At 38.5% G+C, this 72,089-nt stretch overlaps 1 protein-coding gene and 1 pseudogene across 9 annotated transcripts; both read left to right on the plus strand.

The window, feature by feature from the left end:
• Nucleotides 1–25,780: 25,780 nt before the first annotated feature.
• ZNF382 (zinc finger protein 382) lies at nt 25,781–53,595 on the plus strand. 9 transcript variants are annotated; one of them, XM_035023688.1, is made up of 5 exons: nt 25,781–25,860; nt 28,019–28,092; nt 29,192–30,720; nt 30,989–31,084; nt 51,434–53,595. In XM_035023688.1, exons 3-5 carry the CDS (start codon nt 30,582–30,584, stop codon nt 52,855–52,857), a joined length of 1,659 nt encoding a protein of 552 aa, XP_034879579.1. In that variant the 5' UTR covers nt 25,781–25,860; nt 28,019–28,092; nt 29,192–30,581; the 3' UTR covers nt 52,858–53,595. The 9 variants fall into 9 exon arrangements, with proteins under 9 accessions (XP_034879579.1, XP_034879585.1, XP_034879582.1 ...); XM_035023694.1 differs by having other exon boundaries at nt 51,437–53,595; XM_035023691.1 differs by having other exon boundaries at nt 30,569–30,720.
• Nucleotides 39,794–44,214, plus strand: LOC118022825 (annotated as a pseudogene).
• Nucleotides 53,596–72,089: the final 18,494 nt, after the last annotated feature.

Here is a 72,089-nt window from a genome sequence, read left to right on the forward strand (position 1 = left end):
TTTTTTAAAAACCCACAGCCTCTTCCTAAACCTCATATATTATAAAACATAAAATTATAAACTTTTTAGAGAAAATCATCCCCTAAAGGAGACTTTTAAGTTTTTTCCTAGTTGCCTCCTCCCCAGGAATTTAGAAAATTGCCATCATACTAAAACTATGGCATTTTATTAACTGGCTTTTATATCAAATATCTTGGTTAACAAAGGAGCAGTTTCTACTAATTCCAAATTAAGCTTTCCAAAGTAGACTTGCTAGAGGAGTGACATCTTATGCTCAACACAAAATACCTTTATTATACTCTTCCACAAATCTTTTCTTTGGGTTAACTTTAAAAAGTACTCAAGTCAAATGCCCAATTACCTCAACAACCCAATTTAGTTACTTTTCTTTTGAAATTATGCAGTAAAGTTGAAAATCAAAAGAGAAAATATAAACATTTTGTAGTTTGACTGGAAGTAGAGTTCATTTCATGATGACTCAATAACTTCTAATACATATTTCTGATAGTCTCCATAAATCTTAGCAAGGTAAATCCATTTACTAACTTTTCAAAGGCAAAGCTGTGTTGTTGTTTTTTTAATCAAAGTGCAATATTAGCCTTTCTTTGCCAGTTGGCAACTTGAAATATTTGCAGAAGTGAATATTAATACTCCTTTGCAGCTGATTATAACTTTATTTTTCTCTCTCTCATAATTGCACATTGGTCCTTTAAGAGAACAACTGGATTACTTAAAAACAGAGGTTAGGGGCGCCTGGGTGGCTCAGTTGGTTAAGCAACTGCCTTTGGCTCAGGTCATGATCCTGGAGTCCCAGGATCGAGTCCCACATCAGGCTCCCTGCTTGGCGGGGAGTCTGCTTCTCCCTTTGATCCTCCCACCTCATGCTCTCTATCTCACATTTTGTCTCTCAGATAAATAAATAAAATCTTTAAAAAACAAAACAAAGCAAAAAAACAGAAGTTAGCTTTTTCATTGCATTCCATAACATGGTACAAATTCAGATACATCATTCTTTTATCTCAGTGACTATAAGTTACTGAAGAATCACTATTAACACAGCATAATTCCCCCAGCTCTTTAAAGTCTTTCCATAGATGAGTGCCTGGGTGGCTCAGTTGGTTAAACGTCTGCCTTCAGCTCAGGTCATGGTCCTGGGATGGAGTCCCGCATCACTCCTTATAATATAGCATAGAGTATAATAAAGGTATTTTGTATTGAGCATAAGATGTCACTCCTCTAACAAGTCTACTTTGGAAAGCTTAATTTGGAATTAGTAGAAACTGCTCCTTTGTTAACCAAGGTATTTAATATAAAAGCCAGTTAATAAAATGCCATAGTTTTAGTATGATGGCAATTTTCTAAGTTCCTGGGGAGGAGGCAACAAGGAAAAAAATTTAAAAGTCTCCTTTAGGGGATGATTTTCTCTAAAAAGTTTATAACTTTATGTTTTATAATATGTGAGATTTAGGAAGAGGCTTGTGGGTTTTTTAAAAATGGATAATGTTTCAAAACCATTTGTTTAAAAAGATTTTTTGTCTGTTCTCATTTTGTTGCTTTCATAACTTTGTCAAAAATCAGTTGGCCATATTTATGTTGGCCTATTTCTGGAATCTACTGCTCAGCAGGGAGCCTGCTTCTCCCTCTCCCTCTGCCTGCTGTTCCCCCTGCTTGTGCTCTCTCTTGGTCAAATAAATAAATAAAATCTTTAAAAAAAAATAATAAAGTTTTTCCATAGCTAAAAAGCAACTGGTTATTGTGTCCTCATGAAATGTTAATACTACAGATATATTGTATATGTTTATATACTGTATGTATATATATGCTTTATACATAAAGAATGATGTTCTTTCACCATCGAGTAACAATTTTGGCCCTTGTAAGGGCAATATTGCCCCATTAAGATTGCATAGATTAGGCAAAGAGTTCTTAGGCTTGACACTAAAATCACAATCCATCCAAGAAATACATTGATAAATTAGAGCTCATCAAAATTTTAAAATTTTGCTCTTAAAAAATAATTTGAAGACAATGAAAAGTTATAGATTGGGAGAAAATAGTTGTAAACCACATATCTAACGAAGAACTTGAATCCAGAATACATAAAGAATTTTAAAAACTCAACAGTAAAAAACCCCCAGATTTAAAATAGTCAAAATACTTCAACAGACATTTCACCAAAGATGATAAAAGGACAGCAAATTAGCAGGTACTTAATATAACATCATTAGCCATTAGATAACCACAAATTAAAATTATAAGATACTGTGCCATCTTATTAGAAGGGCTAAAATGAAAAATACTGACAACACCAAAAATACTGACAATACAAAAATACTGAAAATACGCATCAGCTTGCAGAAGAACTGGAGCTCTTACACAGTGCTGGTGAATGTAAAATGGTATAGCTGCTTTAGAAAACTATTTGGTAGTTTTTTAGAAAGTTAACAATACACTTAAAATACAGCTCAACAAGACCAATGTTATGTGTTTATTCTAGAGAAATGAAAAGTTATGTTTATAGAAAAACCTGTACATGAATATTTATGAGCTTTACTCATAAGTAAATGGTCAAATTTATAATCGAAAGCTGGAAACTATGCAAATATCCTTTATCAGATGAAACTGGTATATTCATATGATATTACTCAGCAATAAAAAGGAATGAACGACAACCACTTGGATGAATCTCAAAGGCATTACACTGAATGAAAGAAGCCAATCTCAAAAGATTACATACTATATGATTACCTTTATACAGCATTCTTGAAAAGACAAAACTATAATGACAAGAAGCAGATTATTTGTTGCCAGTGTTTAGGGTTGTGGGAGGATGTGACTACAAAGGGATCATGCATGCAAGGGAGCTTTCTGATGTAAACCTTGGGTGTATGTGGATTGTGGTGTAGTTACATGAATATATACATGTGTTAAAATTTCTATAACTACAAAAAAAGGCCAATTTTACTGTGTGTTAATTTTAAAAATAATTAACAAAAAAACATGGTAGAATAAAATATATTGCTCTTTAATACAGCAAAGAATTCATAATAAGATTTTTATTTATTATTCTTTTTTATAAGATTTACTTATTTATTTTAGAGAGAGAAAGAGCACATGAGCCAGAGGGGCAGAGGGAGAGAGAGAATCTCAAGCAGACTCCACGCTGAGCTCACAACCATGAGATCACAACCTGAGCCAAAACCAAGAGTCTGATGCTCAGCCAACTGTGCCACCCAGGTGCCCCCATAGTAAGATTTTTTTTTAAAAGATGACCAGAAAATATCATATATCATTTGAGAAAGCTAATTACTTGGAAAACATACGTAAAAAGTCAGTATATCAAACATTCTTTCTCAATTTCCCCGTGGAACTAAGAATATATTTCATTGTCACTAAATGCCTCTAGTTGACGAAACTAATAAATGTAGACAGACTCAAAGAATTAGAAAAACATTTTTTATTTGGATAAGGACTTTCAACTGTAAAGCCATTAGATTAATGGGTAATGGTTATATATATTCATGGAATGCAAAACTAAGACCACATAGATTACAAGAAGGAAAACTGAACTACAGAATGAAGGAATCAAACTGCTTTCATCCTAATTCATTGTGTTTTTCCATCTTAAAGAGTCTATCATATATTATACAGTATGTATTCTGATAAAGTACTAATTACCATCTATGATATAGTCTAAAAAACCATCCATGAACTTTCACATATATATCTAGCAAAGGGTCTAATTTCACATCTGAACTCTACTTATTCTTGAATCAAAGAGGAAATACAAGCTAAAATTTTAAAACTCATAAAAAATAATTAGAACACTATATATCAGATCTTATGTGAAAAGATAGAGCTATTTTCAGAAGAAAACTCAGTGTCTTACATGTAAAAAAAAAGTCAGAAAAAGTTTAAGAGAAATGTAAAGCTTTAGGTATTACAAGTTTGGGGTTTCCCAGGATAATTCTAGCAAATTATTGGTAGAAGGACTTACAGAATTCACTAAAAGCTACTACAGTCAGAGTTACAGTTTATTACAGTGAAAGGATACAAATTAAAACAAGGCCAGAGTCCAGAAGTCCAAGAGCAAAGCTTCCAGGTGTCTTCTTACAGTCAAGTCATGGACAATGCTCTTTTTCTAACAACAGTGTGTGACTAAGCATGGAGTACTGCCAGTCAGGGAAGCTCACCTAAGCCTTGGTGTCTAGAGTTTCTACAGGGGCTCAGTCACATAGACATGGCTGACTGCCTGCACGGCTAACTTTAGTTTCCAGCCTCTCCAGAAATTGAGCCAATTAATGTTGCATAGCTCAAAACTCCAACCATAAATCACATTGTTAGACTATCTGGTGTTTACAGGTAGACAAAGACATTTACAGGACAGGGCATTCTAAGGGCTTAGTGATCACCTCCCAAAAGTAAAAGGCAAAGGCAAGAACTCATTTTGTATAAGGTTAATTCTTTAATACACAGGAATAAATACTGATAAAATATGACAATAAATAACATCATAGTATATATTAGAAAACCTCAGAAATGAGGTGATAGAATTCAAGAATAAATGACAAATGAAAGTTCACTAGAAGTGAAGACAAATAAGCAATAAAAACCCCAATAAAACCACAGATTATATATTACAAAACAAATCAAAATTTTTAAAATATAAATTTTTAAGATAAAAAAGATATAAACAGCCAGGGGCTCATGTGTCTACCATAAAAGTAGTGCGTTCTGGATTAAGGAGATTAATTTGATATATATGTCTGCCATGAGAGTGGTGGGTCTTAGTATCAGGGCTTGCTCTATGAGAATTTCTTCCCCCAAAATTTCAAACCAGGTACAAAAAGAGAAGGGTTCTCATAGCCTCTGTGAAAGTGGTGGAAGCTAAGGCTGGTGGAGGAGTTCAGTCTTTGTGACCACAACTGGGGATAGAATTAGGGCCTAAGCCCATGTTTTGACCTATACAGAGAAACTCAGGCAGAGGTTATGATCTGCAGGGATGGAAGACTGGATACATGCAGGGTAACTGAGTAATAAGTAATAAATAAATCAAGGCTATCTGGAACCATGTTTCTCACAGTTAGAGAGATACAAATATGTAAAGGAAGAGGTCTAAACTAAATCCTGTTAAGCTGGATTGGAATTAGAGGTGTCAGGGTACACTAAACAATTTTAAAAATTGTTTAAATTTTAACAAAACAGAATTCTATATTCAGAGGAAAATGTATTCAAGAATGAATGCAAAATAAAGACCTTTTAAAATAAAACTAACAGAATTTGTCACCAACAGACCTGCATTACAAGAAATGATAAAAAGCAGCTCTTCTGGCTAAAACAAAATGCTACCAGTGGGAAAGCAGGATCTGCAGGAAGAGAGCATAAATGGCAACTCTCTGGATAAATGTACTAACTCTTTTTATTATCTTTTTTTTTTTTTAAGATTTTATTTATTTATTTGACAGAGAAAGACACAGCGAGAGAGGGAACACAAACGGGGAGTGGGAGAGGGAGAAGCAGACTCCCCGCCGAGCAGGGAGCCCGATGCGGGACTCGATCCCGGGACTCCAGGATCATGACCTGAGCCGAAGGCAGTCGCTTAACCAACTGAGCCACCCAGGCGCCCTCTTTTTATTATCTTAATTTCTTTAAACTACATATGACTATTAAAAGCAAAAATTTTAAGAGTGTGATGTGGGGTTTATAATGTATGTTGATATAGTATATATAGCTAAAGTGACTATATTAATTTCAGATAAGCTAGAACCAGTGATAAAGGGACATTTCATGACAGAAGAGTCTATACATTAGGAAGACATAATTATCAGATGTGTATGTACCTTAAAACAGCAGCAAACAATACTGCACTTGCATGACCCTAAGAATGAGTGTCCCCTTAAATTTTGTACCCCAGGGGCTTTACTCACTTCAGCATTACCATAGTCTCAAACATGATTTTAATAACCATCTCTCAGCAATTGAAAAAAAAGAAAAATATTAGTGAAGATATAAATGACATGAACTATCAACCAACTTGGACTAATTAATATTTGTACAATAATTCACCTGACGACCATCAAATACATACTTCCTTTCAAGTGCACATGGCATATTCACCAAGGCAGACTATTGGGCCATACAAAAAGTATCAATGAATTTTTAAGGATCAAAATCATATACCATGTATTCTTTGATCAAATGGGACCAAGTTGGGAATCAGTAACAATGAAGTATACAGAAAAATCCACAAATATTTGTAAATTAAATAACACACTTCTATATAATGCCTGGGTTAGAGAAAAAATCAAAAGGGCAATAAAATATTTTTAAGTGATTGATAAAAATGCAACATATACAAATTTGTGGAATGGAGTTAATGTAGGGAATTTCTAGCTCTAAATGTTATATTAGAAGAAAGGTCTAGTGTCAGTAACTAGAGGTTCCACTTTAAAAAGCTAGAAAGCAAAGTAAACTCTCAGTAACTAGAAGGAAATCAGAGAAAAAATAAGTGAAATAAAATAAATATACAAGTAGCCAAACCAGAATGATTTCTTTGGAAAGAGCAACAAAATTGATTAAACCCTGGCTAAATTTATCAAAAATGAAAAACTATAAGGACAAATCACCAATATCAGGAATTAAAAGAGAGCTCATCACTAAGGAACACATAAATATTAGAAGTCTAAAAGCCACTTCATTCCCACAAATCTGACAACACAGATGAAATGGACAAAATTCTTGAAAAACACAACTTACTATAAAAAAAGACACAAGATGAAACTCTAATATCTGAATAGCCCAATACCTATTGAAGAAATTAAATTTGTTACCAAAAACAAACTCCAGGCCCAGCTGATTTTATTACAGGATTCCACCAGACATTTAAGGAAGAAATAATACCAATTTTACACAAACTTTTGCAGGAGATAGAAAAGGAGTAGACAGTTCACATCTTGTTTTAAGAGGCCAGTACTACAATACCAACACCTGACAAAGACATTACATGAAAATGATGTACCAAAAACTTCATGAAAATTTCTTAAGAAAATATTAACAATATGCAATGGGGAAAAAGTCTCTTCAACAAATGGTTTTGGGAAATCTGGTCAGCTACATGCAAAGGAATGAAACTGAACCACTTTCTTACACCATACACAAAAATAAACTCAAAATGGATTAAAGACCTAAATATGAGGCTGAAACCATAAAAATCCTAGAAGAGAGCACAGGTAGTAATTTCTCTGGCATTGCCATTGCAACATTTTTCTAGATATGTCTCCTGAGGCAAGGGAAATAAAAGAAAAATACACTATTGGGACTACATCAAAATAAAAAAAACTTCTGCAAAGCAAATAATCAACAAAACTAAAAGACAACCTACTAAATAGAAGATATTTGCAAATGACATATCTGATAAAGGGTTAGTATCCAAAATACATAAAGAACTGATACAACTCAACACCTAAAAAAAAAAAAATCCAATTAAAAATTGGGCAAAAGACACGAACAGACATTTCTCCAAAGAAGACATACAGTTGGCCAACAGACACATGAAAAGATGTTCAACAACACTGATCATCAGGGAAATGAAAATCAAAATCACAATGTGATATTACCTCACACCTGTCAGAATGTAAAATCAAAAACACAAGAAACAACTGTTAGCAAGGATGTGGAGACAAAGGAACCCTCCTGCCCTGTTGGAATGCATACTGATGCAGCCACTGTGGAAAACAGTATGAAGGTACCTCAAAAAATTAGAAATAAGATTATCATTATGATCCAGTAATTCTAATACTGGCTATTTATACAAAGAATATGAAAACACTAATCTGAAAAGATATAGGCATCCCTATGGTTCCTGCAGCATTATTTACCAACAGCCAAGATATGGAAGCCACCTAAGTGTCGACAGATAATGAATGGATGAAGACGTGCTGTATATATACAATGGAATTTTACTCAGCCATCAAAAAGAATGAAATCTTACCATTTGCAACATGGATAGATCTAGAGGGTATAATACTAAGTGAAATGAGTCAGTCAGAGAAAGACAAATACCATATGATTTCACTCATATGTGGAATTTAAGAAACAAAACAAAGAAAAAAAGAGACAAATAAAATAACAGACTCTTAAATATAGAGAACAAACTGATGGTTACCAGAGGGGAGGTGGGTGGGGAATAGGTGAAAGAGATGAAGGGGATTAAGAGTACACTTAATTATGGGGCACTTGGGTGGCTCAGTCAGTTAAGCGCCTGCCTTGGGCTCAGGTCACAATCCCAGGGTCCAGGGATCCAGCAGGAAGCCTACTTCTCCCTCTCCCACTGCCTGCTGCTCCCCTTGCTTGTGCTCTCTCTCTCTCATTCTTTCTCTCTCTGTCACATAAATAAAATCTTTTTAAGATTTTATTTATTTGAGAGAGAGAATGAGAGAGAGAGAGCACATAAGAAGGGGGAGGGTCAAAGGGAGAAGCAGACTCCCTGCTGAGCAGGGAGTCCGATGCTGGACTCGATCATGGGACTCCAGGATCATGACCTGAGCCGAAGACAGTCGCTTAACCAACTGAGCCACCCAGGCGCCCATAAATAAAATCTTTTTTTTAAGAGTTTTTATTTTATTTATTTATGTGACAGAGAGAGACACAGTGAGAGAGGGAACACAAGCAAGGGGGAGTGGGAGAGGGAGAAGCAGGCATCCCGCGGAGCAGAGAGCCCCATGTGGGGCTCGATCCCAGGACCGAGATCAGGACCTGAGCGGAAGGCAGACACTTAACGACTGAGCCACCCAGGTGCCCCTAAATAAATAAAATCTTAAAAAAAAAAACCCAACAACCTAGTATCTTAAAAAAAAAAAAAAGAGTACACTTAATTTTGATGAACTGAGTAATGTACAGAATTGCTGAATCACTATATTGTATACCTGAAATTATACAACAATCTATGTTAATTACAACGGAATTTTTTTTTAAAGAGGGGCACCTAGCTGGTTCAGACACTGGAGCATGTGACTCTTAATCTTGGGGTCATGAGTTCAAGCCCCACATTGGGCTTAGAGTTTATATTTTAAAAAAAAGAAAGAAATTGGGTAGGAAAAACACTCCTCCTGAGCTACTCCTTTACTCTTACACTACTATGACACTTAATTTCACTTCTGGTCACCAAATGTTTGGGAGTTTTCACTCCACCAAGCAATTCTCTAACACTAGTTGGGTATTCTACAATTTAACTCAATTCTGATGCTATCTACCTGTAGGTAGCATCAGATCCTATAGTTTAAGGGCTCAATCCCACAAGACTATCCTCCACCACACTTTCAGATGCCATTCAGAGTCCAGAGTGCTAACCATTACTCCATGGGACCTCAGATGCCATTCATAAGTCCCAGGATATTGCCTGTACTTTTGACTGAATGGCCATAAATCGGGGTTCCCATGATCCCCTCCTTGGGTTTGAGCATTTGCTAGAACAGATCACAGAACTCAGGGAAACAATTACGTTTACCAATTTATTATAAAATAAAGGATACTAATGAATAGCTAGATGAGGAGTAACATAGGGCGAAGTCTAGAAGGGTCCTGAGAAAAAGAGTTTGTATCCCCATGTTGCTGGGGTGCACCACCCTCCCAGTACATGGATGCCAACCTAGATGCTCTCCAAACCCTGTACTTTTGGGATTTGTTATGAGGCTTCATCATGTGCATGATCAATCATTAACTTGATCTCTAGCCTTTCTCCCCTTCCCATGGAGGGGTGGGGTGAAAATTCCAAACTTCTAATCATGGCTTGGTATTTCCAGTGACCATCCCCCCATCCAGGGGATGACCAGAAGTTGCCTTCTTGGAACAAAAGACATTGCTATTACCCAGGAAATTCCAAGGAATTTAAATACTCTGAGTCAGAAACCAGGGTCAAAGACCAAATATTAGAACAAAAGATGCTCCCAGTATTCTTATCACTTAGGAAATTACAAGGGTTTTAGAAGCTCTATACCAGGAACTGGGGGGGGGGGGGGGGGGGGGGGGCAGAGACCAATATATATTTTTCTACTTCACACAAATTTAATCTGGAAATATATATAAGGAAATAAAACATGACCCACAAATACAAGGTTGACTTAACATTCAAGAGCCAATAAATTTCATTCATCATATTAGTGAAATAAAGGAGAAAAGACATATCACTTAGATTCTCTTTAAAGGTGGGTCGGAAAATAACATTACCAATTTGGAGTTCAAACACAATATAACACTTGGTTTATTTGACAATGGGTATGCCTTAGTTGCTTCACAATTAACATCTAGCTCCCTAAGAATCAAGGAAGGTAGAAATTATATAATGGGCCTAAGAAAGTTCAGAATATCATGAAGAATCGTGAAGGTATTAAAGGAGGTATTATCTTTTGCAACATTCCCTTGGCGATTTGGGGTCTTTTCTGGTTCCATACAAATTTTAGGATTGTTTGTTCCAGCACTTTGAAAAATGCCATTGGTATTTTGATTGGGATGGCACTGAAAGTATAGATTGCTCTGGGCAGCATAGACATTTTAACAATGTTTATTCTTCCGATCCATGAGCATGGAATGTTTTTCTTTTTGTGTCTTCTTCAATTTCCTTCATAAGTATTCTGTAGTTTCTAGAGTATAGATCCTTTACCTCTTTGGTTAAGTTTATTCCAAGGTATCATAAGGTTTTTGGTGCTATTTTAAATGGAATCAATTCCCTAATTTCTCTTTCTACAGTTACATTATTAGTGTATAGGAAAGCAATTGATTTCTGTGCATTGATTTTGTATCCTGCCACATTACTGAATTGCTGTATGAGTTCTAGTAATTTGGGGGTTGAGTCTTTTGGGTTTTCCACATAAAGTATCATGTCATCTGCGAAGAGAGAGAGTTTGACTTCTTCTTTGCCAATTTGAATACCTTTTATATCTTTTTGTTGTCTGATTGCTGTTGCTAGGACTTCCAATACTATGTTGAACAACAGTGGTGAGAGTGGGCATCCTTGTCATGTTCCTGATCTTAAAAGAAAGGCTCTCAGCTTTTCCCCATTGAGAATGAGACTTGCTGTGGGTTTTTCATAGATGGTTTTTATGAAATTGAGGAATGTTCCCATCATGCTGCCTGATTTTAAGCTGTATTACAAAGCTGTGATCACCAAGACAGCATGGCACTGGCACAAAAACAGACACATAGATCAATGGAACAGAATAGAGAGCCCAGATATGGACCCTCAACTCTATGGTCAACTAATCTTCGACAAAGCAGGAAAAAATACCCAATGGAAAAAAGACAGTCTCTTCAGGGGCGCCTGGGTAGCTCAGTTGGTTGGGCATCTGCCTTTGGCTCAGGTCATTATCCCAGAGTTCTGGAATCGAGCCCCGTGTCAGGTGCCCTGCTCAGTGGGGAGTCTGCTTCTCCCTCTGCCCCTCACCCTGCTCATGCTCTCTCTTTCTCTCAAATAAATGAAATTATTTAAAGAAAAAGTCTCTTCAACAAATGGTGCTGGGAAAACTGGACAGCTATATATAGAAGAATGAAACTCGACCATTCTCTTACACCATACACAAAGATAAACTCTAAATGGATGAAAGACCTCAAGGTGAGACAGGAATCCATCAAAATCCTGAGAACATGGGCAGTAACCTTTTTGACATTGGCCACAGCAACTTCTTTCAAAACATGTCTCTAAAGGCAGGGGAAAAAAAAGCAAAAATGAACTTTTGGAACTTCGTCAAGATAAAAAGCTCCTACACAGCAAAGGAAACAGTCAACAAAACGAAGAGGTAACCCACGGAATGGAAGAAGATATTTGCAAATGACACTATAGATAAAGGGCTGGTATCCAAGATCTATAAAGAACTTCTCAAACTCAACACCCAAAAAAACAAATAAGTCAAAAAATGGGCAGAAGACATGAACAGACAGTTCTCAAGACATACAAATGGCTAATAGACACATGAAAAAATGTTCAACATTGTTAGCCATCAGGGAAATTCAAATCAAAACTACACTGAGATACCACCTTACACCAGTTAGAATGGCAAAAATTACCATGAGAGACGATGGACTATGAAAAACAAACTGAGGGTTCTAGAGGGGAGGGGGGTGGGAGGATGGGTTAGCCTGGTGATGGGTATTGAGGAGGGCACATTCTGCATAGAGCACTGGGTGTTATGCACAAACAATGAATCATGGAACACTACATCTAAAACTAATGATGTAATGTATGGGGATTAACATAAGAATAAAAAATTTAAAAAAAAAAGAATGGCAAAAATTGACAAGAAACAACAAATGTTGGAGAGGTTGTGGACAAAGGGGAACCCTCTTACACTGTTGGTGGGAATGCAAGATGGTACAGCCACTTTGGAAAACAGTGTGGAGGTTCCTCAAAAAGTTAAAAATAGAGCTACCCTATGACCCAGCAATTGCACTACTGGGTATTTACCCTCAAAGATACACATGTAGTGAAAAGAAGGGCCATATGCACCCCAATGTTCATAGCAGCAATGTCCAAAATAGCCAAACTGTGGAAGGAGCCGAGATGCCCTTCAACAGACAAATGGATAAAGAAGATGTGGTCCATATATACAATGGAATATTACTCAGCCATCAGAAAGGATGAATACCCAACATTTGCATCAACATGGATGGGACTGGAGGAGATTATGCTAAGTGAAATAAGTCAAACAGAGAAAGACAATCATATGGTTTCACGTATTTGTGGAACATAAAGAATAGCATGGAGGACATTAGGAGAAGGAAGGGAAAAAATGAAGGGGGGAATTAGAGGGGGAGATGAACCATGAGAGACTATGGACTCCGGGAATCAAACTGAGGGTTTTGGCTGGTGGGGGGAATGGGTGAGCCCCGTGATGGGTATTAAGGAGGGCATGTATTGCATGGAGCACTGGGTGTTATATGCAAACAATGAATCATGGAACACTACATCAAAAACTAATGATGTACTGTATGGTGACTAACATATAATAAAAAAAAATTATAAAAAAAAAATAAAGGAGGTGTTATCTCCAACACAAAGCTTAACCCATTCCTTTGAAAACACGGTAAAAAAATTCACCTAGCTTCTTAAAAGATAACCTTGTTATTCCAGAGAGCATATTCTGAATTATTTGAAGCAGATAGCTGCTGTTCTCCATCATCACATCCTAGTACAACTCCCTCTTGAGCAGAACCCAGATATTCTCACTTCTCTCAAGAGAAGTCTAACGCCACAATCCTGAATGTTACCCAAGCCTAAAAGCACAAACCCAAGTATTACTGGTGAAATTTAAAAAATGTCTTCAAAATAGAAAGTAAGTAGATAAAGGTTTGATATCCAAGAAGGGGGCTATTACATAGCGAGCAAATAGGCTATGGCTGGAAATCTATGGTAAGAGGAGTTACAGAAATTAGTGTTTCAGAAACAGATTCTCTACATATTTTTAAGAAATCTAGTTGTTTTAGACAAAAATTCCTATGTGTTTTTTAAAAGATTTATTTATTGGGGCACCTGGGTGGCTCAGTCATTGAGCGTCTGCCTTCGGCTCAGGTCATGATCCCAGGGTCCTGGGATCGAGCCCCGCATCGGGCTCCCTGCTCCGCGGGAAGCCTGCTTCTCCCTCTCCCACTCCCCCTGCTTGTGTTCCCTCTCTCGCTGTGTCTCTCTCTGTCAAATAAATAAATAAAATTTAAAAAATAAAAATAAAAAATAAAAGATTTATTTATTTTTAGAGAGAGCCATGCATGCATGAGCTGGGAGGGGGGAGCAGAGGGAGAAGGAGAGAGAATTTCAAGCAGACGCCCCACTGAGCATGGAGCCTGATGTGGGGCTCAATCTCATGACCCTGAGGTCATAACCTGAGCCAAAATCAAGAGTCAGATGCTTAACTGACTGAGCTACCCACGGACTCCAAAAGTTCCTATGTATTATGTGATTCCTCAATTATCCAAATACGTCTAGAAACATGGCTAGAAATGAAGAAAATAATCACAATTTACCAATTAAGTGAAATAGGGAATATAAGCAAACTGCATGCCATACACCTATCTCATAAATTATCAATAAATGTGAATTCTTACATCTTTTTTTCCATTACAGACTAAGAAAATGTAATTCATGGAATTTCTTTTGTAATATAGTATTAAATCTCTAGCTTAGATAATAGAGTTCACATTAAATTTAAAAATTTCTTGAAAACTTGGGTTCATCCTTAGGTCACATACTATGTTTTTCCTAGTTGTCACTGTTTTGTTTCATATTTCATATTATTATTTCCTACCCTGTTTGGGTTTGGGTATAGGACCATTATTTTAAAATATATCCTAAGCACCTCATTTTCTTTTTTTTTTTTTCAAGATTTTATTTATTTATTCATGAGAGATAGAGAGAGAGAGAGGCAGAGGCAGAGGGAGAAGCAGGCTCCCCACGGAGCAGGGAACCCGATGCGGAACTCGATCCCAGGACCCTGGGATCATGACCTGAGCTGAAGGCAGACGCTTAATCAACTGAGCCACCCGGGCGTCCTTCACCTCATTTTCTTATACCAAATTATTTAGCAAATTGTTGTATTGGCTACAATATAGTCCACCTTGTAGATATATATCATCCTTAATTATTCTTTTATACTACTATGCTTAGGTCGGGATAAAAAGTCTCTAATATCTTTTCTACTGATGGAGTCTATAGTTTCAATTTTAAATCTGGATGATCCACCATCTCTCACTGAATAATTTCTTTGATTCTGGGCTAGAGGATGCAAAATGCAGAAATTACCTAGATAATCATGCTAAACCAGCAAAACCCTTTCAAGTACACAATATATCCTCCTTTTGGTATTCATCTTTCCATGACTAACTCTGTATGCAGATCCCAGTCTTACTCCTATTCAATCCTAAAAGCCTCATAAAACATTGAATCTCAACACACACTAACAGTGAGATCAGTCAAGTACCAATCTTATATTTTCCTAGAAAATGCAAAGAATTTCTAAGTTTTTCCACAAGTAATCAAATGAGACCAACTTCTCTCTCTCTCTCTTTTTTAAGATTGATTTATTTAGTTGAGAGAGAGAGCATGAACAGGAGAGGCAGAGGGAGAGGAAGAGAGAATCCAAAGTGGATTCTCTGTTCTCAGCATGGAGCCTGACGCAGGGCTCGATCTCATGACCCTGAGATCACGACCTGAGCTAAAACCGAATCAGATGGTTAACCGACTGCACCACCCAGGTGCACTGAGACCAACTTCTCTTAATCATCTCTTCACCATTCTTTGCATGGTCAAATACATCTTCCTTGAGGATTTAATTTTACTTCCTTGAAAGAAGGGCAAATTTATAGGAGATGCTACATATTAATGGGAGAACAGAGGAACCCTTTAGGAGGACCTTAGGTTGTTTGGCATCATCTTTAACCTATATGGGAAGAACTGGGGACAGCTTCTTTGATTTCTGTTATATAGGACATTTCAGAATAAGAAAATGTTCACATGATCTAATGTATAACTATGTTCAAGAACTAGAGAGAAAGAGGCTCATTAAAGCCATGGTTAAAAATGCTTAAAAACTTGTCAGTACTCTTCAGAGACCCCTCTTGGAGAAACACAGAGACCACAGAGACAAGAACTGGGAAAAATTGGCTATGAAACCAGATGTACCTCTCAGCTCCCAAAATGATGTACATTAATGTGAGCTTTTCTTATGTCTTCCTGCCTGCAAACAATAGCTTATGAACACACATGCGAAATGAGATAGGTAAAAGAGATTCTGGAAAGATCCAAACTTTCTATATACAAGGAATCCAATAGACAGGCATAGAAACCAAGCAGAGGTCCTCCTGCCTGAAAGTAGGATCTGACACTTCAGCAGGTGGTTTCTGGCCCATCTTCCACTCTACTAATGCTGGCCTAGACCTGAGATTGAGCACGTCTTGAACAGATATTCCTCCCTCTATTCTATTTTTCAGGGCTGCAAAGGGATGACAGCATCCACATCAAAACCTCCTCTGTGGCCCCAAGGACTATCACATATTGTAAATTCCAGTAAGGCCCATAACATTTCAGATGCCACATGTTCTTCCAGAACTTTGCCACTTGTTCATGAAGAAGTGGAGTTTATTTCTCTTCCTCTTGAATCAGAGCAGGCCTTTGTGCTTCTCTTGATGGACAGAAGGCAGTGGAAATGGTATTGAGTACCTTCCATGGCTAGGTTAGGAAAGGCAAAAGAGCTTCCTACTCTCTCAAGATGCTCACTCAAACCCAGCCATTTAGCTGTGAGGCATCCAACCAGCTACAAAGAAAGGCCACAGCTAGATATTCTAACAACAGTCCGAGGTTCCGTCTGACTGCAAGCATCAACGGTAAGTGAGCAAGCCTTCCGATGATTCCAGCTCCAAACCTTCAAGCCACCGCAGGTGAAGTCAAATAGAGCAGAGACTAGCCATACCCACAAAGCTCTGCCCAACGAACAGATTCATGATTAAAATAAATGTTATTTATCATTGTTCTAAGGCTCAGCCACTAAGTTTTGGGATGTTTTGTTATGCAAAAACTAGGCATGCCTGATCATCTCACACACAAAAGCAGAAAACAATGCTGTTGCAAAACAGCATTGGCCCACTTGAAACCCAGCCTGCCCCTAGCACCAGTCCCGGAACCCTCTAGTTTAGCACTTCCTACTCCTTTTTTTTCTTTAAGTTTTATTTATTTATTCATGAGAGAGAGAGAGGCAGAAGCAGGCTCCTTGAGTAGCAGGGAGCCCGACGCAGGACTCGATGCCAGGATGCCAGGATTATGACCTGAGCCGAAGGCAGACACTTAACGGCTGAGGCACCAAGGCGCCCAGCACTTCCTACTTAATCCCAATCAACTACACTGGATTCCTTCAGTAATATCATTCACCACTTTTACTTTTCTTCAGAAAAGTAAATTCATGACCCTTGCAGTGTGGAAAAAGAAAAAAAAAAAGAAGAATATTTCCTGAGAACTCTATGTGATAGGTACTTTGTAAATCTAACCACGTAATTCTCATCAATGCTCTGTAATTTTAGTCTCTCCATTCAACAGAACACAAAACGTAAATCAGTCAGCAATTTGCAATTTCAATAAGTTGGGGCGGCTGTATATGTATTCTCCAGTTGTTGGATATACTATTTTATATATGTCAATTAGGTCATTTGCTAACCTCGATCATTAATAATTTTTAGTCTCCTTGTTCTAAGTTATTGAAATATATGTTAAAATCTTCAACAATAACTGTGATCTTCAACATGTGATTGTCCCTAATTTATACTTTTACTTTTGTTAATCTTTGATTTGTAGTAGGTATTTACAATTTTGTGATTTTGTGAAATTTGTATTACTACATCTTCTTTTTATATTTAAACATTCATCATTATGAAATGTCTCCCTGTTATCTCTCATAATATTTCTTGCCTTCAAGTCTTTTAATGTAGAGACACCAACTTTCCTTTAGTTAGTATTTGCATTCTCTCTTCCATATTTCTTTTTTTTTTTTTTTAAGATTTTATTTATTTATTTGAGAGAGAGAGAATGAGAGAGAGCACATGAGAGAGGGGAGGGTCAGAGGGAGAAGCAGACTCCCTGCCGAGCAGGGAGCCCGATGCGGGACCCGATCCAGGGACTCCAGGATCATGACCTGAGCCGAAGGCAGTCGCTTAACCAACTGAGCCACCCAGGCGCCCTCTCTTCCATATTTCTATTTTCAACTTTTCTGTCATTATACTTAAAGTGTGTCAGCTGCTAAAATCATATAGTGTGGTTGATTTTGTTCTTTTCATTCAGTCTGACAACAGCTTTCTTTTTATTATTCAGTCCACTTTAATTAGATTAAATTACTACTAATGTTGAGTACGTCAACATTAGCTTTCATGTGTCCCCCTCTGTTTATTTGTTCTTTTATTCCACCATTCTTACCTTCTGCTGTATTAGTCAAATAATTTTATTATTTCAGTTTTCCCCACTAATTTATACTCTCATACATTATTCTTTTAGTGGTTAGCAAAGACTGCAATATTATGCTTAACTTAGTACAATTAGAACTCTCATGCAGTGCTTGTGAGAACATGACACACTGGAAATCTGTTCAGCAGTGTCTAAAAAACTAAACATAGATATATTATATAACCCAGTAATCCTACCCCTGTGGATCTCCATGGCAAAAATGAATGCTTATGTCCACAAAGTACATGTACAATAATGTTCGTAGCAGCGGTATCTCTAAAGAAAAAATTAGAAACAACCCAAATTTCCAGTAACAGAAGAACAGATAAATAATCTGTGCCACATCCTATAATGGAATACATAGCAAAAACAAAGGTGCCTGTTACATGCAACAACATGAATAAATCCACAAGATGATGAAAAAAATGATTTTACTTATGTGAAATTCAAAAGATTTTAAATGGGGAGGTGCACAAAGAAGATATTTTTATTGGGTGAGACCCAGTTGACAGGGTAAACTCTCCATTCCTACATTATTCCCCTGAATAAATACATCTATGCAGGTTGCTGCCATCTGCATTCCACCCAGTAGAAACCAATGCCACATTCCTGAACATATTGTACACTTGAAATGACAAAGACAAATATTCCCAAGAGGGTACTGGAAGGGGAAGTAGGGTTGGTCAAGACACAGAAGCTACATACACATCAAATAGAAGAAATTGCCCAGGTAAGATTCAGCTTTAGCAACAGCTGACTGGTTTAAAATAAATTACATTACTGACATTCTTGACTACTAAGGTATTCATTAAATGCAAAGTTATAAAAAATATTTATAATTAAAAATATCATCAATTATATCTAATAAATTAGGGGAAAATATAAAAATGTTCAAAACATGTTCTATAGTAAAAAAATAAAGTGCATATATGCAATGTCATTTTGCTTGTAAATATGTAATATAAACATATAGAAAAAGAAAAATGTCTGGACAGTTATGCAGTCTTATGTAGCATTGCTCCTCTGTGTTCTCTACGATTTTCTACTTAAGGCTACTTAATTTAACAGCAGCCATGTATTAATATAAATATGCATTGTAAAATTCTGTAAAAGGGGAGGGTACTTGGGTGGTTCAGTTGGTTAAGCTCAGGTCATGATCTCAGGGTCATGAGATGAGCTCTGCTTCAGGCTCCGTGCTCAGCAGGGAGTCTGCTCAGAAGATTCTCCCTCTCCCTCTGCTTCTCCCCCCTTCTCTCACACGGGCACATGCTTTCTCTATCAAATAAATCTTTAAATAAAATAAAATTCAGTAAAAAGGAAGCTATTTTTCAAAAAGATAGTAATATTGATACATGGCCACTATTAAAATGTAGTCTTAAACAGTCTTCCCTTGAACTTTGAGAAAGGGCTCGGGATAAATAGGTACCAAGTCAGAATGGCTTTTGTTTCATTTAGATCCCAAAACCTAATTTAACACTTTGACTTTTACATATGGTCAAGGAAGTTGAAGTTTTGCCTAGAAAAGAATGGTTAAAAGTTGGTAAGAGAAGTCTCAGGTATTTATGATGTTCTAAATGCTGCTTTCATGTCTCTCTGATATATGGGTTTAATTTGCTTCTAATTCATTCCTTTTAGCCCTGATACCTGCCAAATACCTATATAATCTTGTTCTAGTAGTCACACTTCACATCTAAGCTTACTAAAAATATAAGGCATGGGGCACCTGGGTGGCTCAGTCGGTTAAGTGTCTGCCTTCAGCTCAGGTCATGATCTTAGGGTCCTGGGGAGTCTGCTTCTCCCTCTCTCCCTGCCCCTCCCCCCAACCCCACTCATGCTCTCTCTCTCAAATAAATAAATAAAATCTTTAAAAAATTGTAAGGCATAAATCTTCTTGAATATTTGCTCACAGTTTTCATAATAAGAAGATAGCCCATCCTACAATTCTTTTTAGAAAAATGCTTTAAATGAAAATTGTTCTATATTCCTGATGATGAAACTAACATAGTCTTCTTGAAAAAATTATTTTTCTCTTATGTCATCAGTACAACTTGGTCATAACCTGAGAATGCTGTCATCAGAATGTCTCTTACATATAAATTCCCAACATGTGCTTCTTTAAAGCCTTTATCACAGTCTACATTTATTCCCACATATATTTGATCTTCTTTGTTTAATCATGAGCAAATTAACTCTTTTTAGTGGTGTCCCCTCAAGTAATAGAATAAGCTCCGTGAGCAGGAACTAGATGTAAAAGTAGACAAAGATTTATCTCAAGGATATTCATCACAGAGTAATTTTAGTAACTATAAATATCTCAAGGTAGGGAAAAGGTGAAATAAATTATCGGTAGCTATTATAACTATATTAGCTTTTAAAAATTATTATCTTAATTCATATTAAATGTTGAAGAAAGTCATTTGTAATGAATTAATGAGTAAGAAAGGCAGGTTAAGAAATTGAAAGGTTATATACAGTCATAAATAAGAACAAGCTCTGTGGTTAAACCTTCAATTTGTCAATCTTAGCTCTGAAAGTTACTGTGTGCCTTAGTAAGTACTTTATCTGCTCTGCCTAGATTTCCTTATAAAATGAGAAAAACAATAGTATCTGGCACCTCAGCAAGTTGTCAGGATTAACTGAAAACAAACAAACAAAATATTATCTATTTTTTATTGATGATGAAGAAACTATTTCATGTCCTATAATCCACTACTATTAAAGGAAATTCTCTTCAGTTCTTACTGAAGAGTGAAATTTGAGTTTCTTAGGCTCCTCTTCCTTATAATGCTAATATATCACAAAGCACAGCTTGAAAATATAGTCCTTCACTAACAACGTTACCACAGAGATTTTCAGAAAAAAAAGGAGGACAGCAGCTACAGAGTCACCACTCTGTCTCATAAAACTAGCTCAGAAAATCTGACCCACTTAGGTAACAAAGTGAAATTATTAACAAAAACTCAATTTTGTCCCCTGCCTAACCCAGACTTTTATGTATATTTATAACTATTAACATATAATTCTGTTATCTGAAATTATAAACCCAAACTTGTCAGCGTAATTTATAAAATGGAGACTCCTAAGACAGTTGCTCTTGAGATATTAGTGCTGTCCTGTGAAAGTTATCCAAATCTGTAAGAAGAAAGAAAGAAAGAAAGAAAGAAAGAAAGAAAGAAAGAAAGAAAGAAAGAAAGAAAGAAGAAAGAAAGAAAGAAAAAGAAAGGAAAGAAAGAAAGAAGAAAGAAAGAAAAAAAATTCTGGGTATCCTTACTTGATAATTTGTTCTCCTGGAATTATTCATAAATTGATATCTATATAATTCCAAAAGGTACAAACAGGTTCTTATACCAACTCATAAGGTTAATTTGTATATCAAAGCCCTCAAAATGGAGGCCACCCTAGTGGCCTGGCCCACATCACAAATCTAAACTTTAGTCAGTCTGCACTTACAGGAAACACCAGTCAAGAAAACCTAACATATACCAATCACAATCCGTCATCTCAGCTTTAGCTAGCTCACCTTACCCTAAAAAATAGGACCTAGTAGTCTTTTAAGGAAATCCCTGACCTCTTAGTCAATCATACAATTTCTGTGTTGCCTCTTCTAACATTCTAGAAAACTCTCTCTTGCCCAAAATCCCTCCGGAAAAGTGTTCCATTGCGTGTGAGGCACAGTACTCCCGCAATCCATGGATTGTTTTCCTTTGAATAAAAAACATCAAACTCATCACTAAATTGTTTTAGTTTTGTCATTTGACACTACAGACATGGAGGTGTAACAAAACCAGTGATTGGATTGTATTCCTTCTTCAATCTAAGAGGTCTTATTTTAGTGACTAATTCTTGTAAATTTTTCTAGAAACACAAAATCATAAACATACGCACAAGGAAAAGTTTAGAAGAATGTACACCAAAATGTTAGTGACTATTTCTGAGTACTTTTTTTTAAGCTTATTTATTTTTTAGTAATCTATACACCCAATGTGGGGCTCAAACTCACAACCCTGAGATCAATAGTCGCATGCTCTTCTGGCTGAGCCAGCCAGGCACCCCTAAAATTATGAGTACTTTTAACGTTCTATTTTATAAGTTCAACTTGGATTAATAATTTTTTCAAGAAGACTATGTTAGTTTCATCATCAGGAATATAGAACAATTTTCATTTAAAGCATTTTTCTAAAAAGAATTGTAGGATGGGCTATCTTCTTATTATGAAAACTGTGAGCAAACAGGCTGGCAAAATAACTGGTAATAGCACTAAAACCAGTGTGACTTAAACCTACCAAGTCTTGGGCCCTCTTTTACTTTATTTGATCAATATGAGACACTTTCCGTGTTACGATTCCCCTGTGAATGAGCACAACTCAGGTGACATTTTCAGAGTAAACTGGTCCATAGTAGAGGCTTAATAAAAGTGGCTTTATCATTGCCTTTTGCCACTGAATGTCCGGTTAATGTATTCTACTGGATATAATCCCTGAAAAATTGCTAAGAAATGCCTATATTAAACTTTATATTTATAATTTAGCAATTTCTTGAGTATTTTTGTTCATAAACATGAATACTGCATAGCATTACATTTTTTATTTCTTATATCAGAATATCTCTAATATTAATTTGGATGTAATGTGATTAACAATAATAACATAATACAGGAAATTATTTTTAGACAAACTCCTCCTAAACTCAACTTCCAAGTATAAGTATTTTTTTATTATTATTTATTTATTTATTTGACAGAGAGAGACACAGCGAGAGAGGGAACACAAGCAAGGGGAGTGTGAGAGGGAGAAGCAGGTTTCCCGCTGAGCAGGGAGCCCAATGCAGGGCTCGATCCCAGGACCCTGGGATCATGACCTGAGCCGAAGGCAGATGCTTAATGACTGAGCCACCCAGGCGCCCCTCCAAGTATAAGTTATTATAACTAAGTTAGTGGTTCAAAACTTGTTTGGGTCATGTGTACCTTTGATAGTATCATAAAATTATAGAATTTCCCCCAAGAAAAATATGTATTAATAAAATAAATATGCAATAATTGGATATACAATTCTAAGGCAATTCATTTAAGGTGAAGGATTCCTGTTTTGGTTTTTTTTTTAGATTTTTTAAATTTATTTGACACAGAAAGAGAGAGAGAGCACAAGTAGGCAGAGCGGCAGGCAGAGGGAGAAGCAGGCTCCTCACTGAGCAGAGAGCCCCATGTGGGGCTTGATCCCAGGACCCTGGGATCATGACCTGAGCCAAAGGCAGACACTTAACTGACTGAGCCAGCCAGGTGCCCCGAATTCTTGTTTTAGATCATCTGGGCATATGGCCCATTTTCTCACTTACAAGTGCCTATTACAATTAACTTTGCTCCTTATCTATGAATGTGGACTTAGATTATCCACATAATAACATGTTTTTAACTTAAGCACTTATTGTCAGTCACTGTTGTAGTGCCCTATTAATATTAACTCTAATCCTCATAAAACCCTTTGAAATTCATACTATTATTGGCATTTTACAAACAAATTATGGAATAGAAAGATATTGAACATATTATCCAAACTCACAAATACTAAATGGCAAAACTAAGATTTTAAGTTAGATTAGGGGTCAGCAACTTCTGTAAAGGACCAGATAGTAAAAATGCTAGGCTTTGTGGGCCTAAAGGCAAAATCAAGGATATTACGTAGTGCTTATTTAACGAGAGAGATAACAAATTTCCACAAACTTTTTAATTGACCAGATTCAAAACTTTATTTGTAGACACTGAAATTTGAAATTCATATAATTTTCACATGTCAAAATATGGCTCTCCTTTTGATATGTTTTTAATTATTGAAAAATGTTAAAAATCAGTCTTAGTTCACAGGCCAAAAAAAAAATAGGGCACAAGCTGGATTTGGCCTGCTGGGTCAAAGTCTGCTGACCCCTGCTCAAGACTCAGAGACCATTATATAGTACACTGAAATCAATCAAATTATCTACCTTGCCATTTTTCCACTCATGTGTCTGAAGAATATCTAAAGTACCAAATGTATAATTCTACCTAAACATTGGTCTCTTCCTTAACAAATCATTGTGTAAAGTGAAAAAAGACTATTTCTGCATCACGAGAATGCTCAGGACAAAAAGCATACAAGGGGAGGTGTTGGCAAGTGGCTATATGAAAATCAACTGTAGGAAGAGCATTTGATGAGGAACTGGGAAAGGAGATCCAACCTCATGGTACCATCATTAACTGGGAAGAGAAGGCCTAGAGATCAGGTCAATGTATAAGCCACTATTTGGCAGGGCATTTCAGATGAAGTTATTCTATATCCTGAAAAACAAAATGAAATTTCATAAAACAAAGAGAAAGCTCAAAATGACTTCTAGCTTGGCTTTGAGATGTGAACTATACCAATGTTCTCTCATTGCTCTTCTTTTGGAATACAGCAAAAATTGGAAGGAAAATGGAAGGACAACATAGCAGGCCTTTCCTGGAGCCCAGACAAGAACAAGAACACACTTCCTCATCACTAGCAAGCCCCCATGATATGTATTAAACACACACTAATGGAAGTCTGAGAAAGACTGGAATACTGTTGACTCTTGTATCATTAGGAAAACTAAGGTTCACTGAAGCCTGGGACTGGAATCTGTTTCTATGTTCACAGCAGTTTTCTGTCAACAGAGCTGTAAAAATGCTGTGGATCTGCAACATGCAGTCTGACCCCACAGAGCTGCCAAGGGGAAGATTCAAAGAAGTAATCCTACTCTTGGTGCCTCAGTATCACGTCTTCCCACGACCCTACCTTGGGGGCAATTCCAGCTGTAAAATCGCCACAATAAACACAGGGCTATGCTTTTTTAATTGTAACCTTCATTCTAGGTCTCAAATGTTCAACTTCCCTTTGACAGCCATTTTTGTGCAACTAGCATTTCTGTGCAGTGTGGTTATAGGATGAAATGACAGAGACAGTGAAAGAAAACCCCGTACAAAAAATTCCAAGTGGAACTTACAATTGGGTCAAGAATAGGCTATACTTAATGTACTCTATTCCTTCACTACGTTAAGCACTAGGCTGGACAATACATACAGGGTGCACTGATGAAGGCACGAAGGCAACAAAGGCCATCCTTTAGAACAGGGGGCCCCTGTGGTTAACTAGGGGCTCGAAGTCTCTCACAAGCACAGAATGAATCACACGGGGATCTTGTCCACAGATTCCTCAGCACGAGAACTGCAAAAATGAAGCCCTACCTTACCTAAAAATAAAAAAGCCACACTAAGCCATTTCTCATTAGCCTCCGGTTGGTCACAATAGAGCTCTCATGGGATCACTCGATCACAGTACAACACAACTCACAGTCACAGCTGACCATGGTCATAAAAAAGGCTCCGCCCCCACACAGTCCCGGGAGCCTAATGTGCACCACTCAGGGCCTCCCCACCGTGCGCGCGCGCACACAGACACACACTCTGACACACACATACACTCATCACATCCCACACCTACGCAGCCACACAATCACGCACACACACACACACACACACGCACACACTCACCTTCTCCACACAGGCCTGACGCTCCTGCTCCACCTGCTCATTACGCGCCTGGGAAACTCCGGACCTCCCGCGGTGAGCTCCTCCCGCACCCAGACCCCGGTCACTTCAACTCACCACACGGAAAACGGTGACCTCAAGCGTAGCGGGAAATGAACACGAGGCTGAGATTCACTAGCTCCCCCAGGGCCTGTGAGAAACGCAGACTACTCTGGAAGAGCGCGGACGTTGACACGAACAGTCCCGGGAGCCGGTAGCTCAGACAGCTGGGCTACTAACGCGCCGCCCCGTGGACTCCTGGGAACTCCGGCCCACGCGGGAGTGCGCAGGCGCAGATGACTGATCCTTGGCCGGGGGTGAGGTTGGTAGGTCCTAGGGGCTCTGAGGAGGCGGGAACCCGGAGCTCGGACCGGGAGGGCAGACTAGGGAGCCGGTCGCGGAGGGGAGGCCAGGGAGGAAACAGGGAGTTCAAGCGGGCCTGGTAATTCTGAGGAGGGAACCGGAACTGAGCCCACGGTAACCAGACACTCGGATCTGTGCGAGCGGGGCCTCGGGCGTGGTCCGTGGGCGTGACCCTGAGGGTGACAATCGAGTTTGACCTGAAGCGAGCTCCGCGCGGGGAGGGTTTTGTCTGTTTTGACCCCGAGGAAGCTCCATCGCTGGGAGCGGGGCCTCAAACAGCGGGCGCTGTGTGTGTGTGTGTGTGTGTGTGTACCGAATTGAGGCGGCCTCCTGTGCCCAACCTGCTGCGTTTTGGGTGCCTGCTACTCTGAGAGATGTTGGGACCGAATGTGTGTGAAAAGTGGACAGAGTTGTGTTGCTGCCTCGGGTTTCCTCCTTACGTGTCTAATTTTAGAGTAGGTGGGAGTCCTGCTTGATACTATAGGTGACTATGGAGAAGCGAAAGTGATTTTGTGACTTTGCCTGGAATTATGCAATGTGCATGTAGAATGACATATGGGTACTGTGAGATGGTGGTTTTCTGAAGTAAGTTTGGTTGAATGTAACTGTGCATGTGTTTGTAACCTACTGTTATTATTTGTGATGGTTTTGTGATTGAGAAACTGTGCATGACCACTGTTTAGTTGGGTGTTTAAGATTTGATTATCTGAAGAGTGGTCGTTAAGCCTGTCTCCAAAATTGTACCTCAATAGCAGTTTAGCAAATAGAGGTATAAGTATTGGAAAGGAAGAGGTAAGATTTCATTCCCCAGATGGTAAGATTCATTACAGGGAAACACTATGTGAACTAAAACCAATGTGTTGAAATTAATAGTGTTCTGTGAATAGCAAGCAGTAAAAAACAATCTTTGCTCATAACTAGTACTTTCAACACTGATGTATGAGTGAAGTTTCCTGCTTCTGGATGAAATCAGTGGTAGGGTCAATAGCTTCTTCAGGCATTCCAAGATTAAAAAGTATTTGGTATACTTTTAATCACAAGGTCAGTCTCATTTTAATAGTTAAAATAGTTTGCTAATTAAAACATTCACTGTAGCAGTCAAAACTTCAGACTTCACTTAGCATTGTATCATCTTCTCTTCAGGAAGCCTATAGAGTGGAAGGATCAATTTCTTTTCTAGTTCCATACCTGTACTACTAAAAAGTGTTGTTCAATAGTTAATCCTTAAATTAGCTATAAGTAAATAATAAGTTAATTTTCAATAATTAATTATGCTTATTAATTAGTGTGATACAGGTGAATCAATAAAGATTAAGTAAAGGAACTTAGAGTTCAGAGATTCTCAAGCATATAGGGATATGTAATATATGATAGAGATCGCATTTCACATTAATTGAAAAAATATGGATTACATAATATGTAGTATTGCTAAACAAGAAAACATACAACAAAAAAACTTCACAAGGTAAAAACACTTTAATAGTCATATGAGCAACTAAGAAAAATTATTTGCAATTTAAAATAAAGGGTTTACTAAATAAAAAAGGAAGATAATATCAATTAGGAAATTAAAACATATGAGAAAAATAGACATTATAAGAAGATGCCATCATAGAAAAGAAATAAAAGGAGCTTATTCTCTCATAATAAGAAATATGTAAGCTAGAACTACAATATATATCTGATAGGCAGAGATTAAAAATTTATTATCAACGGCATTCATCAGGGTGTGGGGAGGTATTCTGTGCTGATACTAACAGTGTAAATTGGTAGAAATCCCATGAAGAACTATTTGGAAATACATGACAAACCTGTCTTCCATGGGAAATGGAAGGTAGAGCTGCAGAGGGAAAAGCACAATGTTCCCTCTCTCTCTCCAGCAATGACAGATTGCCCAGATCCATTCTAATTCATGAAGAGACTAGGTTTCTTGTGGTTAGGGAGCAGGAATTGCCCTTTTCCCCACTAACCTCCAGCTTGGATATGTGTGGGTACACAGAGTGGGCAAGTGCTGAAACAGTGAAAATTGATGCAGATTTAACTGAATTATTCTGGGAGATCTAAGTCAAATATGGTTTCACATGGCTCTTTGTATCCTCCCATCTCTGCCTTCTCAGGATTCTTCCCTTTTCCAAAAGAAAGGCTCAAAAGAGAAGGTTCATCTCTTGCAAATCTCAAAGCCATGCCTCAGGTGAGATGATGTTTCCTCTCTTTCTGAAATAAGTTGTTTTCAGGTGATATAAACATTTGCTTCCCTGTCCTTAAATTTCCGGGATGTTGGCATTTGCTTCCATGAAACTGGTCTCCAGTAGGGCAAGCAAGTGGCCTAAGTGCAAAATGTAAGGAGTGCTCATAGGGTTGTGCATCCCTAAATTGTGCATCCTACGTTCCTCACCTTCCCTACCTAGTTACAGACCTGTTCCCAGTTTTTCTTATTCCAACCAGATAAACATAAGCCTTTCCCATGTGTATCTTCTTGTTGTAGCCAATGTTTACATACTGACTTGGTATATTATTCATCATCTCCTTTCTTAGTCTTCTCACAAAAGTACTGCTGGAACAGAAATGTATTATTTTGATTAAAAAGGGAATATATCGGGGTGCCTGGGTGGCTCAGTCGTTAAGCATCTGCCTTCGGCTCGGGTCATGATCCCAGGGTCCTGGGATCGAGCCCCGCATCGGGCTCCCTGCTCGGCGGGAAACCTGCTTCTCCCTCTCTCTCTGCCTGCCGCTCTGCCTACTTGTGCTCTCTCTGTGTCAAATAAATAAAAATAAAATAAATAAAATAAAATAAAAAAGGGAATATATTACTTTACTGAATCTATCCATCTTTAATGAATCTATCTTGTCTAGACACTGATTTGAGATCTAAGTTGTGAGGAGTCAAGGAGCAGACATGGAAAAACTTTGATCATCTCCACTCACCTAGGTTTTGCAATGATACAGTGGGAGGTAGAATTGGTAAATTACATCATTAGCTTGTGGTAAGATGTCTTGTTGTGTGAGGTTTCCAAGATAGAGATTGGCTTGCAAGCTTGTACAGAAAATTGTGATTTTGCATTCTCCCCTGTGATCCTCCTGTGCATTTTATCCAATTCGTACAAACGGTGGCCGGCCAGTGAAAACCTTTCCAGTATTTCAATGCTGTTACAGATTTATTCTTATCTTTTTAGTTTCTTCCAATTTTTCATATGTGGGTGCAGCAGAATGAAATGCATATGCTAGTCCATTCTTGAAACATTCTACTTTGAATCAAAGGTGGTACTTTTTCCTGTTTTCATGTCTTTCAGAAAATTCCTCTTCATCCGCCCATCTTCAAAATACTGATTTTCCCCAGATGCCAGTTGGTTCTCTTCTCTTCACTGTCTCTTTTTCTCTATGCACAGATCCACTCTAAAGGTTATACTGATCTAATTCTAGTGACTCTCAAATACCTCTCTCCATCCTAGACTTCTATTCAGAGTGTCAGAATCATATATCCAATCTCCAAAAGTTATGACCACCTGAATGTCCCTTAGACACTTCAAGTACATTTCCAAGGTCTACTTCATTACCTCCTTTGGTCCAGCTTATTCTTTCTTCTGTTTTCCATTTCCATTTTCTAGTCTCAGCACCTCCCCACTTGCCTATGCAGGTAACCCAAGAGCTATGCCTCTTTTTTCCACTCTACAACCAATTTATGACCAATTCTGTTGCAACCCATTATACACTAACCAGTTTTCCCCTCTCTAGACCACTAATATCACCTTAATCTAGGAAACATCTCTAACAATGGTTACTTAATTGTCTTTCCCACTTAACACACCTCAAGCCTTCTCCGGTCTTCAAGAGTATTGCCTCTAAAGTACAAATTTTATCAGATAACATATGTGCTATTTAATATTTCTTTATACTCCACAAAGCAGCAGACCAAGCAAAGTGGGGTACGCATTAGAATGGAATGTATAAGACAGTGTATCGGAAGGGAGGAAAATACTAACAGATTGCATTCAAGAGCAGATCATCAACTCTGTGGATTGCCATTATTGCTGACTGATGACTTATAAATAAATATAAATATGTTGAGAGCGTTCTCAGTACATTTTTAAGACCACTGCTCTGTAGGAAAGAATTTAGTATTATTTGATAAACATGCGCACTGCCTAGCTCATTATATGTTTTTCTTCTTAGAGCTCAAAGAATCTTAACATACCGTGTCTTTTGCTGTTTCCTCAATTTACTAACTAATTTTCCTCTCCTCATGAATTTTAAAAGCTGATGCCCTGTACAAAGCAAATTCATTGTGAGGACAAAATTTTGATGTTCTCAGTGAAGCCTTGGAATACAAAATGAAATTTTTCTTCACTTCATAGCACTTTCCCTTGTACATATTTCTGTCATTCATCTGTAATATCTCTTGGGTATATGTATTTATATGTATGCCTCTCACTTAACCTGTAACTTCTCATGAGCAAGGCCAGGGTTTTATTCATTTTGGTCCACCAGGCAACCAGTCACATTTAAGGCAAATAGTATAATCTTATATATTTTTAGCATGAGATAGTAAGTAAATACAGAATGTATTATCAGAGAGAATTTTCTACAATAGAAAACACAAAATAAGAAAACTAGTCTGACCACTGACATGGTCTCCAATATCTAGTTCTCACTAGTTCCAATCACTTTAGGATGAACTAGAGTATGCCCTTACAGGGATCAGTGTCATTCAAGGATGTGACTGTGGACTTCACCCAGGAGGAGTGGCAGCAACTGGATCCTGGACAGAAGGCCCTCTACAGGGATGTCACGTTGGAAAACTACTGCCACCTCATCTCTGTTGGTAAGGAAAATTCCTTGAATCTTTCAACATTATACATCTTTCAAGGATTTCTAAAGCATATGGAACTTTGAATTTCAGACATCAGAGGTGATGAATCCCTTTTTGTTACCAGATAGTGTGATTATGTCCTCACATGCCTAGTGCAGGGTATTAACTTGGTAAGATGTTAATGTGTACATCGTCTGTCACCTTAGAGCTATATCTTTCTCTTCTTTCAATAGTTTTGAAGCCCAAGCAGCTTAGACCAAGTCTCATTTTTTATTACCAGGGTTTCACATGACTAAGCCTGATATGATCCGCAAGTTGGAGCAAGGAGAAGAACTATGGACAACAGAGAAAATTTTTCCAAGTCAGAGCTACCTTGGTGAGTCTGTAAAGATAAAATCCAGTGGACTCAGGTAGTTGACACCTTTGAATGTTTTGAGGGATCTATTTTTTTAATTGTGGTAAAATACACATAACATAAAACTTATTATCTTAACCATTTTTAAGCATATAGTTCAGTGGCATTAAGTACATTTACATTGTGCAACTGTCACCACCATCCATCTCCAGAACGCTTTTCATGTTTTAGAACTAAAACTGTACTCTGGGCACCTGGGTGGTTCAGTTGTTAAGCAGCTGCCTTCGGCTCAGGTCATGATCTCAGTGTCCTGGGATCAAGCCCCACATTGGGCTCCCTGCTCAGCGGGAAGCCTGCTTCTCCCTCTCCCTCTGCCACTCCCCCTGCTTGTGCTCTCTCTCTCTCTCTCAAATAAATAAATAAAATCTTAAAAAAAAAAAAGAAAACTATACTCATTAAAAAATATCTCCCCGTTACCTTCTCCCCTTAGCCTCTGGCAACCACCATTCTACTTTGTCCCTATGAATTTATCTACATAGGTACTGCATGTAAGTGGAGTCATGTGGTATTTGTATTTTTTGTGATTAGCTTTTTTCATTTAACATAATGTCCTCAAGGTCTACTCATATTATAGTATATCAGAATGTCCTTCCTTTTTAAGGCTGAGTAATATTCCAATTGTATGTGTATATCATATTTTGCTTATCCAGTGGACACTTGAGTTGCTTCTACCTTTTGGCTACTCTGAATAATGCTGCTATGAACATGAGTGTACAAATATCTACTTGAGTCTTTGCTTTCAGCCTTTTTGGTATATACTCAGAAGGAGAATTGATGGAATATACAGTAATTCTGTGTTTAATGTTTTGAGGACCTGCCATACTGTTTTCCATAATGGCTACACCATTTTACATTCCCAGTAACATACACAAGAGTTCCAATTTCTCCACATCCTCACCAACACCTGTTATTTTCTATATTGGGTTTTTAGGTTTTTTTAAATAGTTGAAGTCTTATTAGGGATCTCTTTTTAAAGGCCTGAAATCTTTGACATGCTTATACATGACTGATTTCCATGCCTCTAAAATCTAAGTTTTGATTTTGACTATCACTCCTCATGTAAGTTCTTTCCTTGTTTGCCTTATTGTTTATAGATATACTGACTGCTGTTACTTTGCCAAGAATCTACTCCATGCTTTGTAGGTATAATGTACGTGGAGATCTTAAGTGTGAAGTCCTTCGAGTTCTGACAGAAGCATAAACCCATGTATGTCACACCCAATATAAAGAGGCCTTCAGGCCTCTTCCAAGTCCGTCCCTTCCACTAGGACAATCACACTTGTGATTTCTACCAGCATAGATTAGTTTTGTCTATCCTAGACCTTTTTCATATCTATTTTCTTTAACTCAGCTTAACGTGTGAGAGACATACACATGTTTTTGCAGTAGTTTAGGTAGTTTCTTTTAATTATAGAATAGTATTCAGTTTATACCAGTTTGTTTATACATCTCCAGTTCATAGACATTTGAAATGTTCCAGTTTGGGGCCATTATGAATAAAGGTATTGTGAACATTCTTGTAAACATCTTTATGTGGACATACGTTTTTATTTCTCCTCAGTAAACACCTAGCAGGTGGTATCACTCATTCATTAGGCAGGTGTATATTTCACTTTTTTAAGAAACTGTCAGCTTTTAAAAGTTACTGTACCATTTTAAACTTTTACCAGAAATGTGTGAGAATTTTGATTGTCCCACCATCTCTTCTGTATTTGATGTTATCAATATTTTCATTTTGGTCATACAGAAGTGTATGGTAGTATATCTTTGCAGTTTTAATTTAGATATCTCTTAATGATTGATGATGTTGAGAACTTTTTCAAGTGCTTCTTCAGAGGTGCCTATTCAAATGTTCTGCCCATTTTTATTGGGTACTATATTTTTTCCTCAAGTAGTAGGAATTCTTTACATATACTGGATAGAAGTCTTTTGTTTGATGTAGGTATTCTGAATATTTCTTCAGGTCTATGACTTGCCTATTTATTTTAACGATGTCTTTCAATAAGCACAAATTTTTAACTCTGATGAAATCCAGTTTATATAATTATAAAAATTATATAAATTGGGGCTCCTGGGTGGCTCAGTCGTTAGGCGTCTGCCTTCGGCTCAGGTCATGATCCCAGGGTCCTGGGATCGAGTCCCACATCGGGCTCCCTGCTCGGCAGGAAGCCTGCTTCTCCCTCTCCCACTCCCCTGCTTGTGTTCCTGCTCTCGCTATCTCTCTCTCTGTCAAATAAATAAATAAAATCTAAAAGAAAAAAGAAAAAAAAATTATATAAACTGGATTTCATCATCTTTTATAATTTTATAATTATATAAACTGGATTTCATCATCTTTTATAATTCTTTGACCTCTCAAATATTTTCCTTCTACTAGGTTGTGATGATAGTTTCCTATATTTTCTTCTAAAAATGTTATGAATATTTTGCTATTTTTATTAATTCTATAGCCCATCTCATGTTAAGTTTGGTTTATGATGTGAGGTAAGGGCCGAAGGTCTACTTTCTTCCATATAGATACCAATTTCTCCCGTCACTTGTTAAATTAAATTAAATTGCTTGGTGATCTTATCAAAAAATTGTTTGATTATATTTGTGTCAGTGTATTTTTAGACTGTTCTTTCCTTTGCTATGTTTTAAGTCCTATTGCCAGTACTACCTGGTCTTTGATTATTGGAACTTTCTAATAAGTCTTCAAGTCATAGTAAGTCTTTTAACTTTCTTCTCTTAAAAATTGTTTTAGCTATTCTGGGTCATTTTCTTTTTCAAATACATTTTAGAATCAACTTCTTAATCTCTTTAAACAAATGTGCTGGGATTTTTATTGGTGAGAACAAACATCTTAGCAATACTGAGTCTTCCAGATCATGACTATACTATATCTTTCTATTTTAGTTAGCTTCTGTACTTCCTGTAAGCAATATCTTATTATTTCTAGTATAGAGGTCTTATACATATTTCATTGTGTCTAATCTTTTAATATTTTAATGCCAATGTAAATAGTAGGATATTTAAAATTTCTTTTTCCAGTTTGTTGTTAATGTACGTACCCACAATTGATTTTTATATATTGATTTTGCATACTTCTACTTACTGTATTCTACCTATTACTTAAGTTTTATTGTTGTTGCTGTTGTCCCTTGTTTGTTTTGGTATATTCCTTTAGTTTTTGGAATACAAAACATGCCTTGTAGAAAAGAGATATTTTACTTCTACATTTGTATATGTTACTGCTTTCATTTCTTTTTCTTACTCTGTTGTACTGATTAGGATCTACAGTACAATGTTGAATAGAAGTGGTGACAGTGAGCATTCTTATCAGTTCACTAAATTTAGAAGGAAGACATTTAATATTTCATTCTTGAGCCTAATATTAACTGTAGGCTTTTCATAAGTGCTCTTTATTAAATTCTGGAAGTTCTTTTCCTAGTTTTCTGATTGTTTTAATTATGAATGTTGTTTTTGTTGTTGTTGTTGTTTTTTTAAAGATTTTATTTATTTATTCGACAGAGAGCACAAGTAGGCAGAGAGGCAGGCAGAGGGAGAGGGAGAAGCAGACTCTCCACTGAGCAGGGAGGCCGACGCGGGGCTCGATCCTAGGACCCTGGGATCATGACCTGAACCGAGGGCAGCCGCTTAACCGACTGAGCCACCCAGGCGCCCCATGAATGTTGTTTTTAACATACTTTTTCTACACCTGTTGAGATGATCATATGATCTTTCTTCCTTAATCTATTACTATGTATATGACATTAATTAATTTGAATTTTAAACCAAATTTGGACTTCTGGGATGAACCCCAATTGGACAAGATGTATTATATCCTGCTTCTAGATTACTAATATTGGTTTGCTAATTTTCTAGCAAGTTTTTATGCATGATTTTACCAAGGATAGTGATCTGTAGTTTTCTTGTAATGTCCTTGAAAAGTTTTTGTATCAGAATTGTGTCAGTAATATCAAACAGGGGGTGTTCCCTCTTCATCTGTTTTCTTATAGGATTTGTGTAATATTGGTATTACTGCTTCCTTAAATGTTTGATGAAAATCACTGTTAAGTCATCTGGGCCTGCATTTTTATAATTCAAGACTTCTGCTTCCAGCCCTGAGGAAGTAACAGAGTCTGGAATTACACTCTTACAGGAAACAAAAAGAAAACTGGACAAAACTATTTTCAGATATTGAACAACAGGCAGCACAGGCCTGGATTCCTGAGAGAAGAGAAACAAATGAGATGAGCCCTACCTCATCCCAGGCTTTCATCTGAAAGCAGCTTCCAGACTACAGTACAGAGAAAGGAATCCAAAAAGAACCTGGCAATTTTACTGACTTGAGGAGACTGACCTTGGCATTCAAGGAGATTGAGGTGGCTAAAATTTCCAGGACATACTTCCCAAAAGAAGTGAGCTATGCAGAAAAAGAGTTCCCCAAATCTGGAAAAGTTTCTCCTTGAGTCTTTGGCTAAATATAAGCCTGCACATGTATAGGTGAAACTCTGTGAGACTAGACAAAGACATGTTCTAAGGAAAATACAACTACCATGGTGTTGTAAGATGAACAATCCCCATAGCCTCCTGTACAAAGAATCATTTTATTTCTTTCGAGCCAGAATGGAGAGAACTTGTTGATAGAGGATGTTAGATAGACACCCTAGGAAGGCCACACCTAATAAATGGGGCTAGATTAGCCATAGGTTAAAGACTTTGCAAGATTTGCCATAAAAGAGCTTAAATGGGTGCCCGGTGGCTCAGTCGGCTAAGCGTCTGCCTTCAGCTCATGTCATGATCCTGGTATCCTGGGATCAAGCCCCGCATTGGGCTCTCTACTCAGCGGGGAGTTGGCTTCTCCCTCTGCCCTCTCCCCCATGCGTGTTTTCTCTCTCTCAAATAAATAAAATCTTTTTAAAAATTTTTTTAAAAAGAGCTTAAACAAAAGCATCAAAAGGATTAAACCAACCCAAAAATAATTGCTATGTATCTGTTGGGTCCTCTAGAATGGAGATACTGAGATAGAGTTAGGAGTATAATAGATTTCTTAGAGGTACATCTATGAAATATAAAGGAGAAGAAAGTAAGATTGAACATAGAAAGCCATTAGATCATGATACAGATCTGGAACCTATGGAAGGAAAGAGGGAGATGCTAACAGGTTTGGGCAGGGAGAGCCTCAGACCATTGTGCAGACCTGACAAAGTCTTAACCAACCTAACTGGTCTGAAGCAAAGACTGTCCATCTGAGGAGTCCCCCATGGAGAGAATAGCCAGCCTCTAGTATCTTCTCACTGTTCAGTCTTTGGATGGGAACTTCCTGGGGAAACTCTTGTTTGATTCATCATCTGAAGAGTATCCTGAAGATGCTAATAATTGCAGGCTGTCAGGTAACTACACTTCCTTTTTTTTTTTTTTTTAAGATTTTATTTAGTTGAGAGAGTGAGTAAGAGAGCACAAGCAGGGGGAGCAGCAGAGAGAGAGGGAGAGGCAGGCTCCCTACTGAGCAGGGAGCCCAATGTGGGGCTCAATCCCAGGATCCTGGGATCATGACCTGGGCCAAAGGCAGACACTTAACCAACTGAGCCACCCAGGCACCAAGTAACTACACTTCTTGCACGTGAATGGCAAGTTCTCTCCTGAAGGGAGGTCGTGTGGGCAACTCTATGGCTGCCACGGAATGCCAGTAAAAGGACACTACTCTTTATAAAAATACAACATGTGTTAAACTCAACAACATTAAACTGATAATGTCTGATATCCAATAAAAAATTATTAAACATATGAAGAAGAAGGAAAATATGACCCATAAACAGGGGGAACAAATCAGTCAATTAAAAAAAACCCACAAAACTAAGTCAACAAAATCAGACCTAAAAAAGGTAGAGGTGGTGGAATTTGCAGACAAGGATGCTAAAAGAGTCATTATAAATGACCTCAATATCATAAGGGATGTAAAGCAAAAATGAACATAATGAGGCAAGATAGCAAAGATAGAAATAACCAAATGAAACATCTAAAGATGACGATTTAATATCTGAAATGAAAAGGAAGACCCAACTATGTGATGTATATTAAAAATATTAAATATAAAGACACAGGAAGGTGAAACATAAAAACATGAAAAATATATATCATACTCTCTTGTGGTTGCCCAAAGTGAGGATGAAATTAACAACCTATCCCACTCACCCAAAATTTGACTTCAGATGTCAGGACTAAAATCTGACATAATGAGGCTTTCTGGGAAGAGCAAGGAAGATTCCCAGACTGGTCCTAAAATGGCTTGTGAGTGCAAGAGGGTGTGTCTGGGTTTCGTGTTTATTGTGGTTGGGGGGTAGGTTAGGTGAGGGTTCTACATGTGGGCTAGTGATTGCATAGTTTAAACTTTCTGCCAGCACCAACAGAAAGAGCATAAAAGCTCTCTTACTGGCTTGCCCAGGTGTGGGGCAAGAGGGGAAAAAAGAAAGACAGGTCTAGGAAGATGTCAGCAGTAAGACCTCAAAAATGGAATCAGACTCTATTACACATGCAAACACTAAGCATGTAGAAAGTTGGAGTGGCTATACATCCAAGTAGATTTCAGAATACAGAATATTACAGTGATAGAGACACTTCATTAGAAGTCATAACAGTTCTTTTTTTTTTCCAAGATTTTATTTATTTATTTAACAGAGAGAGGTACAGACACAGCAAGAGAGGAAACACAAGCAGGGGGAGTGGGAGAGGGAGAAGCAGGCTTCCCGCAGAGCAGGGAGCCCGACGTGGGACTCGATCCCAGGACCCTGGGATCACGACCTGAGCCGAAGGCAGACGCTTAACGACTGAGCCACCCAGGCGCCCCGAAGTCATAACAGTTCTAACAGAGCTTCAAAATACATCAGTGTTTCTCAGCTTTTTATCATTATCACTCCCCTAGAGAGTATTTTTAGAGATTTTTTTTCTAATTGCCCCCCATTAAATTTCAATACCATAATCTATGTTCTGTTGCCATTTGGAGGGCCACAGACTATTATAATATCTAAGAAACCTTTTTTCATTTCCCCATTATAAGTTTTGCTCCCTTGGGAGAAGCCCCCATTGAGAATGCATGAACTACATGAAACAAAACTGATAGACCTGAAAGGAGCAATGTAATTATAGCTTGAGATATAAACACCTCTCACTCAGTAATTGACAGAACAAAGAAAACAATAAGGTTATGGAATGCTTGAAAAACTATACAATCATTTGTATCTAGTTCATCTTTATAGAGTATTTTACATGGAACATTCACCAAGAAAGACCATATATGCTGGGTCATAAAACAAGTATCAACAAATTGAAAAGAACTGAAATCATAATATGGACTCTGACCACAACAGAATTATATTTGAGCCTTGAACAACACAGGTTTGAATAGTGCAGGCCCACTTATATGTGTTTTTTTTTTTTTAATAAATACAGTATGTGCTGTACTGTATTTATAAAAACAGTCCTTATGATTTTTTAAATAATATTTTCCCTTGCTAATTTTATTCTAAGAATACAGTACATAATACATATAACATACAGAATATGTGCTGTTTATGTTATTGGTCAACAGTAGGCTATTGGCAGTTAAGTTTTGGGGAGAGTCAAATGTTATTTATGGATTTTCAACTGTGTGGGGGGTTGGTGCCCCAACCTCACATTGTTCAAGGATCAACTGTAATTCAATCAAAAATATCTCTATGTGTAAAACTAATGTAATGTTGTGTGTCGACTATACTTCAATCTTTAAAAAATGTATGTCTAAATTTCCCAAACATTAGGAAATTAATCACCACATTTCCAAATCAGAGGAATCAGAGAAGAAATCCTAAAGTAAATTTAAAGATACTTTGAATGATAATTAAAACAATATACCAAAATTTGTGGGATGCAACTAAAGCAGCATTTTAATTTTTTATCCTTTTAAATCAGGGATCTAAACTGCCACCCAAAGTAACTAGAAAAAGAAAAATAAATTAAACTCAAACGTTAGTAAAAGGAGGGGTGCCTGGCTGGCTCAGTCAGAAGAGCATGCAACTCTTGGGGCGCCTGGGTGGCTCAGATGGTTAAGCATCTGCCTTCGGCTCAGGTCATGATCCCAGGGTCCTGGGATCAAGTCCCGCATCGGGCTCCCTGCTAGGCGGGGAGCCTGCTTCTCCCTCTCCCTCTGCCTCTCTCTCTCTCTGTGACTCTCATGAATAAATAAATAAAACATTAAAAAAAAAAAAAGAGCATGCAACTCTTGATCTCAGGGTCAGGAGTTCAAGCCCCACATTGGATGTAGAAGTTACTTAAATAAACTTGAAAAGTTTTTTTTTAAAAGTTAGTAAAAGGAAAAAATAAAGACTAAAACAGAAATCAGTGAAATATATAACAGAAGAATAACAGAGAAAATGAGTGAAGCCAAAAGCTGATTCATTAAAATAATTGATAAATTAATAAACCAGGGCGCCTGGGTGGCTCAGTTGGTTAAGCGACTGCCTTTGGCTCAGGTCATGATCCTGGAGTCCCTGGATCGAGTCCCGCATCGGGCTCCCTGCTCGGCAGGGAGCCTGCTTCTGCCTCTGACCCTCCCCCCTCTCATGTGCTCTCTCTCTCTCATTCTCTCTGTCTCAAATAAATAAATAAAATCTTTTTAAAAAAATTAATAAACCATAGCTAATATGGTTAATAACTTTTATACTAATAAGAAATAGAAGACACAAATTACCAATATTAAAAATTAAAGAGGCTGCATCACTACAGATCCTACAGACATTAAAAGGACAACTAGGGAATAAACAAGTAATTTTATATCAACAAATAGAGTAGGAGAGGACACTTCCCAACTCATTTTATAACACCAGCATTATCCACAACCAAAGGCACTATAAAAATAAAAAAACTACACACCAACATCATGAAGCTAGAAAAAAATCGTTAATAAGATATAAAACAGAACCTAGCAATATTTTAAAAGGATAAAACCTCATGACTAAAAAGAGCTTATCCCAGGAAAGCAAAGATGATTTGATATTCAGAAATCAGAGGCACAGTCAGTTAAGTGTCCAACTCTTCGTTTGGGCTCAGGTCATGATCTCAGGGTTGTGAGATTGAGCCCCACGTCAGGCTTCATGCTCAGTGCGGAGTCTGCTTGATATTCTCTCTCCCTCTGCCCCTCATGCCCATGTTCTGTCTTTCTAAAATAAATCTTTAAAAAAAATCAATCTATGTAATTCCCCATATAAAGGTGAAAAGAGGTCTAAAGTCAAGGATCTGAGGTGCCACTTAATGTAACTAGAAAAAAATTAAGGAGTAAAACCATGAAAGTATCTCAGTAGGCATGGGAAAATAATTAAATTCAGTTCCTTTTATAAAGCCTTAGAACAGATTAGCAATCAAAAGGAATTTCCTCAGCTTCATTAAGGGTATCTTTGAAAAACTTATAGCCACCATCATACTCAAGGTAGAAAGCCTGAATGCTTTTCCTCTGAGATCAAAACAGAAAAGATGCCCACTATCACCACTTCTATTAAACATTGTACTAGACACAAGTCAGTACAATAAGGCAAGAAAAAGAAACTAAAAGGCTAGCAATTAGAAAGGGAGCTATCTTCATTTGTAGGTGAAATGATTGTGTACCTAATAAATCCTAAGGAATCTCAAAAAGAACTGTTAGAGGAAAGAGGGCGGGCTGACAAGAGGGCGGGTTGTGGACTGGCGGAGCAGGGACCCACTCCAGCGACCCGCGGACAGCGGCGATCCCGACGCCCGTGGAGCCGCAGACCAGCAGGAAGAAGATGAGCCTTAAGTCTGAACGCCGAGGAATTCATGTGGATCAGCCAGAGCTCCTTTGCAAGAAAGGATGTGGTTACTATGGCAACCCTGCTTGGCAGGGTTTCTGCTCCAAGTGCTGGAGGGAAGAGTACCACAAAGCAAGGCAGAAGCAAATTCAGGAGGATTGGGAACTGGCAGAACGACTTCAGCAGGAGGAGGAAGAGGCCTTTGCCAGCAGTCAGAGCGACCCAGGGGCCCAGTCCCTCACGTTTTCCAAGTTTGAAGAAAAGAAAACCAATGAGAAGATCTGCAAGGTTACCACAGTAAAGAAATTCCTCAGTGCTTCATCCAGGGTTGGATCAAAAACGGCAGAAATTCAGGAAGCAAAAGCTCCCAGTCCTTCCATAAACCGGCAAGCCAGCAATGAAACGGATAGTGTCTAAAGAGTTCATATAATTTCTCAAGACCTTCCACAAGACAGGCCAAGAAATCTATAAGCAGACCAAGATGTTTTTTGGAAACAATGCATTACAAAAGGGATTTAAGCATTGAGGAACAGTCAGAGTGTACTCGGGATTTTTACCAGAATGTGGATGAAAGAATGCAGACTCGTGGAAAAGTGCCTTCAGAAAGAGTTGAGAAGATAATGGATCAGATCGAAAAGTACATTATGACTCGTCTCTATAAATTTGTGTTCTGTCCAGAAACTACAGATGATGAGAAGAAAGATCTCACTATTCAAAAGAGGATCAGAGCCCTGCACTGGGTTACACCTCAGATGCTTTGTGTCCCTGTTAATGAAGAAATTTCAGAAGTATCTGATATGGTGGTGAAAGCAATCACAGACATCATTGAAATGGATTCAAAGCGTGTACCTTGAGATAAGTTGGCCTGCATCACCAAGTGCAGCAAGCACATCTTCAATGCCATTAAGATCACCAAGAATGAGCCAGCCTCAGCTGATGACTTTTTACCACCTCTAATCTACATTGTCTTGAAGGGCAACCCCCTACGCCTTCAGTCCAATATCCAGTATATCACCCGCTTCTGCAACCCAAGCCGATTGATGGCTGGGGAGGATGGCTGCTATTTCACCAATCTGTGCTGTGCTGTGGCTTTCATTGAGAAATTAGATGCTCAGTCTTTGAATTTAAGTCAGGAAGATTTTGATCTATACATGTCCGGCCAGACTTCTCCCAGGAAGCAGGAATCTGAGAATTGGTCTCCTGATGCTTGCTTAGGGGTTAAGCAAATGTATAAGAACTTGGATCTTCTGTCTCAGTTGAATGAAGGGCAAGAGGATCATGAGTGAAGCCAAGAAACTTGAAAAAGACCTAATAGAGTGGACGGATGGAACTGCAAAAGAGGTTCAAGACATTGTTGAGAAATATCCTCTTGAAATTAAACCCCCAAATCAATCTTTAGCAGCTTGTGACTCTGAAAATGTTGAAAATGATAAACTTCCTCCACCATTGCAACCTCAAGTTTATGCAGGATGATAAAAATTTACATGGGTAGTATTTATTTGAGCCTAAATTGTAGCTAGCCCTTACTACAGTCCATGATTGGAATCTAGACTATAACTTAATTGCTTATAAATGTCAAAGCATTTTTAAAGGTACAGTTTGCGGGGATTGTTTTGTTTGTTTTGTTTTTCCTGGCAGGGGAAGCTTAGTAAATAATAAAATACTATTTATTTGAGTTAAAAAAAAAAAAAAAGAAGAACTGTTAGAACCAATAAGTAAATTAGCACATTCACAGAGTTCTTGTTTTAGAGCAAATTTGAAGAAACTTTGTCCAGTATTTCTACAATTATTTTTCTGTGCTATTCTCAATTACATTTTAAATAATTTTAACCTATTCTCTGTAGAGTTTATTAAGAAGTTTATATATATTTTTTTAGTTTGGGTAATTTCTGTTAACCAGACTTCCAAAGTACTGATTCTTCATTCTCTTATGTTCCTATGCTGTTAAACTCATCCAATGAATTTTGCATTTAAGATACAAGGTTTTTAAAGTTTGCATTTCCTTATCTCTCCTGAATTCTCCATCTTTAACCATATTTCCATCTTTTCTTGTAGATTTTGTAAGCATATTTATTACAGTTATTTTAAATTCCTTATCTTGTAATTTTAATGTAGAGGACATATATCAGTCTGATTCTGTTGACTGTTTTTTATCTTCTCTATTGGTCGTATTTTCCTGTTTCTTCTCAGGAAAACCTTGTAGATAATATGTTGTCAAGATGCTGGATTCTTTTTCTTCCTCTGAAGATTGAGTTTTCACCCAGAAGGCAGTTAAGTTACTGGTGGCCCACACTGATTCCTTTTTAAGATTGCTTTTATGTTTTTTAGATGATTTCTATTTCAGTTTCAGTTTTGCCTTTAGTTTTATGGTGTTTCTCTTAGTCCTGGGATGCAGGCTTTAGCCATTCTGGGGTTTCAGTAGAAAGACCAAAGGTTCCTCTCACCAGGTTCCTCTGACTTGGCACAGGACTGGTATTAAAAACTATTTTTCCAGAGCTAAACAGCTGCTGAAATCTTTAATCAATTCTCCCAGTGCTCCAGCTTTCTTTTCCCTTTGTGCTTCTTGCAGTCTTGACCTGTAGATGCAGTTAACCAAGGTTTTGAGGAGAGGTTTATGCTAATTTTGGGGTTTTCCTTCTATGACTTTTCCATTCTCAGATTTTGTCTTAAGGTTTTTTTCCTCAATTTATTCTAGTAGCCCTGAACTTGATCTCAGATTTTTCTGCACAGGATGACTCCTGCTTTCTCCCAGAGATCTATCTATCCCTTGTGTGCTGCACAAGCTACCAGGGCCCACAGTGGAAAACCTGGGTAAATGTAGATCTTAGGTAGTGTGGTTTCTTCCTTTTCAAATGTTATATCCACTTCAGTTTCTGCCTGCTTTTGATCACTCTTTAGTTCTTTAAAACAAGTTGGTCTTTTACAGCTGGTCCATAGTTTATCATTGTTATCAGCTGGAAGGTTGTTTTGAAACTAACTTCTTTGCCATTATCAGAATCTGGATATCTAGATAAGCAATTTCTCAAACATTTTAGTTTTGGGACTTGTTAATATTCTTAAAATTATTAAGGATTAAAAGAACTTTGTGCATGTGTCTGTGTACCTTATTAGAAGTTAACACAAAAAATTTTTACTAATTCATTTTAAAACAATATAAAAATAATAAACTTATTACATGTTGACATAAAATCATATTTTTACAAAAATAACTATTTCCCAAAAGAAAAACAATAGTGACAAAAGTGGAATTGTTACATAATTGAAATTTATTTAATAAATAGCTGATTTTCACATCTGATTCTGTATTCAATTTGTTGTAAAATGTTGTTTGAATCATAATATATGAAGAAAACCTTCCTTCATGCATTATATGTAGTTTGAATGAGAAATATTTTTTTAAAGATTTTATTTATTTGTCAGAGAGCGAGAGAGAGAAATAGAGAGCCAGCACAAGCAGGGGAAGTGGCAGGCAGAGAGAGAAGCAGGCTCCCTGCTGAGCAAGGAGCCTGATGCGGGACTCAATCCCAGGATCCTGGGATCATGACCTGAGCCCAAGGCAGATGCTTAACCAACTGAGCCACCCAGGTGTCCCTGAATGAGAAATATTTTAAGCGCCTTTTTAGACTGTCATAGATATTCTTCATTAATACTACATCCAAATGTAACAATTGGTAGTTCCTGAACAGTTAGTTGCAATATAGAACCTGAAACCATAACAATGAACTTTTGTGCCCTGCTCAGTGAGAAGGCTGCTTCTCCCTCTCCTCCCCGTTCATGCTCTCTTCTCCCTATCTCTGTCACTCTCTCTCTCTCAAATAAATAAATAAAATCTTAAAAAAAAAAAAACAGAGCTATTTTTTTCATCCCAAATCATCATCTAAAAAAAAAACAACTACAACAACAAAAAAAACCCCATAAAATCCAATGGTCTACTTAAATGGATATTTTACCCATGCATTTTTTGGTAATATTATGTATTAATCATTTGGAAAGTAACAGTTCAGTGACATCTAACATCTTCCAAATTTTGACATATTTCTATATATAATATTAACTTTAAAAAAACACCAAAGGCTACATTTGTTAATGTCATCAGAAATGTTATCAGAAAAGTCTTAAGAATTGGGAAGCTGACAAGCTCACAGTAGCAAATACAAGCTTTCCAACATAATGACCTTTATTTGAAAGCTTGAATTTTATCATTGGCTATAAATATTAGCATATGTTTTCCTTGAATTAACAGGCTCACATTGTTCAAGAAAATATCTACCAGGGGCGCCTGGGTGGCTCAGTTGGTTAAGCGACTGCCTTGGGCTCAGGTCATGATCCTGGAGTCCCGGGATCGAGTCCCGCATCGGGCTCCCTGCTTGGCAGGGAGCCTGCTTCTCCCTCTGACCCTCCCCCCTCTCATGTGCTCTCTCATTCTCTCTCTCTCAAATAAATAAATAAAAATCTTTAAAAAAAAGAAAAAGAAAATATCTACCAGAAGGATGCCTGGGTGGCTCATTCGGTTAAGTATCTGCCTTTGGCTGAGGTCATAATCCCAGAGTCCCTGGATGGAGTCCTGCATCAGGCTCCTTGCTCAGTGGGGAGCCTGTTTCTCCATTTGCCTGCCACTCCCCCTGCTTGTGCTCTCTCTCCCTCCGACAAATAAATAAAAGCAAAAAAAAAAAAAAAAAGGGGCGGCTGGGTGGCTCAGTCGGTAAGCATCTGCCTTCGGCTCAGATCATGGTCCCACATCGGGCTCCCTTCTCTGCGGAAAGCCTGCTTCTTCTTCTCCCACTCCCCTTGCTTGTGTTCCCTCTCTCACTGTGTCTCTCTCTGTCAAATAAATAAATAAAATCTTTAAAAAAAAAAAAAAGAAAATGTCTACCAGATAACCACGTTTGAATAATAATCAGTTGTACTCTCAAGTAAAAATGCTGTTCCACCAAAAGTAGATACAGATATCCCCTGCTTTTTAAAAGTTCATGTTTTGCCACTTTGGTTTTACTAAAGACCTCCATTAGTACCTGTTTTCACTAACCAAAAGAAATCCGAAGAGGATTTTTGCTTTTACAAAACAAGGTGAAAAGCAAAAATAACACTCAGTGTTTGCTTTGCAGCGAGCTGTAGAGGCACTGCCAAGCTCCTTCCCCGGAACTACACTCAGCATCTCAGCATCAGGCTGCCGTAGCTTTGAGCATCTGTGCTTTACCTCAGTTTATTTTGCACGTCCATTAGCACGATGTGTCAGAAAAGCTGAAGAGAGGTTATTTTTTGGATCTGGGAATGCTCAAAAATTTTTCTGTATAAATTAATGGTAGTTGCTTCTTCACTTTATGCCATTTCAGCTTATGAAAGGTTTCACAGGAACATTCTGTTTTTGGATGCAGCGGGAGGGGACAGAGGGCCCTGTATTCAGTTAATTAATTACACCGGTACTTTTCCTCACAAAATACATTATACTCTGGTATGCAACAGAAGTGCTTTATGCATACGTCTTTAATCATCACACAGAATATTGAAAATATGTGTACTCAAGGGTGGAGATCTAATAAAATTAATGATTTTTTCCTGCTCTATCAAAAACAGTCTTACATGAAATCTTTTTTCTTATGGATTAGAAATGTAGTGATTACTATTATAGATTGGTGCAACTGTTTTCATTTATGCTGATGTGCCAGCATTTTACCCACTGTATTAATCGTATTTTTAATCTTCTATATTTTATGATGTCTTGACAACTTTGGAGGGCCTTGCTGGCTGGGGAGAGATTGCCCCTCCCAGAGCTAGCTAATTCGTAGAGACAGTAAACAACCTGTTGGTAAGCCCACATTTCATATAAAAACCAACAAATCCAAGTCCATACCCTCAACTATCTCCTTTACCTAAGTCTCACACACCAAGCCAACATTTCCCGTGCCCTAAATCACCCAGGGCCAGGTACATACAACTAAAGACCACCCCTGTAACCCATAGCCTCCAACACTGTTCAAAAAAGCAATCCTAAACTGTTTCTCCTGCCCTTTCCCATGCAAGCAAGTCCCATAAAAGGCTCTGGCATAGGCTTTCCCCTCTCTCCTTTCTGCCTCCTGACCAAGCCTGCTGTTCCTACATTTGACCCTACAAAGGAGGAAATGTACGGAAGATCATTTAATGGCATCAGCCTATGTCATCAGTTAGTCACCCTCATAAATTAAAATTCCATAAGTACAAATCAGACACCCATCTTAAAAAGACAGATGGAATGTTGTTATTAACAAAAATAGTTTTTATGGACTACCTCTCCCCCTCCCTGCCTCCCACATAAGGATCTCATATACTAAGGTCCATAAATCACACTTACGGAACTGCTGGTTTAGGCCTTCCTGTTTTTCGTGTTTTTAACATTTCAGTCCTCTTTTTTCTTTTGTTTGGTCTCCTATTTATAGGCAGTCTTAAATCTATCCAAAAAGTAAAAAGAGAAATCATTGTCTAATATATCTTCCTCTTAGTTTTCATTTCCTTTCCTTTCTTTCCCTGTGCAGTGTCTTAACTGTTTCTTGCAGTCAGGCTTACATCCTATTCTCACCATGACACCTGCCATCAGATTTCAAAATCCATATGCTGTGGACCTAAGATAATTTTATTATCACTTTTTTTAAATAACTTTATTTCCAATAAGTTTCCATGTTCCATATCATAGTGCTCAGATTCCTAATTCCTACCCACCTTGATTTGGGTAAAAAAAAAAACTAACTCATTTTAATTCTAGTTCCCTGAGTGCCTTTTCACACCTTCATTTCTTTTCCTCCCTCCTTTATTGCCTAGGAAAATAAATATTTATTGAATAAATTGATTTTATTTCAGTGGTCTCTTGTTGATATCCTTAAAGGCTCTTTCTTCATCTTCAGTTCTTGCTTTTATAAGAGTCCTATAAGTTGGGGCACCTGGGTGGTTCAGTTGATTAAGGATCCGATTCTTGGTTTCCACTCAGGGCACTCAGGTTTTGGTCTCCTTGTGGGGTCTAGCTTTGTGTCAGGCTCTGGACTCAGCGTAGAGTCTGCTTGGGATTCTCTTGCCCTCTCCCTCTGCATATCCCCCTCCCCACTTGCACGTCCGCATGCTCTCTCTTAAAAAAAAAAAAAAAAAAAAAAAGTTCTGTAAACTAATCTGATCCATTCTCAAGTTGTGGTTTTCTTGTTTTTTATGTGAATGGCTTTCAAATAGACATTTTCAGCCCACTTCTCTCATTTGAACTCTAGTGTATATTTTGATCTTCCTAGATCAATACAACAATCAGTTGTGTCATACCTGTGATTATTGATTTTTTAAAAAGATTATGGGGCACCTGGGTGGCTCAGTCACTTAAGCAGCTGCCTTCGGCTCGGGTCATGATTCTGGGATCAAGCCCTGTGTCGGGCTCCTTGCTCAGCAGGGAGCCTGCTTTTCCCTCTCCCTCTGCCTGCCGCTCCCCCTGCTTGTGCTCGCTCTCTCTCACTATCTCTCTCTGTATGTCAAATAAATAATCTTTTTTTTTAAAAAGATTTTATTTGTCCGAGAGCGTGCACAGTATACACAAGACCACCCTCACTTTTGACACCAGCTGTCAGTTCGGGGGTCCCCAAGACTACTGCTAGTATCAACAATATGCTATAAGGATCCATGGAACTTACTGAAAGCTATTATGTTCACAATTAACAGTTTATTACAGAAGAAAAAATACAGATTAGAATCAGTCAAGCAGAAAGGGCAGAGTCCAGGAAAGTATCAAACATGAAGCTTTTAGTAGACCTCTCTCTGTGGAATCAGGGGCAAAACTACCTTGCTGGTGTGACAATACATACAGAATATTGCCAACCAGGGAAGCATCACCTGAGCCCCTTGTCCAGAGTTTATTTCGGGGCTCCATAACATAGGCATGATTAACTGTACATGTAGCCAGTCTCAGTTTTCAGCCCCTTTAGAGGTCAAGCTGATACTGTTTGACCCAAAGCACGCACCCTAAATCACACTCTTGGTGTGGCTCAGAGACCTCACACTAAATTACATTGTGACTTACTAGCTGGCCAAACGCTCCCAGGCAAACAAATACATATTCCAAGGGCTTAGAAGATTACTTCTCAGAAGCCAAAGGCTAATGTCAGATGTCTCTTTGGGCAAGGTTATATTCTTTACTATACAATACAATATGTATATCATTTAGTTAAAAGATCAAGTTTCACTTCCTCTGTGAAATCCTTGACTTCTCCAGACCATGTTCAATTCCTTTTTTTCTGCATTCACATTCTACTTATGTCTGTAAATTGCAAACAGACACATTCTCTAGTATGATCAAACTTCTTTTCCCATCCGAACAGTTGCCCCCAAAAAAGGTTCTTTTACTTTTCATTACTGTAGTTTGTAACAGAGGCTAGATATCCAATAGTTACCTAACTTTCGTTGATTCCATGCAAGGAAAACATCTTTCCTATCCATTCAGAAATCATTTAATGATAATTTCTTTATTTCTTTATTTATTTATTTATTTATTTATTTATTTATTTGACAGAGAGAGAATGAGAGAGCACATGAGAGGGGGGAAGGTCAGAGGGAGAAGCAGACTCCCCGCCGAGCAGGGAGCCCGATGCGGGACTCGATCCAGGGACTCCAGGATCATGACCTGAGCCGAAGGCAGTCACTTAACCAACTGAGCCACCCAGGCGCCCCAATAATTTCTTTTAAATATACATGCCAAGAGGCACGTGGGTGGCTCAGTCGGTTAAGCATCTGCCTTCAGCTCATGTCATGATCCAGGGGTCCTGGGATCGAGTCCCACATCAGGCTCCCTGCTTGGCGGGGAGCCTGCTTCTCCCTCTGCCTCTGCTGCTCCCCCTGCTTGTGCTCTGTCTCTCTCAAATAAATAAATAAAATCTTTTAAATAAATAAATAAATATATATATACATGCCAAGATCACATCCCTTTATCTCAGATAACCGTGTGTTAACATATATTCAGAAGATAGTCAATAAAATATTGACATCCAAGAGCATAAGTTTTAGTTGGGAAGGCAATATTATCAAATTGAGCATTTTACATATAATATTCATATTAAAAGAGCAGGTTGTTGAAAGAGTTCTTGAAACGGATGGTCCAGACTATAATTATAATCTAATTTCAGACAAATTCGACATTAAAGGATACAAATAATATATGAAGGCTTTTCAATAAATTGAATAGTAGAATGTCCCTGCAGGTGGTTAAGGTCCTTAGAAAGATGATGTTACTCCAGTTACTAATACAGATTAGTTTTAGTGTGTTCTAGAACCGCACATAAATGGAATTTTATAATATATACTCTTTTGCATAAAGCTTTCACTCTGAAAAATGAGATTCATCTCTTTCCATTGTGTATCAGTAGATTTTTTTCTTTTTTATTGGTAAGTAGTATCACATTATATACATACATGACACAATATTACCAATTACCTTTTGATGAGTACTTGGGCAGTTACCAGTTAAGGGCTATTATAAATAAGACACAAGTCAAGGGTAAGATGAATCCATATTTAAAATTACCCTACTAGAAATGGGTGGTAGTAAGGGAACAATAATCAGATATAGCCAAGAATTATAAGAAAAATAATAGAGTTAAAAAAAAAGAAAAGAAAAATATTAGAGTCGGTCAGTGCTGTAAACATACAGTTGAAGAATCTAGGCCTTCACATTCCCCATAGGGAATAGCAGAGTTAAGGTATGTTACTGCATTGGGAGGAAAACTTAAACCCATCCTTCCTGAAAACTGAAAAAGTAATTCAGAAAATGAAAGGAGGAAAAGTTAGAACTGATGGTCAGGAGAATTTAGTTATTGACCATCTCTGCAAGAATAAATCGATGGTAACAGCAGTCAGAATACAACAGTGATTATATTCATGTTTCAAGTATGCTTTGTTGTCTGGTTTATTTTACAACTCCTAATGGAAATAGGTTTCCGAAAGTCTTCCCTTTCAAGAGAAAATAAGTTGTGTGGAGAGTTAGGGCCTAGGCTATAAATAGTGTTTCTCTCAACATTAGGAAAGGAGTGCTTGAGAAAGTTCATTTGCCATGGATGGGTTACATGCAAGTGAGGAAGAAACAAATGGAAGTATTTTATAACACATATTTAGGCATGAGGGAATAATATTTAGGCTTTCGTTTCTACCTGAACATTTTCCTTGCTTACTGGTTAGTACCCTTAATAAGCTCACTCCATTATTTCTGAATCTGCCTGTTCCAAGAACAATCCCACTTTCATCATCCTTTGTCTTCTGTTTACTTGTCCTTGTGTTTATTATATCTGCTCAACGTAGTTTATATTTACAATATGCCAAAGATATGAGTGTTCTTTTCTTATGCCAACTTTTCCTCATTTTAACTGTGTAGCAGGATTTGTGTTTATGTCATATGAATTTTCCCTACGAAGAGGTATTTTATTTTGGCCCTTGTATAGACCACAATAGTGAGGCTGACAGTTGCACAATGGGTTGTTTGTATATACATCCAATCCATAACATTTATGTGAAAACTTACAATGTTGTTATTCTTTTCTAGAAGAAGATGGAAAAACTGAAGATGTTTTAGTGAAGTTCAAAGAATACCAAGACAGGCACTCCAGATCAGTCATATTCATCAACCACAAAAGACTAGTTAAGGAAAGAAGTAATATTTTTGGGAAAACACTTACTGTAGGCAAGAACCGTATTATTTCAAAAACATCGCTACGTGAATATAAGCCTGATGGAAAGGTTTTAAAAAATATTTCGGAATTAGTCAGTAGAAATATAAGCCCTGTAAGAGAGAAGTTTGGTGAGAGTAATGGATGGGAGAAATCATTCCTCAATACTAAGAATGAGAAAATTCATACTACAGTGAATCTCTATAAACAAACAGAAAGGAGTCTGAGTGGTAAACAAGAGCTTATTCAACATCAGAAGGTTCAAACTCCTGAGCAATCATTAGATCATAATGAATGTGAAAGATCCTTCCTTATGAAAGGAATGTTATTTACACATACCCGAGCTCACAGAGGAGAAAAACCCTTTGAATACAATAAAGATGGAATAGCCTTAATCGAAAAGTCAAATCTCAGTGCCCATTCACAAACTCTTATTGAGAAGAAACCCCATGCATACAGCAAATATGGGAAGTTCCTCTGCAGGAAGTCTGTTTTTATCGTGCATCAGAGATCTCAAACAGAAGAGAAACCCTTTCAGTGTCCTTACTGTGGGAATAACTTTAGAAGGAAGTCATATCTCATTGAACATCAACGAATTCACACAGGTGAGAAACCTTATGTTTGCAATCAATGTGGGAAAGCTTTCCGTCAAAAGACAGCCCTCACTCTACATGAGAAAACACATATAGAGGGGAAGCCCTACATCTGTATGGATTGTGGGAAGTCCTTCCGCCAGAAGGCAACTCTCACTAGACATCACAAAACACATACAGGGGAGAAAGCCTATGAATGTACTCAGTGTGGAAGTGCTTTTAGAAAGAAGTCATACCTCATTGATCATCAGAGAACTCACACAGGAGAGAAACCATATCAATGTAATGAGTGTGGGAAGGCATTTATCCAGAAGACAACTCTCACTGTACATCAGAGAACTCACACAGGAGAGAAACCCTATATTTGCAGTGAATGTGGGAAGTCCTTCTGCCAAAAGACAACCCTCACTCTCCATCAAAGAATTCACACTGGGGAAAAACCGTATATTTGTAATGAATGTGGGAAGTCCTTCCGCCAGAAGGCAATCCTCACTGTTCATCAGAGAATACATACAGGAGAGAAATCCAATGGATGTTCTCAGTGTGGGAAAGCCTTTAGTAGGAAATCAAACCTCATTCGCCACCAGAAAACTCACACAGGAGAGAAACCGTATGAATGTAAAGAATGTGGGAAGTTCTTCAGTTGTAAGTCAAACCTCATTGTTCATCAAAAAACTCACAAGGTAGAAACCTTGGGAATTCAGTAAAGGATATGACTTTTTGGTAAAAACTTTTGAAGTCATAGTAAACCCTGTACATGATGTAGCTTGCAAATATAATAATATTCAACAGTTTTAGGTACTATTCCACAAATTTACCTACTGTTTTTGAGCCTATATAACAAAGAATGACTAGACAAATGACAATAGTCATTGAAAATACTGCCCTAAATTTTTTATTATTAGATTCAGCAGGCATAAGCTTCCTCTGTCAAGTTTCTACAAACATTTAAAATTGCTTATTTTCAATTTCAAAACATACCTTGTTGTGACCCACTAATAAGGAGTTGACCAACTGGCAGTGGTCTGTGGACCACACTGTGAGCAGAGGTGTTTTAAAGAAAGGAAGTGTGAACTGTATTTCTCGTTGGAAATATGAAATAAAAATTAGTTGTTACCTCCTCAAAATTTACCACAGTTCTGACTTCTAACATTATAAATTAGGTTTTGCTTATTATGAACCTTTATATAAATTGGATTATACATCATGTATTCTTTTATATATGGCTTGTTTCATTCATCATTATGTCTGTAAGACTCATTAGTGCATGCAGCAGTTCACTTATTTCTATTCTATATAGAATTCCATCATATGATTAAATGACAATTTATCCAATCTACTCTTGATGGACTTTTTCATTGTTTACAGTTTAGGGTCATAATAAATAATGCCTCTGTGAATATATTTGTTTTTTGGTGTACATATGTTCATTTCTCTTGTTTTCATACTAGGAATGGAATTGCTGGGTCCTGGAGCATATTTGTTTGGTCAGCTTTGGTAGATATTACCAAACAACAGAACTTTCACAGCATGAGATAATTCACTCTGAAGGAAAACAACTGTGAATATAAGTGATATGGTGATGGTTCCAACCAGAGAATTCATGCTAGAGGGAAATTCTACAAATATGAAAACTGAGAATCCAATTATAATGCATGTATAAAGACTTTTAGCCACAGCCCAAACTGTAATATAATACCAAACAAATGTAATAAATGTGAGATTGCCTCCAAAAGTCATATGCAGGAAAGGAAGGCTCCTAGTAGGCTTCCTTGCGTTAGAGAGTTCTAACTGGAGAAAAATCCTATGAGTATAGTAAAGAGAACAGGGGGATAATAGCTTTTACCTATGGCCTATATCTTGCTGGATGTATAAAAATGATGAATATGGAAAAGCTTATAGTTCAAATCATACACAACACCATGGAATTCACATTGGATGGGAACTCTTTAAATGAAATGATCATAAGGGGTACCTGGGTGGCTCAGTCAGTTGAGTGTCCAACTCTTGATTTTGGCTTAGGTCATGGTCTCAGTGTCATGAGATCAAGCCCCGAGTCAGGCTCCACCCACAGGAGCCTGCTTGGGATTTCTCTCTCCCTCTATCCTTCCCCACAACCCCCAACACACGTGCTCTCTCTAGAAAAAAAAAAAATGATGATGATCATAAGAATGACTTTAGCCATAGCTCACTCCTTATACAATATCAAAAAATTTATACTAAAGAAAGGAAAATTTAAAAAGGGAATAGATAAGGCTTGGAACTCTAACTCTGGGGAAAGCTGCTTCCAGGAAGAAGTCTAACCATACTGAGATTATAATGCTAGAGAGTCTACATGCTATAATGCTAGAGAGCACTTGGTTAATAGCCCCAGCTAAGCTCCCAGCCCTCATCCAGTAACATCTGTCAACTAAATGAGCCATCTGGGACACCTAATCAAGTCTTCGGATAACTGTAGCCCCTACTAACATCCAACTGGAACCACCTGAAAGACCCCAAGCAAGAACTGCTCAGCTAAAGCCTTCTCAAATTCCTGACTCACAAAATGGTTACATTTTAAAAATTAAATTGGATTGATTAAAAGAAAGGGAAAATAGGGGCACCTGGGTGGCTCAGATGGTTAAGCATCTGCCTTTGGCTCAGGTCATGATCTCCAGGTCCTAGGATCGAGCCCCACATCGGGCTCTCTGCTCAGCAGGGAGTCTGCTTCTCCCTCTTCCTCTTCTTCTCCCCACTGCTCCTGCTCTCTCTCTCTCTCAAATGAATAAATAAAAAAATTCTTAAAAAAAGGAAAATAGGGCACCTGGGTGGCTCAGTTGGTTAAGCGACTGCCTTCGGCTCAGGTCATGATCCTGGAGTCCCAGGATCGAGTCCCGCATCGGGCTCCCTGCTCGGCAGGGAGTCTGCTTCTCCCTCTGACCCTCCCCCCTCTCCTGCTCTCTCTCTCTCATTCTCTCTCTCAAATAAATAAATAAAATCTTTAAAAAAAAAAAAAAAAGGAAAATAATCTCTGAATATCTATATTATAAAATAATGGTATGAACATTTGGATTCAGAGTCAATGAGCAAAAGTGTGGCGACCACTAGGAGATTTTTGGCATGAAAAAAAAAATCCTGATACACAGTTGAAGATTGGCTGTATTTTTTGTTTGTAATTATATACATAAATAACAACTCGATGAAGGGTTCATATGCTATCTTTCTCATTTTCCGGCAGTAAATTATACTTATCAACTTGGTTAGCTTAGCTATGCAAATGCATTCTTCACAATTTTGCAAAAATGAAAATAGCCCCAAAAGACCTACTGTGGATAATGCAGGGAAACAAGTCTATCTTTGAAAGATCCTGTGCAGGGGCGCCTGGGTGGCTCAGTCGTTGGGCATCTGCCTTCTACTCAGGTCATGATCCCAGGGTCCTGGGATCGAGCCCTGCATCGGGGTCCCTGCTCTGCTGGAAGCCCACTTCTCCCTCTCCCACTCCCCCTGCTCGTGTTCCCTCTCTCGCTGTGTCTGTCAAAAAATAAATAAAACTTAAAAAAAAAAAAAAAGAAAGATCCTGTGCAGAGTCATTTCCCTGATGTTCCATGAACTAAGATGCAGAGAGAAATCAAGATATGGAGATAAGGGGGCACCTGGGTGGCTCAGTTATTTAGTCATCTGCCTTTGGTCGGGTTATTTTCCCGGAGTCCTGGGATCGAGCCCTGCGTTGGGCTCCTTGCTCAGCGGGGAGCCTGCTTCTGCCTTCCCTCTCCCTCTCCCTCTGCCTGCTGCTCTCCCTTGCTTGTGCTCTCTCTCAAATAAATAAATAAAGTCTTTCTGAAAAAAAAAAGACATGGAGATAAGTACAGCCACGTCCCTGTAGAAGGTACTTTCAATGCTTTGAAGAAAGTCTAAATGAATTTTTGCTTTCTAACAGCTATTCACATATAAGCTGCTTCTTAGAAAAAGCAGGTCCAATATTTTATGTTTTGGTGTGAAACAGCATTGGGCTATGTTCCATACTCCTATATTAAGATTTCTTTTGAAGAAGTTGGGCATGTTCTTTTTCATTAATTTTTATGTATATTTTATGAATGGATAAATATATGAAATGAGGACTTTTCAACTAACCTATTGGTGAATGAAGTTTGGGCAGCTCTTAGGAGTGAATATGATTTTGGATTACTCCTAAATATATATAACAGAATAGGAACTAATTCACAAATTCATATTTTATACACCTAACTGCAAGGTCATGAGACAAAAGATGGTTAACCTGTGCAAAGATTCCATCAGTCCAAAGGACTGACAAGACTCCACAGAGCATATCCATGTAATGCTTTCATTTAAAAGCAAAAGGGGGGTGCCTGGGTGACTCAGTTAAGCATCTGACTCATGATCTCAGCTCAGGTCTTGATCTCAGGGATGTGAGTTCAAGCCCCACATTGTGGAGCCTACTTAAAAAAATAAATAATAAAAATATAATAAATAAAACCAAAGGATGTGGCTCACTAAGAGAAAGAAAAGGTAGGTGAGTAATTAGGGAGTCAGAATCATTCACACGCAACCTCCCCAGTGTCCTTATTCACATCCAGACTGCACTTTTTCTCCAGGTTGAACCACTAAGATCTGTGTGAATCTTTACTTTGGGAGAGCTCAAGGCAGAAGTTCCCTGCAAGGGCTTTTATGCCCGTCTGTTCACTCATTACATAATCAAGCTAGGCTATCTAATCATTTACTTGATAAACAAATTGGCTCTGGGGATCTACAGGGGAGCTTTAGACTTTAAATAGCGCCTCACATATCTCTGCCCTTATCTCAATCAAGGGTCAATGCCAGACATCCAAGCATCATGAACATAATGTTAGAGCTTTTCTAACTAACTACTGTTAACCTTTCTCCTATCCTTCTCCAAAGGAAAATATGGCCACTTACCAAGGTAGCTGCATTGGGGAAAAAGAAATAATCATACTTTTTAGGAATTACTGAACACTGGGTTGAATTGACTCAAGTTTCTGGAAACCCAAAATGTCACTGTGGTCCATCAGTTACAGTCGGGGCTAATGGAGGTCAGGTGACCAATGGAATTTTAGCTCAAGGCTGTCTCACAGTGAGCCCATTGGTCTCTCAGCCCATCTTGTGGTTATTTCCCCAGTTCCAAATGCGTAATTGGAATAGACATACTTGGCAACTAACAGAACCCCATATTAGTTCTCTGACCTGTGGGGTGAGGGTTATTATGGTAGGGAAGGCCAACTGGAAGCCTTTGTAGGTATAACTGCCTCTACCCACAAAAATAGTAATTAAAAAAAAATAATACCACAATCCTGTAGGTCTTGCAGATATTTGTGGCACTGGACTTGAAAGATGAGTGGTGATTCCAACATACTTCATTCAAGTCACTTACTTGGCTTACGCAGAAAACAGATGGATCTTAAATGACAATAGATTATCATAAATTTAATCAGGTGGTAATCCTAATTGCATTCCAGATGTGGTTTTGTTGCTTGAGCAAATTAACACATCCTCTGGTATGTGGTATACAGTTATTGACCTGGAAAAATTATTTTCTAGATATCTTTTAGTAAAGACCACCAGAAGTACTGTGTTTTCAGGCCAGCAATATACCTTCACTGTTCTACCTCAGTAGCTGTGTTAATCTGGGTTCTCAAGAGAAATAGAACAACTTAGGGGTTTATATATAACACACATACACAGATCTGTGTGTGTGTGTATTTGTGCAAACGCCTAAGTGGTACCCCCCCTACAGATACGTATATGCATACATGCATGTATATTTTGTATATACACACACATGCATGCGTGTAACATATATTTATACAAATATATATATACACACACACACATATATATTCTTTAAAGATTTTATTTACTTATTTGACAGAGAGAGACACAGTGAGAGAGGGAACACAAGCAGTGGGAGTGGGAGAGGGAGAAGCAGGCCTCCTGCAGAGCAGGGAGCCCAATGTAGGGCTCGATCCCAGGACCCCGGGATCACGACCTGAGCCGAAGGCAGACGCCCAACATCTGAGCCACCCAGGTGCCCCTACACACACACATATATAAAGAAACAGAAGGCAGAGAAAGAGAAAAAGATATTTAATTTATTTTTTTTAAGATTTTATTTATTTATTTGAGAGAGAGAATGAAAAAGAGAGAGAGCACATGAGAGGGCGGAGGGTCAGAAGGAGAAGCAGACTCCCTGCTGAGCAGGAAGCCCGATGCGGAACTCGATCCTGAGACTCCAGGATCATCATGACCTGAGCCGAAGGCAGTCACTCAACCAACTGAGCCACCCAGGTGCCCGAGATTTAATTTAAAGAATTGGATCAAGTGGGGCACCTGGGTGGCTCAGTCGGTTAAGCGCCCAGGGTCCTGGGACCAAGCCCCACATTGGGCTCCCTGCTCAGCGAGGAGCCTGCTTCTCTTTCTCCCTCTGTCCCTCTCCCTGCTCATTCTCTCTCTTTCAAATAAATAAATAAAATCTTTTTTTTTAAGATTTTTAAGATTTTATATAACAGAGAGAGACACAGTAAGGAGGGAACACAAGCAGGGGGAGTGGGAGAGGGAGCAGGGAGCCCGATGCGGGCTCGCCCCAAATAAATAAAATCTTAAAAAAAAAAAAAAGAAAAGAATTGGAAAGAGAAGAATTGGATCATGCAATTGTGGAAGCTGGTAAGTCAAAAATCTGCAGGGTAGTCATGCAGGCTGGAAAACCAGGTAAGAGTTGATGCTGCAGTTCAAGCCTAAAGCAGTCTGCTGACAGAATTTCCTCTTCTTCAAGAGAAGTCAGGTTTTTTTTCTATCAAAGCCTTCAACTGGGGTGCCTGGGTGGCTCAGTCGTTAAGCATCTGCCTTCGGCTCAGGTCATGATCCCAGGGTCCTGGGATCAAGCCCCGCATCGGGCTTCCTGCTCAGAGGGGAGTCTGCTTCTCCCTCGCCCACTCCCCCTGCTTGTGTTCCCTCTCTCGCTGTGTCTCTCTCTGTCAAATAAATAAAATCTTTAAAAAAAATTTTTTTTAAGCCTTTAACTGATTGGATGAGGCCCACACACATTATGGAGGGCTATCTGCTTTACTCAGTCTACTGATTGAAATGTTAATCTTATCTAAAAATTACCTTCAAAGAAACATCTAAAATAATGTTTGAACAAATATGTAAGTACTGTGGCCTAGCCAAATTGACACATAAAATGAACCATCACAAGGGTATATCAACTCTCCAGCTCTAGGCCATAATTTAATCCACCCACACCTCGATCACTTTTCCCTTGCACAAGTCATCATGCTAGGCCATTACATTAATAAAGACTCTAGACATACTAGCAGAGAGTGGGAAATAACTTTGGCAAAAATTCAGGGGCCTTCCACCTCAGTTGAATTTCTATGGATTCAGTGTGGTGCATACTGAGATATCCTTCTTCAAGTGAAGAATCCCGGGGTGCCTGGGTGGCTCAGATGGTTAGGCATCTGCCTTCAGCTCAGGTCATGATCCCAAGGTCTTGGGATCAAGTCCCACATCAGGCTCCTGGCTCAGCAGGCAGCCTGCTTCTCCCTCTCCCTCTGCCTCTCCCCCTGCTCATGCTCTCTCTCTGTGTCTCAAATGAATAAATAAATGAATGTCTCAAATGAATAAATAAATAAATGAATAAATGGCATCTTAAAAAAAATAAAGTGAGGAATTCCCTCCTAGAACAAAAATAGAGCCACGACACATAGTGGACTTTTTGGATTTTAGACACAACGTTAAAAAAAAAAAAAAAGTAATTTGGATATGCCATTATGGCCCCTTTACTTAATGAACTGAAAAACTCCTAGTTTGAGTGGGGCCCAGAATGAGAGAAAGCTCTTCAACAGGTCCAGGCTGTTTATACTATCTCAAATGAGAGTGGTATATTAGAGATTTGGCTCAAGCAGGCCCTGAAGGCAAAGTTGCATGAAGAAGTGGACTAAAGGGGCACCTGGGTGGCTCAGTCAATTGAGCGTACGACTCTTGATTTCAGCTCAGGTCATAATCTCAGGGTGCTATGAGATTGAGCCCCGTGTCAGGCTCTGCACAGGGCCTGGAACCTGCTTAAGATTTTTTCTCTCTCTCTTCCTCTCCCTTTGCCTCTCCCCACCATGCCCTCTCTCAAGAAAAAAAAATTAAGTGGACTAAATAAATGCACATGATCCCTCCACCCCTAAGCCTAAGATACTACAACTCTCAGCCCACCCTATGGTCTCATGGGGAGTGCCCTACAACCAGCTGGCTGAGGAAGAGAAAAATGTGAACACAGTTTACAGATGGTTCTGTATGACATGCAAGTACCACCCAAATAAGGACAGTTGCAGCACTACAGCCCCCTTCTGGAAACTTCTTGAAGGACAATGATGAAATTTTCCCAATGGGAAGAAATGTGAGGAGGGCATCTGGTTGTTTATTTTGCCTAGAAGGAGAAATGGCCAGAAGCAAGTCTATATTCATAGGCTGTGGTCAATAGTTTGGTTGGATGGTCAGGGACTTAGAAGGAACATGGCTGGAAAATACGTGACAAAAAGTCTGGGGAAGTGGTAGGTGGACAGACTTCTCTGAATGGGAAATGATGTGACTAAAATATTTGTGTCCCATGTGAATGCTTATCTCAGCATAGGATCTTACTACATGTATAGGATGACCAATTCTGAGGATATCAGTCAACCTCTTTTCTCAGCCACTTGTGTCATTACCCAGAGGGCTCATAAAACAAAGTGGCCATGGTCCCAATGATGGAGATTATGCATAGGGTCAGCAACGTGGACTTCCACTCACCAAAAATGTCCTGGTTATAGCTACTGCTGAGGGCCCAGTCTGCAGAGACCAACACTGAGTCACCAAAATGGCCTCATTCCCTGGATGATATGGCTTTTCTTTCCCTGCATTCAGTGCTTCCACCACACTACTATCTGTGGACTTATAGAGCACCTTATGCATCATTGTGGTATTTTAAATAACATTTGCTTCTGATCAAAGGGGTCATTTCATAGCAAATGAATTATGGCAATCAGCCCATACTCATGGTACTCACATGGTCGTCCCATGTTTTCCATCATTCTGAAGAAGAATTTTTTTTCCTGAAAAAACTATCTTGATAGAATGTTAGAATGGCCTTCTGAAGCCTCAATTTCAGTGTCAATTGAGATAGCAACATGTTGTGGGACTGGGGAAGTGTCTTTGAGGATGCTGTATATGCTTTGAATCAACATCCAATATATGGTGCAAATGGGTCTCGGAATCAAGGAGTGCAAATGGAAGTGGTTCCACTCATTATTACCCATCATGATCCACTAGCAAAATTTTTGCTTTCCATCCCTGTAACCTTAGGCTCCGCTGGATTAGAAGCCTTAGTTGCAAGGAGAGGAATGCTTCCACCAGAAAACAATAATTTTTCCATTAAACTGAAAGTTGAAGGTGCCACCTGGGGTTGAGGCCGCTTTGGGCTCCTCATGCTTCTGAATCAACAGGCAAAGAAGGAGGTTACTGTACTCAATGAGTGATTGGTCCTGATTACCAAGAGGAATTTGGGCTGCTAATATATAATGAGTGTAAAGAATCTTGTGTCTGAAATATAGGAGCTCCCTTAGCATATCTCAATACTACCATGTCCTGTGATTAATGTTAATGGAAAACTACAACTGGATTCAGGCAGGACTACTAATGGCTGAGACACTTCAGGAATATTTGGTTTATCCTGACAGGAAAGAATCAAAATCCTGAGGTACTTGCTGAGGGCAAAGTAGATATGGAATGTGTAGTGGAAGAAGATAGTTATAAACATTAGCTGTGACCATACAACCAATTGTAAAAATGAGAACAGTAATAGCATGCATAATTCTTCATTTTGTTATGTTTGTATACATATTAACCAAATATTTTTGTTTCCTTCCCTCTCTTATCCCCTTACTGTCAAACATAAGATTTATTAGTAATAGCTTTATATCACAGTTACAGGAAATAAGAGTGACCCTCACCCAAGGACTTCTGCGTCCTCTCTTGGGGAAAGGGTTAATGTGTTTTCAGTTGTACACAAGATAGCGTTTCATGTTAGTTGGAAGTATGGCTTATTGTCTTCATTTGAAGAGTGTGATTAAAGGAAATGTGTGTGGGTGCCAAGCTGATAAGCAGTGGACAGTTAAGGTCATTTTTATGTGTCAACGTGGCTAGACTACAGTTATTCAAACACTAATCTAGGTGTTGCTGTGAAGGTATTTTGTAGATGTGACTAAAGTCCATAATCAGTTGGCTTTAAGAGAGATCACCCTAGATAATCTAGGAGGGCCTGATTTAATCAGTTGAAAGACATTAAGAGTAGAGCTGAGGAATTCTTGAAAAAGAAAAAATTCTGCCTGTGGATAGCAGTTTCATCTGTCCAAGAATTCTAGCTTGCCCTTCCTGATTTTAGACTTGCCTAGACAGCCCCCACAATCACATAAGCAGACTCACTGCAATAAATCTTTATATATACTGTTTCTGTTTTCTGGTTATAAATACTGTTTCTGTATTCTGGCAATAAATCTTTATATATAAAGATATATATGTTTTCTGGTTAAATACTGACTGATATAACAATCTTCCAACCTTTCTTCTTCCAGGCCCCTGACTAGGCCATTTACCCTAGGAGTGTGATTATTCTTCTCTTCGGCCTCTTCTCCTTCTACATGAAGTGGAAGACCAAATGCAATACCTGAAATTTCACCCATTGAGAAAAATGTCTCTTTAAGAGCTACCAGTGTGAAGCTTCTGTGTAATGCTGCTACTTTCCATTTCAGTTTAAAGATTTTTTTTTTAAATTTATTTATTTGAGAGAGACAATGAGATAGAGAGAGCATGAGAGGGGGGAGAGTCAGAGGGAGAAGCAGACTCCCTGCTGAGCAAGGAGCCCGATGCGGGACTCGATCCTGGGACTCCAGGATCATCCATTTCAGTTTACATTCACATATAGAGCCAACAGACTGTAAGCCAAGTTCAGCCTTTTTCTTTCTTCCTCAGCTGGTTATATGGGACTCCCATATGTCCATATGAGTGATCTGAGAGACACACTGGTGGAAGTGATGGGTGACATGCTCAGTAGATTGTGTGCCCTTAGTACTTCTTGTGCACTATTCTGAATGTACCATTTCCATTTTTTTCAAAGGTTGCACTGGGCTCATCCAACTTCATCACTTTGTGGTTCTGACAGGACATACCACACAATGGGCAATTCAGGGTGCATGGTGACTTGGTTTCACATGGTCAAGCATTCTGTCTTCACAGAGCCCAGTAGCACACCAGGAGCTTATTTTCAAAAACTATGTAATTATCTGCCGTGGATGACATGTCCTTGCTCATTCTGCTCTGACTAGGGCTTGCCATGAACTCCACGTCACATCATTTTCAATCAGTCATATCTCCAACAGTATACAGTATTTCAGATCATATAGCTCAAGTGGAAGCACTATTTGCACCTCAGCTGGGACGTGCTGCTTTACTGTGGTAGGCTCCACTCAAAGCTGGCTGCATTCTTTGTCATTCTGTATATGGGTATTCTAAAATGTTGAATGTGTTGCTTTCATAGCACAAAGAAGTTTGCCCGGACGTGCACTTTCTTCTCAATAGTAGAGGATACAAACAGAGTAATTTCTCTTTTACTTTACTAAGTGGCAGGTCTCCGAATCTTTGTAGGTTTTTCTCTCATGCCTTGGGGAACATATGTCTTAACAAGGCTTCCAATGTGCATGACATCCTTTCCCCATGCTGTCTTATCAAACTGATGTCATCAATGAAATTAATTACTGTGACATTTTTCCAAAGAAGACACCCAAATGGCCAACAGACACATGAAAAAGTGCTCAACATCGCTCGGCATCAGGGAAATCCAAATCAAAACCTCAATGAGATATCACCTCACACCAGTCAGAATGGCTAAAATTAACAAGTCAGGAAACGACAGATGTTGGCGGGGATGCGGAGAAAGGGGAACCTTCCTACACTGTTGGTGGGAATGCAAGCTGGTGCAGCCACTCTGGAAAACAGTATGGTGGTTCTTCAAAAAGTTGAAAATAGAGCTACCATATGATCCAGCAATTGCACTATTGGGTATTTACCCCAAAGATACAAATGTAGGGATCCAAAGGGGTATATGCACCCTGATGTTTATAGCAGCAATGACCACAATAGCTAAACTGTGGAAAGAGCCAAGATGTCCATCGACAGATGAATGGGTAAAGAAGATGTGGTGTGTGTGTGTATATATATATATATATATATATATATATATATATATATATACACAATGGAATATTATGCAGCCATCAAAAAGAATGAAATCTTGCCATTTCCAACGACGTGGATGGAACTGGAGGGTATTATGCTGAGCGAAATAAGTCAGAGAAAGACATGTATCATATGACCTCACTGATATGAGGAATTCTTAATCTCAGGAAACAAGCTGAGGGTTGCTGGAGTGGTGGGGGTTGGGAGGGATGGGGTGGCTGGGTGATAGACATTGGGGAGGGTATGTGCTATGGTGAACTCTGTGAAGTGTGCAAGACTGTTGAATCACAGATCTGTACCTCTAAAGCAAATAACACATTATATATTTAAAAAAAAAGAGAAGAAGAAGAAGATAGCAGGAGGAGAAGAATGAAGGGGGGGGAATCGGAGGGGGAGACGAACCATGAGAGACTATGGACTCTGAAAAACAAGCTGAGGGTTCTAGAGGGGAGGAGGGTGGGAGGATGGGTTAGCCTGGTGATGGGTATTAAAGAGGGCATGTTCTGCATGGAGCACTGGGTGTTATATGCAAACAATGAATCATGGAACACTACATCAAAAACTAATGATGTAATGTATGGTGATTAACATAACATAATAAAAAAAAAGAAAAAAAAAGTGCAAGAATGAAAAAAAAAAAAGAAAAGAAATTAATTACTGTGATGGTCCAGATTTCCTCATTTTATATTTTGACAGAGGTAACAAAATTATAAACACGTATTTTGTCACTTGCAAATGGTCTTTGGTTTTCTTTTGTGATTGGGATAGAAAAGAATACAGTCATTCAAATCAATTACTATGTACTATATATATTCTATAACAAAAATACCAATTCCAGAGGCTACTAACTGGTAGAGCTTGCAGTAGTCTACAGCCATCTTCCAGTTACATTCACAGACTGGTGCATAAAATAGACATATGATCGTGAGATATAATAATGACTGCCAATATTATATCCTTTTGATCTTCGGGGTGCAACTAATATCTACTCTTTCTGGATGTGATACAGTTTTTAATTTACCATTGTAGCTTGAGGGGACAGAGGTAATCTCAGAGATTTCCACTTGTCTTTTCCATTGTTACTCTTAACACTTAAAGGCCAAGAATTGCCTATGTGGAGTATCTCCAACTCCAAAGTATGTCAATACTTCTTGTAAATTTAGGGATACACAAAATAACCACCAGATGGTCTGTGAACCCAACAGATCCACTGTAAGCTAGACATTGGTCAGAAATCCACTTATTACCCGACCCCTGCATATGACTATTTTAACATGTGGACCATGATAATGCTTTAGGTCTCTGGATATCATTGTCAACTCAGACCCCTGTATGGGAGATTTCAAGATGTCTGGGTATTTTCATTTTTCCAATGTGTGGTTGCTCAAGTAAATAGCCATAGGTCTCTGTGGCAGAAAGACTAAGATGACCCTCAATGATCTCTGACTCCTGATATGCATGCCTTTGTGTAATCTCCTTCCCTTGAGAGTGCGCTGACTTGTCAAGTTATTTCTAATCAACTGAATATGGCAAAGACCGTAGGAAGTCACTTATGTGATTAAAGTTACAAAAGAGAACTTCTTTCTTTTCTTGCTAGAAGACTCTTTATTGACTGTCTTGCTGGCTTTGATGAAGTTTGAATGCCATATTGAAGTTTTATGACTATTTTCAACTTTTTGAAGAACCTCCATACTGTTTTCCAGTTTGAATGCCAGTATGTATATATGTATGTATGTATGTATGTAAAGTTTGAATGCCATATCGAAGAAGCCCATACAGCAATGGAACTGAAATTGGATCCTGGCCAACAACCAGCCTGAAACTGATTACCGTAGTCTAACAGCCTGTAAGGAACTAAATCCTGTGTGAGCTTGGAAGTCATCCTTCCCCAGATGTGCCTTCATGTAAAACCTGGCCCATACCTTGACTGTAGACTTTTTTTTTTTAAGTTTTATTTATTTAAGTAATCTCTACGCCCAAGTTGGGGCTTGAACTCACAACCCTGAGATCAAGAGTCACATGCTCTTCCAACTGAGCCAGCCAGGTAGCCCTTGACTGTAGCCTTTTGAAAGACCTTGAAGTAGAGGACAGAGGTTGTGCTCAGACTCATAAACCTCAGAAACTGTGAGATAATGACTGTGTGTTGCTCTAAGCTGCTAAGTTTGTGGTAGCTTGTTACAAAGTAACAGATAATACAGTGTAATAAAGGGTATGATTTCCATTTTTGATGTTTGACTGCTGTGTATCATTTCCTTTAGTGCAGGTGGGGAAGTTCAAACTACACAAACCCCAGCCTCTTCATGGGAACTCTTGCAGAGCCTGACCCATAAGCGCAATAAAAAACCCAAGCCACTCTCCCCTCCCTTACCTCTCAATCCATTCTGAGACCTGCTTGGAATCCTCCCTTCTTCTCCCCAGAAAATCTCACTATGTAATAAACCTTTCCCTACCCTGTTGGTGCATGTGTGGTACCATCAGTCTTGACACCCAAACCAAATTTTGAGTTGGGGTCTATCCCACATCTTTAGGGTGGCTGTAAAAATGAGAGCAGTGAGCAGAGTGTCCAAGCAATAGCTACCACTACCAGGGGTCTCTCTTCTCATGCTTTGGTTTCCTAACAAGCTCTGTTGCCTTTTAGCAACTACGTATTTTGGGTTGTTGCCTCCTGGAAAGCATGCTGTTTGGTATGTGCTGCTGTCTGGAGAGTTTGTGCTTTGAGCTTTGCCACTTTGTGCTGTATTTTCTGAATCCTACCGAACCTCCATTATAGATTTAACTGATTTAAATCACAAGTTTTGATAATTGGCATTTACAGGAATGAGATTGAGGCCCTCCTTAGAGTAGCTCTCGGTCATGTGTCTTTGCCCAAATCTCTATCTCAGATTGAATCATATGTCTCAATTCCAGCAAAGTTATTACTGATGCTAGGCTCAGGGAAATGACACTTACCCTGGGACAATTACTTGTGCGTTTCAACCAGGCACTGACACTCCTTCTAAAGTGCATGCAGGAGAAAGATTGATAGCCTGTGCAGTATTCAGGACTGCTGGGTGATTGCTTCTGTGAAAGAAATGCAGTCACTGGGCGCCTGGGTGGCTCAGTTGGTTGAGCGACTGCCTTCGGCTCAGGACATGATCCTGGAGTCCTGGGATCGAGTCCCTCATCGGGCTCCCTGCTCAGCGGGGAGTCTGCTTCTCCCTCTGACCCTCCCCCTCTCATGCTCTCTCTGTACCTCATTCTTTCTCTCTCAAATAAATAAATAAAATCTTTAAAAAAAAGAAAGAAAGAAAGAAAGAAAAACACTCATGGAACCCTGTGGCATGGTCCCTTATGAAAAGTGGCCCTGAATACTTTATGCTCATCCCTTTTAAAGGGTGTAAGACAATATCACCGTATAGCCAACTGTAAAATAAAACAAGAAAGACTTTGGGATTGATTGAGGGCCACAGATTATCAATGTTCAGAAAGCAGGGTGGGAAAATCAGTACCCAGAATTGCTAAAATATATAACACGATATATTACCTAATGTGTTAATCTTTTTTTTTTTTTTTAAGATTTTATTTATTTGAGAGAATGAGAGCGAGCACATGAGAAGGGGGAGGGTCAGAGGGAGAAGCAGACTCCCCGCTGAGCAGGCAGCCCGATGCGGGACTTGATCCCGGGACTCCAGGATCATGACCTGAGCCGAAGGCAGTCGCTTAACCAACTGAGCCACCCAGGCGCCCCAAATTGGTTAATGTGTTAATTTTAAACAAAAAAATTATGAGACATACAAAGGAATAGGAAAATACGACCCAGACATGGGGAAAAAAAGCAAGCAACTGAAATTGTCTGAGAGGGCCCAGATGTCACATTTAACAGAGAAGGACATCAAAGAAGCCATTAGGGGCGCCTGGGTGGCTCAGTCTGTTAAGTCAGCAGGGAGCCTGATTCTCCCTCTCCCACTCCCCCTGCTTGTGTTCCCTCTCTCACTGTCTCTCTCTCTCTGTCAAATAAATAAATAAAATCTTTAAAAACAAAACAACAAAAAAGAAGCCATTAAAATTATTTTGAAGAACTGAAAGAAAGCATGATTAAAGAAGCAAAAGAAAATATGATGACAATTCTTCATCAAAGAGCAAACATTAATAAAGAAATTGAGGGGTGCCTGGCTAGCTCAGTCAGAGGAGTATGTGACTCTTGATCTCGGGATCATGAGTTTAAACCCCACATGGAGTGTAAAGATTACTTAAATAAATAAAACTTTAAAAAAAAAGAAAAAGAAATGAAAATTATAGTAAACCAAATAGAAATTGAGTTTAAAATTGCAATAACTAGGGGCACCTGGGTGGCTCAGTTGGTTAAGCGACTGCCTTCGGCTAAGGTCATGATCCCAGGGTCCTGGGATTGAGCCCTGCATCAGGCTCCCTGCTTGGCTGGAAGCCTGCTTCTCCCTCTTTCACTCCCCCTGCTTGTGTTCCCTCTCACGCTGTCTCTCTCTTTCAATTGAATAAATAAAATCTTTTAAAAAATAAAATAAAATTGCAATAACCAAAATGAAAAACTGACTTGAGGAACTCAACAGATTTGAGCTGGCAAAAGAATGAATGTGAATATTATGAAGATTAGTAATTCCAAGTATAGAAAGAAAAAAGAATGAAGAACGGACAGAGCCTCAGAGAAATGTAGGACATTAAGAATGCCAACATACATGTAAAGGAGAGAAGCAGAAGAAACACTTAAGAAATAATGGCTGAAAATTTCCCGATTTACTGAAAAACTTTAATATACACATCCAAGAAACTCAAGAAACTCCAGGCAAAGATCCACAAGGACCTCATGGTAAAATTAATAAAAGCTAGTCAAGAAGAAACTCTTCAAAGCAACAGAAAAAGACTTATAACTTACAAGGGAGCCCCGATAAAGTTAACAGTGGATTTCTTATCAGAAACAATGAAGACCTGAAGACAATGGGATGAAATATTCGAAGTTCTGAGAGGAGGGGGTAAATCTGTACAAAAAGAATTTTATATGCAAGTAAAATTGTCTTAAAAAATGGTGAAATAGGGGTGCTGGGATGGCTCAGTCAGTTAAGTGTACGACTCTTGGTTTCAGCTCAGGTCATGATCTTGGGATCATGGGATCAAGCCCCACATCTGGCTCTGTGCTCAGCATGGAGTCTGCCTGAGATTCTCTCCCTCTCCCTCTGCCCTTGACCATGCTCGCATTCTCTTTCTCTCTAAAATAAATAATTTAGGGGCGCCTGGGTGGCTCAGTTGGTTAAGCAACTGCCTTCAGGTCAGGTCATGATCCTGGAGTCCTGGGATCAAGTCCCGCATCGGACTCCCCGCTCGGTGGGGAGTCTGCTTCTCCCTCTGACCCTCCCCCCCTCATGCTCGCTCTGTCTCATTCTTTCTCTCTCAAATAAAATATTTAAAAAAATAAAATTAAATAAAATGAATAATTCAGGGGTGCCTGGGTGGCTCAGTCGTTAAGCGTCTGCCTTCAGCTCAGGTCATGATCCCAGAGTCCTGGGATGGAGCCCTACATCGGGCTCCCCATTCAGTGGGAAGCCTGCTTCTCCCTCTCCCACTCCCCCTGCATGTGTTACCTCTCTCGCTATATCTCTCTCTGTCAAATAAATAAATAAATAATTTTAAAAAATTTAAAATAATTTAATTAAATTCTTAATGAATGAATAAAAATTGAAAATGGTGAAATAAAGACATTGCCAGTCAAACCAAAACTGAGGGAATTTGTTGGTAGCAGACTCACAAGATACATTAAGGAAAGTTCTTCAGAATGAAAGTGACTTTAGATGGTACTCAAAAAAGCACCAGTAAAGGTAATGATGTAATTATAAAAAAGAGAGCACAAATGCATATTTCTTCTCTTAACTGATCTAAAAAGCAATTATATATATAAAACAATGTTTTGTGATAGTCCCAATCTATTGATAACCAATGTTGTGGCTGGACTGGCCCTTGTGGTTCTTATTATGACTGCAATATGCTCTCAACAATAAATATCAGGAAACTTTGGAAGAAAACATTTATTACTTGCAAGACCTGAAAATTACATGACACCCTTAGAGCCACACAGAGGGGTTGCAGGGAGAGAGACAGAGAGTGAAGGGTTCTACTTTTTTTTTTTTTAAGATTTTATTTATTTGAGAGAGAGAATGAGAGATAGAGAGCATGAGGGGGGGAGGGTCAAAGGGAGAAGCAGACTCCCCGCCGAGCAGAGGGTCCGATGCAGGACTCGATCCCGGGACTCCAGGATCATGACCTGAGCCGAAGGCAGTCGCTTAACCAACTGAGCCACCCAGGCGCCCAGGGTTCTACTTTTATTGGGGTTGTGGGGGGCCTAGGGTTTTGTGGGCTTACTATTTACTGATGAAGTTAGAACATAAGAGCAGGAATTTAATGTGAAGGAAGAGAAAAAAAACAAGCAGCCCAAATGGTCAGTTGTTGAAATCAACCAAGATCTCTAAAACAAAAAAGCCCTGGAAGAGGGGAGGCCTGGCTCTTTATCTAGTCATGTGGCTGGCAAGTGTTTGAAATAGCCATCTTTGAAGTGGATGCCTCTTTGAAATGGATGCCTTGGTTTAAGTCAGGCACTTGCATTATTAAAGAAGGAAAACTGTTAGGGCTTATACTATACAATACTTATAAAATTGTATACAATATAACTGTATTGTTAGGCCTAGAACATATAGAAATATACTATATTAAATAATAACAGCACAAAGATGAGTGGAGCAAAGTTGTATTAGAATGAAGAAATGACACTAAATAGTAACTTGAATCCAAAGAAACAGAGAAATAGAAGTGGTAAATAAGAAGGTTAATATAACAAACTCTATAGTATAAACTTTGCCTCTTATTTATTCAGCATCTTTAGTTGACACAAAAATATATAAAGTTTGGGTTCATGACATATATAAATATAATATGTAAAATAATAACATGAAACAGAGGATGTGGAAATAAAGCTACCGATGGGTAACATTTCTGTATCTCACTGGAACTAAGTTAATACACAGGTAAAGTAGATTTTGATAACTTAAGATGGATATTGCAAGCTACACAGATGAGATTAAGACATTTCCAAGAAGACAAAAACTGGGAGCTCATCACCACTCTAGAACTGGGTTAAAAGAAATGCCAAAGGAGGGCGCCTGGGTGGCTCAGTTGGTTGGGCGACTGCCTTCGGCTCAGGTCATGATCCTGGAGTCCTGGGATCGAGTCCCGCATCGGGATCCCTGCTCGGCAGGGAGTCTGCTTCTCCCTCTGGCCCTCCCCCTTCTCATGTGCTCTCTCTCATTCTCTCTCTCTCAAATAAATAAATAAAATCTTAAAAAAAAAAAAAAAAGAAAAAAAGAAATGCCAAAGGGAATTCAAGTTGAAATGAAAGGACACTAACAACATGAAATCTTAGGAAAGTATAAAACTCACTGGTAAAGATAAATAGTCAATTTCAGAATACTTTAATATTGCAAAGGTGGTGCATAAGTCACATTTCAATATAAAAGTTAAAAAACAAAAAATATTAAAAATAACTACCTATAATAATTTCTTGATATGCAATATAAAAAGATGTAAAATGCATCATTAATATAAAATGGGGGAGGGCAAGGGTAAAAGCAGGGCATTTTTATGCAACTGAAGTTGTTATTAGCTTAAAATA

The sequence above is a fragment of the Mirounga leonina genome, unplaced genomic scaffold, assembly GCF_011800145.1.
Source record: "Mirounga leonina isolate KUSES-001 unplaced genomic scaffold, KU_Mleo_1.0 Mir_177, whole genome shotgun sequence".
Classification (NCBI taxonomy): domain Eukaryota; kingdom Metazoa; phylum Chordata; class Mammalia; order Carnivora; family Phocidae; genus Mirounga; species Mirounga leonina.

Coding starts and splice junctions, on each gene's coding strand:
- ZNF382 (XM_035023688.1), top strand. CDS start 30,582: ATGCCCTTACAGGGATCAGTGTCATTCAAGGATGTGACTGTGGACTTC. Junction 30,721..30,988: donor CTGCCACCTCATCTCTGTTG/GTAAGGAAAATT, acceptor TTTTATTACCAG/GGTTTCACATGACTAAGCCT. Junction 31,085..51,433: donor TCCAAGTCAGAGCTACCTTG/GTGAGTCTGTAA, acceptor ATTCTTTTCTAG/AAGAAGATGGAAAAACTGAA.